The sequence below is a fragment of the Tyto alba genome, unplaced genomic scaffold (assembly GCF_018691265.1).
Source record: "Tyto alba isolate M040663 unplaced genomic scaffold, T.alba_DEE_v4.0 Super-Scaffold_42, whole genome shotgun sequence".
Lineage (NCBI taxonomy): Eukaryota > Metazoa > Chordata > Aves > Strigiformes > Tytonidae > Tyto > Tyto alba.
The window spans coordinates 34,379,825-34,431,369 of record NW_024881318.1 but is presented as its reverse complement, the minus strand read 5'-3'; the positions used below and the strand labels follow the sequence as shown (position 1 = coordinate 34,431,369).

Genomic DNA, 51,545 nt, shown 5'->3' with positions numbered 1-51,545 from the left:
GTAGGATTCTTTTGTAACTGTGCATTGTGCAAAAAGTAAAGAGACTGAAGTCTTTGTAATGTTTGCATTGCTGCTTTCTGTGTGGAGAGGCATGGGGCACATAACTGAAATTAGAAAAAAAAATGTGACTATCAAAATCCTCACATCAGTGATATGAATAAGACCTAAACTATGTCATTTTTCGTACATTTTTTGTGGGCTGAATCCAGAACATATTTAGATGCCTAGTATAGTAATTTGGTAATAATAGACTTATTTTAATCATAGGCTGTTTGTACTTGAGTACAAAAACATAGGCATATTCCTCAATGTGGTATGGGAATGTAACTCATAATACCCTGGGATGCAAAAGTTCTGTAGAAATGTATTGCATGAACCAACACATTCCAATACACTGCATGCACCATGCATCATGGGACCAAGCCCACAGTTTCTTGAACAGATCTGGCAGTGGCTGCCAAGGCACAGTTACCTGATATAGCAGCAAGACTATGATAACAAAGCTTGACATACTTGTGAAAGCCCTTTATGCACAGAGGTCCAGTTGTCTGTTACCATCAAGTTCACCTAGTTGAAGATAAGACTTGTTTGCAGCTGCCTACTGGGTGACAGTCATGTTGTTTTGGAAGCTGCACTCTTGAGACAGCCGTGTCCTGAAAAGGAAGAGCTCGTGTAAAGCTGTGGGAACATCCAGGAACATTGAATTATCATAAGCCTAGATACATAAGTCTCGATATTAGCAGGCTATTGAAAGGAAAGAGGGGACGTTGCTGGTGGCAAAAGTAGATCTAGGATTAAAATGTTGCAGGAGGGCAGGTATTCTGCACAGTTGCCACTGTTAAGACTCCTGGCATTGATTTGACACAAACTGCCATTTAGGTTGTGCAGCTAGCTCTCACCTAATGTTATATCTGCAGCTGTTGCATGAGCAACTATGAAGGGTCAGTCCTTGTATGTGAAATTTAAAAAAAAAAATTACCCTTCTCCCCAATGTTATCACTACCAGCAACATAGCTCAAAGCCAAAAAAAAACTTAGAGAAAGACTGTTAGTGAGTCAGGGTCATAGTCAATGGCATGAAGTCTTTGCCATGCTGCTTACAGATGCAGGCATTATATCATGTAAACCACAGGAGGTGTGTGACAATGTGTGAGCATCTGGGTTATGTACATCAAAATATTAAGTCATCTTGATTTCTTAAAACTGGATATAGAATAAACAAGTCCTTTACCTTGGAGATTTCTGCTGCTGAAATCTGAAGATTGCCATAGATTAGCCTGTTATTTAAACTGCCTGTTTTATTCATAATCATTTTACCCACCAAATGCTGACTTTATCACTGAGAACCAATCTGTATAAACAGAACAAGGTAGGCCAGATATTCAACTCATTTTCCTATAGACCATCCACAGGGACAATTTCGGAGGATGAATTATAATTGCTGTTGCCATCCTTAAAGATGAAATGTAAAAAAAAAATCAAAACATTAATATCAGAAATTAAAAACAAAACAAAACAAAAACCAAATAGTAAAAGGGAAGTTACTTGCTCTAACACCACAGGAAAATTTTATGTATTTTAAAAGGAAAATAAAAATAATGCCAAAGAGTGGATTAAATGTTAAGGCTAATCAGCTGCAAAGCCATGAGCTTTAGTGAAGCACAGAGAAAATCACTCTCATTATTGCAGAGATTTTCTGAATTCAGCCAAGAGAGATGGAAGGAATATTCCCGTGAAGAGACTGTTAAAAAGAAGGTGAAGAATAGCTTATTCTATTATTACTGCAAAATCAAAGTCAGCAATTTGTGCTTATATACAGTATACGATCTGAAATACTGGGACAACACTCATTTACAATAGCTAGACTCCATCATTTTACCACACAAAACAAACATTCTGGAATATACCACTACAGTTCTTTTGGAATAATCATTATGTTTATACTTACTTTTTGTCAATTTTTTCTTTTTTTTTTTTTTTTTTTTTTTTATTCTTACACCCAGCTACAGTTAAATAGAATAAAAAGCTAATTCTGAGCAATGAAAGTACCAATAATAAAATTAATTGGATACATTCCATCTGTTTTTCTTAGCAATCAATTATTCATAAATGGTCACAAAATCATCTGGCAACATTATTTATCATTTGATAATTTGTAAGTTTATATAATCAATAATTATTGTTTTCAGATCATTCTCTTAATCATCTCTGAATACTCACCATCCATTTTGTAGTGTTATGTCATTTCACAGAAGTTACACAGTACTGTTTTCAGTTTCTCACAGGCCAGTTTATGTAACTAACCAGCAGTATAAACCAGTAGCATTAGAACTCAGTTTCTCAAGTTTTGCAGTAGAGTTTTGCAATAATGTTACTGGGTTTTTTCCAGTGGACGAACTGAACTGACACACATTTATGCTGAATTTTGGAAATGTATATATTATTCAGAAGCGGCTTTCACCAAGCATTCAAGAACCCAAGCCTAAAACTTGCAGATAAGTTAGTAAATTTGCTAGTGAATTACAGAGCAGAAATATATGTGGATACATATTACAATAAAGTTGTAGTTATGATTTAGTTAGGTTAGAAATCAAATAAATTTGGGCCCAAAATACCTTCTTATGTTTACCTGTCTCTGAGAAAATAGAAAATCAAAGCAGAACCATACATGATGTGTAAAGCCAAATGTGAAGGGAGAAAAAGAATTGAAAGTTCTGAAAGCAACCCATATCACTTAATGGATTAATCATTGCCAGAGTCAATAAATATATGTACTAAAATCATGGGCTATCAGATTTAACACAGCTACCACAACATTTGCAGAAGAATTGGATTCTTTGGAATAAAATCTGTATAGAAACAACCCTGAGCACTTCAGTTTGGTTTTCATAACTGCTATAAATTCAGTAGGGGGTTACTTTTTAGAAAAAAAAACCTCTATGTCAGTGAAAATACCCTTAGAAATACATTATCTTTTTTCAGACTTTATTATCTGCATTTCAGTGACTGACGAATATGCTCTTAGTTTCATGAGTAGCCTACCACTGAAGTATATGCTCTGTGCATGCAATTGCTTTACCAAATGCCCTTGTGGTTTCTGAATATGTCTAAAAAGTTGCATTCCTTGAAGGTGCTTGATATTTGATACTAGGAAGCCAAAACGTCCAGGAACAGAGATCATTTTTTAAGTCTTGGCTTTAGGAAATAAGTTTATCCATTTAGATTTTGCAACACACAGTGCAGCCTCCTAAGGAAAGCACCAACATTATGAACTGCAGATCGTTTCATTGGATTGGATCACCTCTGATAAATAAAGAGGCTATAAACAAATCATATATGGCTTTGAAAGCAGAAAAAGTGATTGTGGAAGGAGCTAAATTACTCTGGTATGCATTTCCTAACATGATTTTCAGTGTAAACCAGTGCTGGAAAAACATTTTCTGTTCACTGTATGCAAACTGACCAAAGAATCATGCAAGCTGCCATGTATGGAAAAAAATGAATTAAGCTTTTCTGGAGTGATGGCTGCATGTTTTTACCAGGTAACATCCCCTAGTCAAAGTACGGCGTACACAGTACATTTAAGGTATTTTACATGGATATTAGAATTGCAGACAAAACGGTTGGCAGGATAGGAGCTCTATAGATAGACTCGTCATATGTTATGCATTTAAATTACTGGTTTTACTAGGTGTTTCTGGAATTTTGAGAACATCTGCTGTATTGTGTCATCTAAAACTCACAAAAGCACACCATACATATTATACCGATACATGTTGTCCATAACACTTGTGTTACAGATACAGTATTATCTGTAATAGATCATACTGTGACTCCGCTGTGGAAGAATGTTTTCAGTCTGAAGATGAACAGCAAAGGAGAACATATGTGTTGGAGGCAGGAGTCTGATCTGGTAGGCTGTTGGAGATCATCTGCAGCATGGGACACCATCTCTATCCAAGAAGCAAGATCCTGACTTACAGGTGTCAAGATGCAAAACACATTTGCAAGTATCTTTTTGAGTGGGTATAAGGGACAAACTAAAAGAAAAGAAGAAAAAGGATTAATTTTCTTTTATATGATTAGTAGATATTAACCTTAATTTCACCTTCTGTGTCTCTTCATTGTAGGCACTTGTCTGGTCTGAGGTGCATATTAAATAACATCTGACAGTGTATGGAGGTGCCTATAGCATTAGCAGTGCCCTCTGCAGGCTTTTGTTTGGTAAGACAAAGAGAGCTATAGCAACTCCCTCTGTTTTGATTACATATTTATACTGGTTGAGCTAGTTCTTTTAAAATATTTTGCTAACAGAGCAACATCTGAACTTCGGAATTTTATTCCCAAGCTTCTTGGAAACAAACACAGAGTGCTGTAAGTGAACATCCACGAAGTGCTATGCAAACAAATTACACACTTGTTTCAAGAGCCTGGGTTCCTGTCAGTTTCTGTGTTAGAACTGTACAGCATCCTGAGCAACAGGAGTCCCAGTTTCCATCTCCCTTCCTTCTAGGAGCTCATCTCTGTCTATACTGGCCTGGCTATGTCTGAAAGAAATGGGTGACCAATTCAGTTTTTAGTTCTTTGTGATAAGTGTCTACACAGAAAAAATTAAAAAAATCAGCTTTTTTGTAAAGGCCTTGTATCACATTCAGCAAAGTTGATACTGAGGTAGAGCTGTCCCAACATCCCTAAAATACAGCCCCAAGTACAAGTGAAATCGTCGCTGTCAGAGAAGGCATATTTTGAGCTGTTTCCTGTTCAAGCCCAATGTAAAAATAAATTATGTTTGAACCCTGCTTTTTTTTCCTATTTGTTAATGATCTATCTGCTGCGGCTTAAAATATCTTTCAATTGCAGATCAAAACTCAAAAATCATTTATCTCTTGGTAAATTACATGAAAACTGATTGCCCGTTCCAAATCATCACTAATTAATTGGTAACCCATTCAATGCAAGAATATCATCAGCACACAGTAGAGTCTCTTAATAACCATATTTATGAGTAAATTGCTCTTCTTCATGCCTATCCCCTGCACATCAAACAAAATGTGTTTTCCAGTTAGGAGGCTCAGAGCAGTGAGGACACTTACATGCCAAGAATTCCGACTTCTGGTCTGAGACCATGCAGGGACATCTGTGTGGTCTCCAGGAAGTCAGCTAAGTCTTTGTTGTTAAAATCTTGCTAATAATATGTGCCTCACCAAACTGTTACATGTGCAGAGTAGTTAAGGAGACAGATTCCAGGTTGTTTGTGAAGCAGAAGCTTGTACTTAATTCAGCTGAAGATCTAAAGAGGCAAAAGATGTAACATCAGGACTAGCTGGTAATATGCACACACACAAAAAGTGTGAATACTCTTGGTTATATTCTTAGATGGTCCTCACAAATATTAAATAACCTATCAGAAAAATAAACCCATTAAAGAAGAATGCTTTAGAAAAATTACAGAGAGTTGCTTGACTTTATTCACATTTAGAAAAATCTCTATCCTGTGGCCTGTTTAGAGGTTTGATGTTTGTAAATAAACACTGTGTGGAGCTATAGAGCTTGTTCTTCTGGAGGTGTAAATTAGATAGCATCGAAACAGCAAAATAAAAGGGGAAGTGCTATATGAACTTCTACTTTTAGGCTACACTCCAGTAGTCACATTCTTTTAGTCACTGAACTATGCCAACCTTTCAGCAGTTCCTTGACAGAGTTAAATAGATATTTTCCTAAATGTAATCAAAGCACTTGTTTTCAGTGAAATGACCTTAATAAATAAAAGAGAAGCATTTAAACTTTTGTAGACCATACTCACAAAACTACTGACTGGAAAGCAAACTGGCTGGAATGCTGGCAGAACAAAATACAATTCTGCACACCGACGCTTACTTGTTTGGGTAAACATGTTATGTATCATTGGATGCCAATTTTCCAGCTTGGATAGTACATTATGACTTGGCTTAATACTTATAGTAAATAAAGGACAATTGATGCAAAATAAGGACATGCTCAAGCAGGAATGTTTCCATTACTCATCTTTTGGGAATCATATGATGAAACATAGCACCAACTGTTCTTAAACGATCCTGGGAAAACACGTCTCAGAGTGACTGGCATATTTACAGTATTATTAAAAGGTTTTATTAAGAATACTGTACTTCCGTATTAAGAGTTATTTTTCTGTTTTACTTATGTAGGTCAACAGAAATTGTTGGACAGCCCTGAATACAGTGAAATAATCTCTGTGACTGAAAATGTGCATGACTGATAGAGGACAGTTGCAGCAAGATGTTTAGTCAGAAGACTCCAGTTTAGCAAGTATGTGCTTTAAGTGCCTTGGTACCTCACACTGGCTTCAGTGGTACTTAAATACATTAAACACTTCAGTGTGCCCTACTGTAAAGAGCAGAGCTTTTTATTCACACATTGAAAATTAGTGAAGCATGTTTTTAATGCACTCCTAAACCAGGGCTACAATATCAACTCTTAAACACTTTTTTAATCATTGATGTTTTGACCTAATTTTCTTTCTAATTAGGACACTTAACAAATGCTAGCTCAGTATGACTTTACTCATTGTAATGAGAAAATTATTTTATCAGTGTGTAAGTTCAGGGTGTTCTTGTCACTTGAACACTGTTGGCTGTTCTCACCCTTTTACGTCAAAAAGGGCACCAAGGGCAGCAAGAATGGTCAAAGGCCTCAGGACTGCAGGCTGCTGACTAGCATCTGACCCAGGACTAAGATCAGTGAGCAGAATGTGGAAAACTATTGTGCATGACCTGAAAAGGACTGCAAATGTGAATGCGCATGTAAGAAGTGTGAGTTGAGGGCATGCCTATGTTACACTGTTGACCTTCAAGACTGATCAGCCAGAGAGGAGGAACTGGATCAATGTCCATGTGTATGTGAGTGTGGTTTGTGTTTACATGGGAGTCATGGAAGGAATAGATGAGGGGGAAGCATTGCAAAATCTATCCAAAATCGATGGTATGAATAAGGACCTGGTGTTCACTGTCCCTTCCAGTGTAAGACCTAGGGAGTAGCCAATGACGCTTGCCTTTGGATAGCTACTGAATAAAAAAGAGGAGGAAGTCAGTAGGTCCGCTTCATGAGTAGGCTGTTATGTTGCAGAAATATTTTCTCCTCATTTTATGTTTTGTTTTTTTTTTTTTTTTTCCAAAATTGGTGGATCAGCCAGCATCTATCGTTCCTTGAAGAACATGAAGAAGATTGCAAATAGAATAAAAATCATAATGCCCAGAATCAAAATCACCATCATTTCTGTGTCAGCTCCATTTGGGATGCATAGTACATAGTATTATAGCAGTCCTCAACATTAAATGAGGCAAAACTGTAATGTTTCATGCACGCTCTCCAATGATTCTCCTTAAGCTTTTGCTCCGGCAACACATTTCACAATGACATGTTTCTGTTCTTTGATGGATTATACTTTTTATCCAGAAACCATGTATAGATAAATTCTGATGTATCTCTATTGACATGAAAAAGGAACATTAGTGACTCACCAATTACAAATTCATATTTAATAGATGGATTTTAAATTTTTTGTTTAATTCCTCTGATAGGCATCTGAGAGTTTATAGGAAGGCACACAGGCAAAACTGCTCTTGCAAAATTTGCATTTTCAGATGGAAAAAATTACAGGCTTGAAAGGCCTGTAAGCAACCACAGGACATGCATGTTGTGGAAACTCTGAAATAAACAAAAAACAATAAAAGTAAAATTTATTTTCCAGCACAATTAATCAACATTCCGCAGACATACAAACAGGTTCAAATGTCCATGAGAGGGGAACAAATTAACACTACACAAATTACTAGGGTTTAACAGCAACCCAAAAAACCCTCCAAAGGTTTAACAACAACCCAGAACCCTCAATCTCTCACCTAATACAAGGTGAGGGCTCTCAACCTTGAGGAACATCTTAGGGCAGCGTCCCAACCCGTAGGAAGCCCGAGGAGTTCCCTTGGGCGGCATCCCAACCCCAGGGGAGAGCCCTTACCTGCAGCACACCGCTCCGGGCAGGACGAGCTCCAAATGGCTCCCCCCGGGACTCCATTGATACCCGAGCCGAACCTGAGCTGTGGCCAGTACCAGCCCCTGCTGGCCAAGGACCCCAACTGCCCTAAAGCCCTGAGAACAAGGGCCCAGGAAAGCTTCACCAGCCAGGGAGCCACATTTTCATCGGGCGGGTGCACCTGCCACAATGCATGACTGAAGCCACTAGGGAAATTAAATGTACTGGTCTAAGCCTTGAAAATGTTTAGTTTTTGCAGTTTCCATTGAACATAAAAGGATTTGCAAGAACTCGATGCCCCTTAGGATTTAGCTCTATGTTTGCATGGGAAAACCAGATGTGCCGTTGCTCAGCAAAATCTGTAGAAATCTAGATTTGAAAGAAGTGCTGATTCATGTGCACATGCTGTCATGAATCATGTGAGATTCATGGCCTTGTGGAGCTTCTGTCTTGTGATCCTCTTCTTGATGTTTTGTAACAGTCCTTTAAACATTGACATTTCATCTGTCCTTCCTTCATACTCCCAGTAAGAACTGGATTTCAAAATAATATACCTCTTGGTGAGACAGCAAAATAAAATGCCCATATTACAGGCAGAGTCCTGCTCTGTGTCGCAAATGTGGCTGCAAAGTTCTGAAGAGAAGTGTACAAGTGTGATGTGAAAATCTGAATTAAGGAACTGAAAACTGAGCTTCCACCAATAGAATAATACAATAGGTACAGAAATACAGGATTTTCCACCAAGAGCAGAACATTATAATTTTATTATTGGTGAAACAGGTGGAACCACTTGTCAATCTGGTGTTTCAACATGTGAATGACAGTTAAAATACTAGCCTCCCTCATGTCAATAGCAATGGAAGGTACCACTGTTATGCCTGTTTGATGAGGGCTAGTTGTCATTAAATCTAAGGACACTAGAGCTGGATTCCAAGTCTCCTTGATACAAAATGCACACATGCTGCTAGTGCACAGTTAATAGGTTTTTTTTTTTAAAAAAAAGAAGAAAGATATAGGTCATATTTTTTAAAAAAGAAGAAAGAAAAATAGATCTCTCAGTGGTATGGTTGATTTCCTTCAACGTTTCCTAACGGAAGCAACTTGAGGTGGTGTTCTCATGGCATTCAGAAACAGCCCTCACACACACCCAACATCCTTGGACAGCACAGTGCTTAGACATCAGACAACTTGTCTGATTGTGTTTATAGAGTCTGACTTCAAATAGCACCTTAGTCAAATAGCATAAAATATTCAGATCTCTATATTTGTAAAACAGAGCCTTTAGAGACTTGACAGCAAAAAGGGATTATTTGAGACAGTGGCCAGTGGTCCTCTTACTGAGTTGATGTTAGTTATATAGGTTAAAATATTATCAAATGTGTTATTAGTTTATTTTTGCTTTTTTTTTTTTTTTTTTTTTTGTGTGTGTGATTGTTGGCACATACTACTCAAGAGAAATTTGAAATATGAAATACACAGAGGAGGGCAGGGAGAGAGGAGAGGAACTTGACAGAAAATAGGACCGAAAACCATTAGTCTAGCATACAAAGAAGGTTTTACTAATTTGATAGCAAATTCCTAATTAGAGACCCTCATAGAAATCCTGTTGCTGTTTGGGATACACAATATGCCAGGGTTACATGCCAAACATCCAGGACAGGAGTAAAATAACTGAATAGCAACACAATTTGCTTAGCTATGAAACTATTTTCTTTTCACATCCTCAGTGCTGCTTACTAGAACATGCTTCAGATTTTTAGCCACCTATTCTGTTTTTTGGGGGGAGGGAATTATCATAGTTACCATCTGTCATTGTCTTTTTTAAATAGTACTTGCTTTTGTACTTGCATTTTTCTGTGTTTTTTTTTCTAAAAATGATAGAATCTTATTATGAGATCTTGTTTATAATTCTCCATTATCCTGTTTGGTATTAGGTATTTCTGTACTATTTGAGATATTGATAAGTTCAACTGAAAATCATTTGGCTCCATACCATGATACCTTGTATAACACTCTAAGTTAAAAGGCCTTGCCTGTGCATAGTTGTTCTCTAAAGGCAGAGCTAGTGCAAGGAAGGTCCTTACCACACGCTATTGCATTATCAGGCCTATTGACCTTCTGGTCTGCTGCTTTTTGACAAGTAGCAAAGTTGCAAAGTCATGCCATGTAGCTGTCAGAAGCGGCCCTGAGATGGCATCTTGTTAGATTTAACCAAGTTTGTTTTGAAAAAGAGAGAAGTGAATGGGTCACTAAAGCATGTAACTAATCCAACTAACTTGAGATAAGATCTGTTAGCAGTTTTGTGGTCAGCACAGCAGAGCTCAACTGAAGAGAAGTTGGGACAACTTTTATTTTTTGATTACTTTCATATTTTCAGGGAGAGAAGTTCATCTGAGTGGGTACAGGGATAAAGTTGGTACAGGGATAAAGTTGGCTATATTTCTGCTCAGAGTTTTCCAGATCTCTGCTTGGAGCTCAGATTGTTCTTGCTCTTCTAAGGAAAAAAAAATTGTGCTGCTGTTCAATGAAGAGCAACTGGAAGTTAACTGACTTTTAATTTTTGTTAAGAGACAGTTATATCTGACTATGAATATAATAGTTCTAGGCATCTGTGCTTCTTTATTGCAAAAAAAAACCCTTTAATATTTAAAAATAGCAATATGCAGGGCTGTACTTAAATATGACAGTTAAAGCAGAAGGAGCACAGATACTGCAGAAGTGGCTGCTCTAAGAATAGATGTCACAGGAGATGTCCTGCTCTTGTACAAACACGATTGCTATTAAAACTAGTAATAATGAACACAGGATATTTTACAGAAGGCAATGAACTCCTCACTACCAGGGGGCTACATGCAATAGTAGGCTGTAGCTGCCCTGGCCAGCCTCATTGGTGACCCCATGCACCCTCTGCCCGTGGGCCCAGGAGCCCCCTTTAAGCTCATGCTCAGGCACCCAAGCCTTGCCTGAGCTGAGCTGTAGGTGCCCAGCCCTGTCCCCTGCCATCCTGACTGACTGCTTTTCCTCTCTGGACTGTGGTCCCATGCTGTAGATTGCCCTGGCTGGCTGTGGCTAACCGTCTCTCCTGAGTGGGTCTTGGACCTGATTCGTCACCCTGGCTATTGAGGGGTTGTTGAGAGATTGTGTCATCAGCCCTGGCGCTGCTTAGTCACCGTGGGGCTGTGCCCTGCTGGGGAGGGCATACTGCTGAGGTTGTCCTCTGCTCCTGGTTCATAGCCCCTCATGGGGCAGCCCTGCTCTTGCAGCTCACTGCCACTTAGTTTGCCCTACAAGGATAGTAAAACTAGTTATATGGGGATGGTGGTGAAACCTCAAGAGATGTGGCTTTTATTCTTTTGATGTCCTTCAGTCTGCTTTTATTAAGGTTCATGCTTGCCTTCTCCATCAGTAAAATACTATGATAGTGTTTCATACACTTGGAAAACGCTTTGAGATTCCCAGATAGAAGATACTGTGTTGGTGCTTCACTAGCTTACAAAACCATGAAGTCAGCTAATTAAATCACTTTCTCAGGAAATTTTATGTTTCTTATGAAATAGATCAGGTAACAAATTGCAAAAATCAATAATAATAAATAAAAAAAAAAGTAGTCCCTATCTTGAGTCTTCTTATGTGAAAACATACCCAGGATAGAAAAGGGAGCCAAAATAGGCTGCCTTGTTCCTTCTGAGAGCAGCTGCCTGAGTTTTCAGTGCAGTTACACCTACTTTTTGAGGAACAAAGATATTTTGCTGCCACTTTTAGCAGCAACTGTTTCCCAAAGTTAGAAGTTCAAATAAGCATGATATTGTGAATCTGGAGTGCATGGCCTGCTGTTTGGGCAGACACTTCATGAAAGCAGGTGAGTACTTCCCTGAATTCAAGTATATTTGCTCTAGTTCAGTCTGCTGTATTTCAGTGGGCTTCTGTAAATGTCACATCTGCTTATACAAAGCAGCTTGCAGCACTGAGATCTCCAGTTACTAGTGTTTGGAGGAAAACAAGCACAATCTTACCCTGTTATCCCAGCCTTCCATAAGCCAGAGGAGGAACCTCTCTTTTCATGAACAAAAGTAGATTTCCAAAAGTGTCCTGTTACAACACTAATAAAAAGAAAAGTTCAACTTAAATCTACCAAAGTGGAAAAATTCAAATAATTAGGCTGAAAATACAAGCCTGATTCCCTAAATTATTCCAGATTTGATTCTTTTAGCTCCCTGTGGCATTTTTGATTTAATTAACAGTTTAAAAGACTTTCAGGGACGTTCATAGTCACAAGGAAGGGCTTAGACCAGATTGTGCCACTTTTGCTCCCACAGACTGGCTGGCATTATTTGTTTCAAATGGTTTTATAGCTGCGCTTCACAGAGTGTACCTTCATGGCACAGAGCCCAGTTCTGCAAAAAGCCACACCATGCTGTGCCTGTGAATGGCACACACGCACACGCTATCTGGCTGATGCCTGCAGAATCGAAGCAGCTGTCAGGGCAGTAACTCGTACCTGTCTTCTGTACGAGTGATCTCACTGTCAGACAGCTATGAAGTGAAAGGCTGACGGGGAGCAAGCCTGAGCATCTGCCTGCACATGGGAATTACTAGCTCTTGGCAGTTACCACATAGGGCTGAAGAAAGGTTTACCTTGTTCCTTATTCCTGATGTAAGTCTTCTGGTTCTAAACCAGCAGAAGACCCCTTTACTAGAACATTTACTTCGTGACACTGCAAGACAAGAGTTGTTTCTCATGACAAGTAAGGTTTCAATGTATATCAAAAGAGTGCACATGTTCTTGTTCTCCTGGGAAAAACCCAGAATTGAACAAGTGTCTGGCCAGACACCAAGGGCAAAAGTTTTTTATTAAAACAGACGGTTTTTGTTTGTTTGTTTATAAGCTTAAGCAATCAGAGTCTATGAACAGGAACTCAGTAGTGTGTAACTGCAGCTTGTTACTCTTGTTTATTAAATGGGATTATAAGGGAAAATTAATACAGGCAACACTTACTGAATGGGAAACGGTGTCTCAAAATTCATAACTCCAGGGAAGCTGGTGTCCTCACAAGCACAGACCTCAGCATGTGGTAAAAAGTGCTTGTGTGAACTTTAAGACAGGAGCACAGAATTGGACAAGGTCTCATGATTACCATGTCCAGGACCCTGATGTCACAAGACCCAAGTCATACTCTTCTACAAACTTACTGAGCTCAAATTGTAAACAAGTTTGGGGTTTGCTTTACCATTTTCACTGAAAAGCTTCTGATCCTCTCTACTCTAAAACTCTCAAGAAGCCTAATCGCTATACTGCATTTGGCACAGAGTCACTTCATTCATTCGTTTCTATCACACTTTTGACTTTTAAACAACTCCTTTCCATCCTGGTGGACTATTCCTCCAATAACCTAAATGAGATATTTTTCTTAACAGCAATCCTGTCTTCCCTCCCAGGCAGGCAGGCAAAATCCAGGGAATACTCAAGTACTACAAAGGTCAATAACAAAAAGGACAACCATACAAGCTTGGAAACAGGAAGCTTAATTATCTCAGTTATGACCTTGTTTTGAAATAACACATCAAGGAGCAAGTCATATGTGTAGCCCAGAACTGGAGCTAAATTATATGTGCAGTTGTGCTGCTGTAACTTACAGGGTACACAAGGCAGACCGATTAAAGAATGAAGCTGAAAATACGCAGATCAACAAAGGATGAATGACTTACATCAAGACCCAGCACAGAGAAGATGCACAGGTTGATGACCTTTAACTTGAGAAAATTGTCCTTCTCTTTACAGGACTATGAGTCCACCTGTCTAGTTAATTTTGCTAAACACTTCCTACAATTCTCCATACATTTCCCTATTTGAGTCAACAACCTTTCAGCGTCTCCCATTAGCAGCTCTCCTGACAGGCAAGATATATGACTAAATTTCCACGTTTCAGACTGTAGCCAGTCACCTGGAAGCACCAGGAATGTTAAGTTATCCCAGTGCAGTTTGGCCTCCGGCATAATGGTGCCCTGGTCTGATATACCAGAGATTGGGCAAAGTCAGCAATGACCAACTGAGCAGAGTTGGCTCATGCCCTGAAATGTCCTCCAGGGTATGTCTTGTTCAAGACTGTCTTGACTGATGCGAAAAAATTTTTCACACCCTTGGGCTTTTTCCACTTTCCTCTCTCCAATGTGGGTTACAATTGTACAACTCAGTATTGCAGAAATCCTGGGGATCCTGCCCCAACCAAATTACTCCCAGTGGAAGCAACTGGGGTTCTGATCTGCCCTCTTGCAGCAGTTGTCATACATATTTTCAGTTTTGGAAAACTAACCAACTTTGTAAAGGTGAAGTTTGAGGCTTGTTATACGGAACCTGAACAATCCTTCATAAACTGTGACATTGTGGCAATTAAAAGAACTGATCCAGTGGTCTCTTCTGAAGTTAAATGCTTAAACCTAAGTCAACAGCAGAACATATGGGAAGGCAGAAATCATTCCCATTCACAGCATGGAGTAATCTTCAGATCTTCAAAATTTAGACTGTCGTGTAAATAAGCTTCTCATCTGGGAATTCACCAGTTTCTCCATCTTTAAATTTGCTGAATCACATTCTTCTCCTGTCTTTTAGCATTTATCAAGTCCAGAAGCAGGGTCTATTGCTGACATCTTCCCCTATATCTCAGCAAGGTCTACACTCTGTGGTTTACATTTTACTTCACAACTCTTTAGGAGCATATGGCACGTGCATGGCAAACACAGAGAAAATCAACAACCCTGTGTGGAGGTCTAAACATGTTGCTTTTGCTCAATAAATTTACAGATGTCTTGCTGCCTCAGTTTTCTCACCAGTTTGAGACAGCTCCATGGACTAGGGTTGCAATATTTTGGGGATGTACAGAAGCATTCCTCAGCAGTTCACAGCTTCTTATATGAACCAGGAAGTTCTTTGAGCTCCCAATGCTTCATCTGACTTTACTATTCTCACAAAAATTCTGGGCCCCTCTTGAAACAAAAATTGTTGACCTTCTCTTGTTCCCTTTTCCCACCAAAAGCTTCTCCTTTCTCAGTGACCTTCTCAGGTTTATGTTTCTTCACCAATACAAGACTTCTTTGTTCTGCCAGGTTTTATTTTACTGCTCCATGAATACAATGTGGAAAGAGTTATTTTACCATTTGTCATCTTAGCATTTTGGTGTAGCTGTTGACAAGCTGAAGCATTGTTAAGATTGACAATTGTCTATTTTAGATTTGGGAAGAGTATGTTCATCATCTCACCTGAAAAAAAGGTGGATTTCATACACAAATGCAGTCATCCAGTAGCACAACAATATTCTTGCTAGTGGCATTTCTACTGCAATTAGAACTCTAAATTTCTGACTAGATAGATTCCCCACCTCACCAAAGAAAGCCCTGCCATCAGCAGCTGAAATTCATGCAATTATCTTGTCCCATTGCTTGAAAAACATGTGTGCTTAAGGAATGCACTTAAACCCACTCTTCAAACTTCTACTGCATATTGTTTGTTTTATTTCCTTATGTAAAGTGGTTTCTAACACAGACTTTGCATGAAAGACATTTCACTTCTCACTTGGAAAAGCCCATTAAGGAAAGAGGGTTGTGAGTAAACAAACCTCAGCTGCAGAAAAAGGGCAGTAAACAAAAAAGCCAAAAGTAAATACATTTGAACTTGATTAATGTTTCTTTCAAGTCAGCTTTTAACAATGTTTGCACAGTGCACTTACCTGTGTCAACTACTTTTTTACTATATTGCTACATATTGAAGCTGACTGAAATAGTGCAGTGGCTATAAAATAGTATTTCAGGGCACACTTGACAACATGCTGAGGAAAACTAAGATGCCTTGTCAAACCAGATGGCAGTCTTTGATGTGAAGCTATACTTTCAGGCCACACTTTCATCAGAGTATAAGAAAAGTCAGATAATTGCAAAGGATACGGAAGCTAATTAGAACAACAGATTTACGATCAAAGGTCACTTTGGATTAGAAGGGACTTCTGAAGGTCACTTTGTTGATCCCCACACCCACAGAAATAAAAGCCAACTTTGATATTAGATCTGTTCCAGGAACAGTGATTCTTTACAGTATAGAGATGGTTTGTAAAACTTTTCTCCTTTGCTGTTTTGTGAAGTAAGAAGATACTGGGTTTGGTGGCAAGAAGCATGTTTCTGTCAGGTGAAGGAAGAAATTCTGCACCATTTCTTAAAAAAACACAGGGCTTTGTTCATTGGCGATCCAAACCTCTAAAAGGCATTCTCAACTGCTCCCAGTAAGCCATGGTCAGAACCAGCTGGTAGTTTCCTGGTATGCAGATGCAAGCCGTGTAAGACTTATGTTTCAACTGGCCATTAGAAATCCCTCTTCCACTTCAGTCTTCTCCCAAAGATACTAACATTTTTGATGTTAACTGTTGCTTTCAGCCATGTCTGTGTTAATGGAAATCAAGTAAATTGAGTGGATTTAGGCTGTTGCCAGTATGAAAGTGAACATGGTACAAAACAGAGCTAATCCTACTCGTCTGTGCTGACAGAGCAAGCTGCAACTCACAGGTACTGAAAATGTTGTTGTGATAGAAAAGTACAGATTAATATACTGCAAACCCTTAGAATCTATGGTAAATAGCAGAGGTGAGGAATGAGCAGGAAGACTAATCGCCCAATTTGCCAGTTGCTGCTGTGCTAAAATGGCAACTATGTTGCTTAATAGTAAATCAGGTCAGAGGATTGCAAAAGTGTTGTTCGTTAGCCATACAAGAAGAATTAAATACCTCAAAACTATTTTTTTTAATACTTGCTTGTGAAAAATGGTCATCATTAAAATTCAGTGAACTATGTTTTTGATGACTATAAACAAGTGAGTAGATTCCTTGCACATCTTTTCATACAAACACTCCACCAGCTTTAACTGAATCCATACCTTTATGCAGTACAATAACATGCTATTGCTTATGACATTCTCCTATTTGGGACAAATGTATGGAGATGAATAGAGGAGGTACATATCAGAAAAGGTAACAGAAGCTTCCAATGCAAGCTATTCACTATGCCAGTCTAAAATGCCAATTGAGAATGTAACTGAGTTTTAAAGCCAATCTCTACAAACTAATCTATATTACATCTAAAAATATCTAATATTTTATAGTCTAATAATATGAGCTCTTGAATCTCTGAAAACTTCAAAACTATATTAAAAAAAAAAAAAAAAAAACCAAACAAAAAAGAAAACACAAAAAACAAAACAAAACAAAACAAAACCAACAAAACCAAACAAATCCTTCAAACATTTTGCAAGCAATTTGTCTGTATATGAGAACCCTTACTTCAGCTGTTGCAAGATAACAGCGTGTAAAACAGTAGCTGAAGCAGAAAGAACAGACTCATTGTATCACACACATATCATATGCTCAATGGTCTACAGTAAAAAACAACTCATGCATGATTTCATGGACACATATAGACTGGTCAAACTGCTGACAAGATAACTTTCACATACTAAGATGTGACAATCATCATGATTTATTTTTATTGCAGTTCATAAGTATCCAGTGAGACCTGGTAAAAATAGGAACTTGTAAACCAAGATATGTTTCTGGATATTCTTATGGTTATTACATTAAATAGTACTATTGCTCCTTTCATATGAAATGGAGTGAATAGGGCATAGGATTGCTGTGCAAAGCTGGGCTGCCTTTGCCTAGGGATGTCAGGTGAAACTTTCAGTGTACAGACCATTAAGAGGGAAAGCAGGGCAGTGTTTGCTGTGCCTGTGAAATGGGCAGGAAGCACTGCCCACACCTGGTCTTCCCTGCCCACACAAAGACAACATTTACTCAGGAGCATAAGATAATATCAGGATGACTTTCATTTCAGTAAGGAACAATGATAATCACCATAATCTAATTTCAAAGGCTGTGACATACTATTTATGTTCACCCAAATAAATTCAGTTTTAATTACTTCCATTTAATGGTTATAAGGAAAAATGTAATGGAACAAAGCAAAATTAAGTCCTTCCAGAAACACGGCGTGTTAAATTTTTCACCGTGGCTGACAGAAGGGGCTCACAGTTCCCAGCAGAATACAGATGTGGCACAGGGAGAAACTGCTTGACCTTATGCACTGACCCTTAGGTATTGCTAGATGGTGCAAGCCAGGGCAGTCCCCAAGCTGCTATTGCATCTGAAGCTAAGCAATGCTTCAGGAAGCTGACTCTGATTCTCTGACATCTACCTGATTTGCCGTGTCAGCAAGGACATAGCAAGACTTGTGTGGATTTTTCTCGGCTGAATCCATTGGCTACAAGTGAATATTTAAAGGTACAATATATAGATATTAAAGTAGAAGGTGATAACAGAGATATAATTTTTTTTTCTCTTCCACAAGTAAAATCAACAGCAGTCTTGCTATTTAAAATTAGCTATTGTGGTGAAACAGGAGAGGGTGTGAATGCTGTCTTTCTGGTCTCATAGCAGCACTGTAGGTCCAGTCTGTTCTGGAGTAAATAGCTGCCATGTGACACCAGAGAAGCAGCTCCCATCCAAATCTAGAGCAAGTGCTATGAAAAAAATATTAATGTTACAGATAATGGTATTTTTTGTGAAACAGATAGCACTTTTCCAAGAGCAAGATAATGAAAAATGTAGTTTCCATGTGAAGACCTTTCTTCAATCTTGTTACATCTATCTTAGGAGAAAAAGCAGCTCATGGGAGCCAATGCCCTTTGAAAATAATATGAAATTCATATATGAAATATATGAAAAACAAATCCTACCCGGTGTCCTTGCTTCACTATCTGATGACTATCTAAGATGCAAAGTTGTTGCTTGTTAGCCATTTTTTCAAAACTGGCACTGTAGAAGCTAATATGCAAATATGCAGCACACAGCATATTTGGAGTTGAATGGGGAATTTTTAGGCATTCCAGTAACAGAAAGTAAAGCAGGTAACTGCCTAGCATGGAAAAGACTCAACTTTTCCTCTGAGAGAAGTTAAAATTACTGTTTCAAAATAATCAGTGGAGAAATCTGGCTGAGCTTCATTTTCACTTTTGCTTCCAAATTCCTCCTAAAGAAAATTCTGTTGAGTAATCAGTTTAAATGTAAAACTTCTTACTGTCATGTAGCATACCACCACAGTTCATGTTTTTTTACCTGACTTACTTACGGGACTTTACATAGATTGTGCATAAAAATTCTCTTCTGTGGCATAATGTTGATTTACTGTTAGTGTTGGGATTTCTGGTTTTGGTCTGTCCTTTAATTTAACTTCAACCTCTTACTGCTCTTGTGATATGAACCACCTTCCATATATTGCCATGCTGGTGGGTACTTGTGCTAATTTCCAGTTTAATTTGTTGGAAAGTTTGGAAATGAGATACAGACATGTAATGCTGTCTTCACCTGAAAGATGACTGTTTAGACATAAGATAGCTTGTACAGCTTTTATTCAAATTCTCACAAGATGTTTGAATTCAAGTACCATTCCTGAGACTGGAACAGTTAGTAGAAGCATTCTTAAACAAAAATTCCTTGAGCAACAGTAAGTCCAAAAGTAAAGTGTATCAAAGGCACTCAGATAACATCTTCACAATGGCAAACCACATTTCATGACAGCATAATTCTCAGTAACTTCAAGATATGGTATCTGAAGAGGCATAGCTTTTCATTGCTGCAGTGCCAATAGATCCCCATGAGATCACTGTTCATCCCAAAGCTAAAGTGCTGTGACTTTCCTTTGAAGTCTCCAAAACCAGATACAAAAAGTGCAAATTACGGCATGTGAGATGAAGAGTTTTCACAGACCCACACTCCCACTTTCTCTTGAAGCTGTGACAGTTGACAAGTATAAAGCCTCAGTTTGAGAGTTAAAATCATCTCCTTAAAGAAAGAAAATGGAATAGTATTATTTTAAAAATCTGCAGTAATTTAAGGAAATAAATAGCCTGATTTTAACAACCAAGTGGTGAAGAGTGAAAGCCCTATCTTCACTGTATGCAAGCTTGGCTGTGTTGAAGTTACCATGGCTCCTTAAAGCTGCCATTAATTATAAGGACATCCTGTTGCAATTTTTTCAGAGTGAAGAATTATCTCTCTCTCTTATCTGTGGTCCAAATTCTGAATTTTCTATTACATCAAAGGTATCACTGACTATCAGCCATTAAAATGAAATAACAAAACTGAAATCTGGTTAGATAGCATCCACAGGAATACTTGTCAGTAAAATCTGTGCATTTAAATAAAAGTTTGCAGAACTGGAACTTCAGTGATGAGGTCAAACTTCCTACATCTTCAGTGCTGGTACAGCTTGAGCTGTAAATTAAAATGATAACATGAACAATCCTTGTTCCTGTAACCAGGGCCATGTGGGTCATTTCCAAGGCTCTCTGGTAAAGTATCTGTGGCTTTTGTGCTCCAGCTACCTACTCATCATGGAAAAAAGGTTCTTTCCACTGTTTCTTAAAAATATATGATGCTGAGAAATATAAATGTTTGTCATATGACTTACTGCATGTTGCACAAAGATTTCGGTCATCAAATGAAGAAGTAAAACAAAACCACAAAAAGCAGCTACCTCTCCTTTAATTTCTTCATTTTGGTAAGTGCACAGAGGAGACTAGGGCCTACAAAGTGAAAAAGTTCTACAACAGTAATACAAAAAGTCATGGGAAGCCACGCCATGCTCAGACAATGTGCACTGGAATTATGTCCGGACATGCACCAACACTGTCCTCCAGATTGTTACTTGCCTTGAGCTTTTGTTAATTGCACATGGCATAACTCCACTGAAGTTTCACACCATCATGTGAAAAATAAGAAAGGGCCTTTGACTACAGCAGTGCTAATTTCTGAAAGGTGAAAGTGTTTTTCTGAAAGTGTTATTTGACTGGTGTGGACTGGTATTTTGATGGCAGTGGATTGGACAGCTGCCAGTAAAATGCAAGCACTACAATCAGAGGTGATGCAGGAATCAGTGAATTCATGACTTCTGTAGCCGATCCCTAGTTTTCATTTCACCTGCAGAAGTTATTTTTCAAGCTGGTGAATTCTTGATGCATTTTTTTCGGCCATGATTAACATGGGTGGCTTAGCAAGTAAATCCTGTCCTTGGGAAAGCCCAAAGCTGCCTATGTGTCCAGAAACTGTTACGTATTGTTTCTTCAGGCTGCTTGGTCAGCTGCATCACAGTTTTGTTCCAATTTTGCTCCTTGGAGGAGAATCATTCATATTCCTGAGCACATTGGAGCTGGCCTCAATGGGCTGTGTTAGGGTCTGCTTGGAAGCCAAGTAATTACAGCTGAACCCAGTACCACCGTACCTAACACTGGCCACAGACTCCCTCTGACAATACATTAACCAGTCAGACTTTTATTTATGGGTCGCAAAACTTATTTATATAAGCAAGTGTTTTAAGAGCTTTCTTATCATATTGCTTTACCGTTTTCTATAACTCTTTTTCTTTTTCAGTTCAATTTTAGTACAGGGCAGTGATATGCATCCAGATACTTTTTTAGGCATTACCTTCCATCTGCAACATGAAAAATTCCTGTATGTCTAGGGAAGTCACATACTCATAAGATGAGATGTGGCTCAGTGGATGATCTAATATTCCAGATAAATGAGGTATCATTAAAACCTGTGGCCTGAGCCAAAAGTATATCAGACTATTACCACAAAAATCTTGATGCTTTCCAAAACAACTAGCTTTCTGTGCATATCCTACTCAGCTGAGGCTACTAAAACTGTGGTTAGTATACAGAGGTGTATACCGAGCTAGGTATGCAAGCTATCTGTATCTCACTGAAAAGGAACAAACATATATAAATTTTTACATTGCCTGTGACAAAGTCATAACGTTAGATACTGCATTTTTTAAAAAATGAAGAAAAGTTTAATATAAATTCAAAACTTGCCTCTATTTTGATGTAACACTATTTAAGTTGCCATCTGCAGATTTATAAATATTTTAGCTGTAAGAAAGAAAAATCTTTAAGCATAAATATAGAAAATCCCATGACTTACTGTTCTCATCTTTCAGGTTAGGGTTCAGTTTTCTTTTCCTGTCTGTTTAAGTAAATATATACAAATTTAGATTAAACATTTATAGATTTTAAAGAAACAATACAACTCAACAAACTCTTAGATTAAACTGAACTTTAAGCACATTTAAGTTTATTATTAACTTCTACCAAATACATACGATTCTCTGCGATTTTATTTTACAATTTGTGAACTAAATTCTGCAGTCCTTAATAGCAAGGCTTCTATTTTATGACTGTAAATACATTTGTCTGAGTTTACCGGTGTCTATTCATGTGCAAGAAAAGACTAGAATAATAGCCTGTTTGATTTATTATTTTTCCACTATTGCACTTGCAAACAAGGAAAGAAACACTATTTGTAATCGTCCAGTACAGCATACCATTTCAGTTATACAGCCTTAATGGAGATGGAAAATAACAGTTCTGTAGCTACAGTGTCTTTGTAGCCATGAAGAAAACCACTATTCAGGCTATGTTTTTACAGCCCTCCTTACCCAAGCCAAAGGTTGTTAGCATTCTTCACAGAATAGTAGCTGGTCAGATAGAAAAATGTATCTTCCTATATACCATGTCTCACATAAGTAACAAGGTGAGGAGAATAAAACCCAACTCAAAAGATCCAAGATCTCATTTTAGAACAGAGTGCATCTAGAAATAAAATGTGACCAAAGTCACAAGCGTCCCTAGAGTTACTAAAATTTCCAAAAGGTCATTCACAGGAAAATGAAAAAATAAGGGAGAAGATCCACTATCTGAAGTAAAAGGTACCTTTTTTGGGTTGCCCATTCTTGAATGATTTTCTTTTGTGAAAGATTATTAGTGCAGAGGGAAGGACAGCTACCATCACACACATGGGGATGACAAATAAGATCAGGGATTTTTGCCCGCTGTACTGTGTACTCATTAAAGCTGTCAACAACATGAAAAGAAAGTAAATTTATAATTTACAAAACAGGCATTGTTTATGAAGTTGGAAGTCCTGATTCTCCAAAGTCTTGCTCTGACTGAACAAAAGATTCTTAAAATTTATCAACATAGTGTTTTACACTCATTTTACAAATACTTTATTCTGTGATATTACTGTAAGAAGCTTTACAAAAAATTAGTCAGATCTCTCATTTGTATGGCATTTGAGTGAGCACTACTGCAATTTTTCTATATCCCATTTGAAGGACAAATACTTATGAGTCTAGATCAGGGATGACACACAGTTTAAAGATTTATTTCGTAACAGCAGACAAATAATGGGAGGTACCATAAAATTAAAATACATAGAGAAATGACAGACTGGCTTGTTGGAGTGTGAGCTAGCTGAGCCTTTAAAAGCATGAGTAATACTGGCTTATTTCTTTCCCAGGGTGTCAATATTACACTGTTTTCTACAACTGAATTCCAGTGGTGCATTATAGGACACAATGTATCTACAGACAGTCTCTGTCTTGTACAAGTTCAAGGTGATACAAACCTAAAGTGGAAATGCGAGCAGAAGTTTCTTCATTCAGTTCTTTATTCCAGAACACACAGCTGTAGTTCTCACTCACATTTGGTTTGAATGTCAGGATGCTGGTGACATTGTAGAGCCCATCTGTGGTCACTGTATAGGTGGTATTCACAGATCCACTGAGATTGAAGTTCTTCTCATTTTGCCAGAAAACCTCTGCCAGAGGAAAGCCTTCTGACTGGCATGTAAAAACAAACTTGTCTTCAGCTGGTTTTCTCATTACTTGAGTGTTTATTCTCTTGTAGGATGCTGCATAAGAAGAAGTTGAGTAAAATTACTTTATGCAACAATAGTAATTTTCCCACTTCACTTTTCCTCTTTCCCTTTAATGCCATATTTTGCCTATGGCTGTATCTGAGGTGCACTTATTTGAAATTATGAAGGATGTTTTTTAGAACAATTCAGTATTTGTTATTCAATCCTTGTCAAGCCTACAGTGACAGAACTCACTCCACTACTTTATATAAGCAGTTGGCACTGAATTTATAATTTCAATACAGAGGAAACAAGTAAAGTCTCATGGGACACTATTTTCTCTATTTGAATATGCCACTTCAAGATAGAGGCTGGTTTTAATGTTTATTTTACCACAGTTTATACATAAGTGTGATATTTTTGTCATATTAGAACAAAATGAACTTAGAATTTCTGTGAGGACAATTCAGCGGAACCAATGTGGGTCTTAAAAATGACTGTATCCATTTTTGCGTTCGACAAAGCTCATTATTTAAATGCCTGGATGGGAAATGAATGCTGCCTTGTATCACGTGGACATTCTGCAGTTAGTGGGAAACACCAGAAGCTTTTCAAAGGACAGGTCTATCACACTATACAGTAACGTATGCCTTTATTACTAATGTCCATTTGGCTTTGACAAACACAGAAAATCATATATCCTTGCTCTGGTAGCTGCAGTCACTCAGGGAATTCCCAGCCACTTGGGTAGCTGCAGCAGAGCTCATAAGTAAATTAAAGCACCTCTGAGAGAATTTTGGGAATGGCCAGAGGTAGCCCAAGGGGACAGGGGGTCAAATGGGAGGTGCGGGGTGGTAGCACTGGAGAAGAGGGTGTGGGAAGAAGAAAGAGGAGGAGGGAGGAAGGATGAAGGGGGAGCAGTCTCTCTCCCTCTCCAGCACAGGCTGCTCTAGAGAAGCTCAGCTGGCAGTTGAACCAAAGACCAGCCAGCACTAAGACAACTGCTTTGGTTCACCCGGGAGCTGAGCATAAGGTCTTGGTGAGAATTAGCAACAAATTCCTCCAAATCAATCAATTTCGACAAGCCTGTAGGAATTTAGTAGACACATGTCAATGAATATATACTTACATTCAATTCAGCCACTAACCTTTTACTTCCAAAGTAATGTACTTGTAGTCCACACCCTGATAGTCAATAAGACAAAGGTAAGATCCAGCATCTGTGATCTTCACACTGGTGATCTGAAGGATAGCTCGTCCCTGCTTCAGTTCACTGTGCAGAAGTGCTGCTCTCCCTGTGTAATTGCGATGTTGGGATGGAGGGAATGCCTTCCCATTGCGGAGTGTGTACACCTCTTTTGATTTTGACTGGCCTTGCCTTTTTTGCTCCCAAATAACAGTCAGGAGTTGTAGGTTTAACGAGCCATTCACAGGGAATCTGCATTCCATGGTCACATTGCTCCCACACTCCACAACGTATAGCTGTTGAGGAACTTCAACTGTAAATAAAGCTACAGCAGGAAAAGAAAACAGTTTAATTTGTTTTCTTAAAATATGTTCTGATTTTCTTTAAATTTGGGCAAAGAGGTGTCATGTAGTCAGGCATATAGTTACTGGTTTGACTAAAAGTTTTAAGCGTTTTTTGTTCTTACTCACACTAACATTTTTACCATGTCATCAATGTTTATAGCAAATCATCTGTATTTTGTATTGATTACAGAGCCTGAAAAACAAGGACAAAATGAGCAAGGGTTTTTTTTTCACATTTTAGAAATAACCTAAGGCTGAGTCAGTGATTACACAGGGAGCACTCCTATGAAACTATGGTTGTATCTCATATGTCCTAAGATTCTTGTAAAAGCAACAGTCAATTGTGGAAATAGTAAATCTAATTTCATTATGCTTTACAAAGAGAAAATCTGGTGTAACTCCTGTGAAAAATAGTTACCCTGGATAAGCACATGTAACTTGGAAGAATTGCTATGTAGCAATTAGTCTTCCACAAGCCTGGGACTATGTGAGCACCATTTGATCCCATGCATCTTCTCAGTTACATGCAACAGTATTACAAAAAGTATATCACAATAATCTTCTTATCCATTCACCAAATCTGAAACTCGTTATGAACAGTTTGCCATTTTAAAGTGTACTTGATAGAGGAGACTTAGTTATGATACATCATTCGATATACCTTGTTACTACTTTCTATTTTGGATGTACAATATATTGGTGGATTTAATTTAGAAGCACATGCCAGTATTGATAGAGACATTCAAAAGAGAAGTTCATGCAACTGCTTATGCATTCCTTTTATTTCATGTGTTTGTGAAATACTTACAGGGAAAGCTTCAATTCCCCTTAGCAATGTTTGTTTATTCGCTTAAATACAACCATAATGAGGGGAAAAATAATAAGAAAAAATGCCAAGCTCCTTCTGGGTTTTAGCCAGGCTCATCCTGCTACAGGCATAGGCAGGTGAGTACACCTGGGTTTACTCCACTCTGCCTCACACTGACGTTGTTCTACTAGACAAGGGGCTTAGGTTGCTTTTTTCCTCCCTCTCATATCCATGCCTGCTAATGCTGGATGCCTCTGCTGTCAATACATTTTAAAGCCTGACTGTAGAAAGTGTCGGACACCTGTCCTGTGCTCAATTAGTACACGGTGCCTTCTGTAAGACACTGCAAAGCAGAGGCTCCCAGCATCACTGGCTGTTCATGACAGTGTGGTTGGAGGTCCTGAAGCCCATGTACTGAGGGTGTAGCAGTATCTGCTGCATTGGTTCTGCTGCTGGAATTGAAAGGTAGTTTTTCTCTCACCTGAAACCACATAGAGCTGTGTTTCCAGCAACAGCATTGAAAGGATCTGGAACATTTTCTCTGGTGGATCTGAAACAAAAGTAGAATTGCATCAGAACTTGCAACAACTACCTTCTGCTGAGGTGTATTAGAACCATGCTAGCCTTCAAAATAAATAGCAGCTAAAAATCAGCAAAAGTAAAAACAAACTACCACTAGAAACAAGGAAAATCTTGATTAAAAGAACCCGTGCACACACATGGAATATAGACCACTGACCTGTGGCAATGAAGGGAAATAAAACATTTCCACAAATTCACCTGTGAGGCTTTCAAGATTTGTAGCTTGCAAGCAGTCAGTCTGGCAGGGCAGTGCTTTTACAACAACTTCACACTGAAACTCCACCCATGAATAATAAAAAGCAATTACGGTTGTCTTTTCATGTGCAGGAGAGCTTCACAAATATGCAAAGGCAGACTTTTTTAACTGCTTGTGCTAACCTGATCTAGTTTACAAGATCACTAACCCTGATTTTGTCTCAACTCTGCTTTGCATAATTTTTTGAGGATACTTACTGAGTTTTTTAACCTCAACAGCAGCAGATACCAGGAACTCAATGTGAAATACTGGAAACCTCAGGGTGGGTAAATTAGTTTGCTTCAGAATGGATTAGATATGAAGATATACTGCCACTAGTTCTTTCACTTTGCATGTGGCAGTGCCTGAAACACACTACCTCGTATTACTGACAGTAAACCAACAGCCTTGAAATAATGCAAAAGGAGAAAGTCCAGTTTTCTAGTATGTTCCTGTTCCAGTAAAAAGCAAACTCTTGTTCATACATTTGTCTACAGATCAATATAACTAAAAAGCAAAAAAAAAAAAAAAAAAAAAAAAAAAAAAAAAAAAAAAAAACCAAAACAGGGACAGCATTTATAATAAAACTAATGAGATAATAGAAAAGAAGGAAGTATCACTTTGAATAAGGCATGCTAACATATAGTATAATCTGAAAAGTTAGTGAAGAAGATCCAGAAATAAGCATAAGGAAGTAAACAAGAGAAGGAGCAATTTTAGACTTCCTCAGAATTAGACTTACTGAAGAAGGTTTTTAATTTTAGTTCCCCATTCATTTGTGGCTCCACTTGAAATATTCTGGCTCTGATTTTCTCAGATGCTGCATTTCTCTGATCGCTTCCAACTTTCACCTCCGAGTACCTGAGAAAGTTGGGCTCAAGCTTTAGCAAAATTAGCAGACAAAATGAGAGGACTTTTCCTGGAAATTTAGACCTTAATCTTTTGATGTCACAGCTAAAGGTGACCTTTATGTCACCATAAAGGTGGATATGCAAACTACAGTAAGCAGACTTGCTACATGTGAATGAAAGCTAGTTACCTTTATCAGAGGACTGACTGAGTTGCCACTAATTAATGTGTGATAAATCATAATTATTTTACCTGTATGAGAAAGGAGCTAATAAACATCAGCAGCTCCATTTCTTGCAGGCTCAAAGAAAGATCCTGTACTGCCCTGACAACCAGTTTAAATTTCACTCCTGTAGCCACCCCAGTGTTTCACAGTTGATACTGTAAAGAAATTTATCATCCTCAACGTGCTACTGTGCTCACTTTTCCACACAGCCTACCTAGAAGCAGGTGAACACAGAGGGAAGAACTGAATGAAGAATGGAACAGTATTTCACGTCAATGTTTAGATCCCTGGATAAGTCTCATTTGGGACATTCGAGGTGATCTACTCTTTTTATAGCTCAGACTATACTGAGAAAGCAGAGGATATATCTTGCATAACATAGGGGATGGGACTTTTCAAAATACACATATTACTGAGAGTAAAAGGATAGAACAAAAATAAGGGGATACATCATCAAAGCCCCAGCAGATAGCAATCATAATTATTAAGTATCAAATAATTAAATCTTGCCTGACCAGATGGGTTAGTATGACAGGAGCATGACACATACCATAAATAAATAGAAGAACCCAAACAGGGAAACATTTTTGCTTGTGATACTGAAAGCAGAGTTGTGGCATGTTTGTGGGGATCAGCAAGGATCTGTATTAGAAGCCATCCTTTATTTCCATTTACTCGTGGATATCAAGCTGTTGTGCAACCTCTGTGCAATCTACCCATGTTACTTAATCATGTGGCTCTGCCAGGCATCCTGACACACTTCCATAAAGAAGGTCTGCACTAGCATCTGGTAGGTGATTTCTTCTGAGCTTGCAGTGCTAACCATTCACAGTGCTACACAATAGCCCCCATTTTCTCCCTACCTTTTGTAAAACATATGCCATGCTCTGCTATGCAGTAGTGCTTGTACACAACTACCCTAACAAGTTCATGCACAGCACTGTTTTTTTTTTTTCCTTTAGGCAAAAGGCCATTTCTAAAGTGTATTCATCATCTGTTGCTTACAACTTCATTGGGACATAACAAAGGAGCACTGCGCCATGAATGTCAGCACTTAGTGGTCAGAAATTGAAATCCACATCTGAGAACATGAGGAAGTCGCATGACATTTAAACACCAATTCAGATCCTGTCAGTAAATGAATTTCCCAGACCAACCTGCAGAAGAAAAATGCAAGTTTTCACACAGTGCTGTGTGATTATGGAAAGGAAGCTGAATAAACATTTGAGGGTTGAGGTGATGAAAACCATAGCATCAGACACCTACAAACCGTTATGGCTTTTTATGAGTTGCAGTAGTTCCAGTGAGGATGCAGGGCCCAAGACTAAAAAGTTGAATGGGAACAATGAAAACAAAGGCATGACAATATGAAGGGGAAAAAAGAGGAATGTAATCTTCTCCTTTTATACAGCTCATTTATTTTACTGAAAGTACTAAGTTGAAACCCCTGCTTGACTTTCTTTGACCCAAAAAGAACATATTCCGATAAGTTTTTTTAGTGAATGCTGAGTGAAATCCAGAGGGAAGTGATAATATTGCTAAAATTCCCCCAAAATGTAAAAATAACACTGTGTATAGTTTTCCTCCTTTTGATTCTGTTGATCATGTCTATGACTTTAGTCCTGGCCCCACCTCACATATCCACAGGGATTATAATACTCACATAAAAAAAAAAAAAAGGTCATTTTTGGCCAATGGAATGCACCAGTTCACATAAAATCTCAAAATTCTCCTGGTAAGGAGTGAGAAAGATATTTATTTTCCCTCAGAAAATTTAGACTCAGCATTTCCATTTCAAACTGCATAAACTGTATGCTCCAGACCACAGTATTGTTTTCAACATATTACTGAATTTTCAACATGAATGTACAGACTTCTTTCAATTTTACAGACAGAAGTGAAGAGGTGCTTGTCCTAGCGGAGCACTGTGTTATAAGGCTGCTCTCAGGAGGTAAAAGTGGTGGCAAAAGGGGAACATCAAACTCTGCTTTATGCTTAAACTATGGAGCTCCTGAGCAAAGCCTGGGATACTTCTTTCAAGTAGCTGTGCTTTGTGTAGATCTCTTTGGCATGCATTTATTGTTATGGCTATTGGATCTTATTTTCAGGAAACACTCAGGTTGTGAACCACAGTGAGTTGACAAAGGAAGTTGGCACCAATCCAGTCAGAGCTGTTAGGATTGATTTGACCTCTATTAGTGACAACTCCCACAATTTTGACCATGTTGAAGAGTTTCCAGGAAGCTTTGTAAGCGAAGGAACACTGAAAACACAAAATATTTTGCGGTCCACACCTTAGCAATAACAATTGAAACCCATTTATGAATAATGTGAACTGTGAGTTCAATACTATTCCTTTCACTCATGTACCTGAAGGATCATAGTATTTTTCTTAAATAAAAGGAGCATCTTAGTATAAGACCTTAGTACAAGACCCTCTGGCACCACCTCTGGTCAGTAGCCTTGCTATGATTGTCCCTGCCCATGGCAGGGCTGTTGAACTAGATGACCTTTAAATGTTCCTTTCAACTCAAACCATTCTATGATTCTACAGTTATGTGGTTCCATGAATCTATGATTTATTGCTGCCAACACAATTGATAACAAAGGATCCTGTGCCAGATTACTCTTCTATGTATTGTCCACTAAATGAGCACAACAAGAGGCACAGTCACTGATTCAGGGACCTTATAGTCCGAGAAATCATGGATAAGCTTTTCCTGGAAGCATCATTTCAGCTATTAAAATATTTATATTCCAATGAATGGATGATTAAGAACAGTAAACACATTTAGCATTTACATAATGACACTTAACAGCAGTGAGCAAGGAGAGTTTTATAGACCAAGACCGTATCTTCTGCTTGAATAATCAGAACGGTTGGAAAACCTAAACAAGCTTCCACGCGCACCAGCAGTTCTCTGGGTCTAAAGCAGAATTCAGCCATACATAGAAATTCACAATAATTACTCAGACGTCAGTCTGAAAGATTAAAGGGTTAAAGCACTAAGAAAAGGGTATTTGGTGCTTTTAAAGTTGCATAGGTATTGTAGACAGACCCTCGTTTGTATTTATTTCTCTACAGACCAAGTTAGCACATTGACAGCATTTATGATGTGATCATGCTCAGTTTTAGCAGGTATAACATAGGTGTTCTTACAAAGTTCCTGGAAGAAAGCAGGGACATCGCACTCCACAGCTGGAAGCTGGAAGTCAGTAACATCACCAGGCTGGCCAGGTGGCCTGTGTCAACCTCCACACAAGCTGTCAAGTGCACTTTAGCAAACAAGGTATTGCAGGTGACCTGAAAGACTGGTGAGAAATTCTCATCTGGTAGACCCCATTACAGATTTGAAACAGCACTCTTGCAATTAATTTGTTCATTCCTACATTCAACATTTTTGTTCTGCTGCTGACATACTCTATAACATCACAGAGATCAGCTCAGATCACTCTTCTCCTATTCCCTCTCTTCCTACAGCCTTTGTATTTTTGTACTGCAAAGGTAGTGCCTGCACAAAGCACAATGCAGTGCCCTCTGGAAATATCCCAGAAAGAGAAACTCATCTGAATACCAGAAGCAATCAAACTGTGTTAACATGGCATCTGCTTGGCTCCATTTGGCCGAATGAAAGAAAGCATCAGAGCAATACCAGGCTAATGTGACTACTGCTTCTCATGTTTTGGGGTAATTCAGATCTGCCAACATGAAACTGAGCTTTATGCTCATTTTGTTGGAAAACAGACTATCTTCTCATACACGTGCACACAGAAGATTGAGTGGTCCCAGTCACTGTTTGCTTTTGTCTTTCTCTCTTACTGATACTTCTTTGTCTTCTGTGCATCTTGTGGTTTCCAAAGCTTCCTTCCAACACTCACACATGCAAAAAGACACAACTTTTTCAACCTCCTCATTAAATGACTGAACTGATTTTCCTTTCAGTGGAGGATCCAGTTTAAAAAAAAAAAAAAAAACCAAAAAAACAAAAAACGTTAAACCAAAAAACAGTTTAAAAATCCTGGGTCAGAAAATAAACAACAAAAAAAGCAGCATTAGATCCTCATACAAACTACATCTGTTCTTTATCTCACCATCAGAGAGAAGGTACCTTGTTTCCATTTCAGGGATTTCATAAAAAAAAACATCAAAGCATATTAACATTTGTTCAAAGTCCATTTCCCAGGCCTGTCCCAGTATGCTCCGTGATGATAGTTTTCTGCCCGTCCTCTCTCCAACCCACCTCACCCACACACCCTCTCACTTGCTGTTCCTTCTCTGCTGTTGCGGTCCCTTGTTGTCCACCTCACTATGCAGTCAAGCTGCTGTTGGATCTTATGTTCACATCACCTGGGACAGCCTATTTGCATCGTTTTGGTCTGCTTTCCATCTCACTTCAGCTTTCAGGTGAAGAGATATCATTTCTCACTTGCTTCTTTGTTCACCCTTGTGAATTTTCACTCTTCCTGCAGTGTTTAACTGTCACCTGTTATATCTTATTCACTGTTACTTTCTTTCTTCAATGACAAATACAATAATTCTAATAGCAGCAGCACTGAACAACACAGGCTAACACTTTGGCATGATATGCTGCATATTTTCTTTTATATCTCCAGCTTCTACAGAAAGAAATATTTTTCAGAGAAGCACAAGAAATTCTCCTCTTCCTAGCCTGTGCTTCTCCCGGGAATGAAGAAAGTGAAGGTCTCCAGACTTCCTGTACAATCAAAACAACCTACCATCTGCAGGCTGGGTTTTTTTAACAACCAAAAGAAAGTAAGCAGAGACCACTCCCTACAGATAAATTGAAAATTAACTTAAGAAAATCTTAATAGGAAAAAATCTGCAATCTATCAGTCAGAAATACAGTAAATATCAATGTGCATTTTAGCAGTGTTATACTCACATCAGATCTTTATGCAGTCATTGGAAGAATCAGGTTCATAAAACAGCTAAGATTATAAAAGTTTTACAAAGTAGCTCTGTCCTATTTGTGTGATAGCAGAAACTATCCAACTGTCATGATCAGTTTAAAACATGCACTGACAGCACAACTTGTAGGCTGATCTTGTTCAGGCTTTATGTCACAAAACAACTGACTGTGTTAAAAGGAAACCACCAAGTTTCTTAGGAATTTGTGAGCAGTTCCAGTTTCACTCTGTTTCATTTTGTCTATGCTGAATGTACTCTAGTTCACTGCTCTGCGTTAATGAGAACGTGCGTCCAAGCAAGCTTATTCAAAGCATTCTGTAAAGTTTATACGCTCAAATTCTGCTTCTAATTACACCCATTTTTTTTTTCTTTTTCCTGGATTTATACGCATTTAGAGCAGTATACAGCCTTGACATCTGAACTTGCATTTACTAGTACTGTTCTGCATTCATTAAACTATCAAGTTACATTTTCTTCATCTTCATCAGATCAAGTTTACATTAATTCCTCGTGAGATTACCTAACATTTGCAGAATATATTTCCTGTGCATTTTCATCTATATCCATATTATTTAACAAAAAAAAAAAAAAAATCACAATAAGGGTAGTTGAACATTGTTGCCCAGCAAGGTTGTGAATCTCCATCCTTGCAAATATACCATGCTTGACAGGACAGAGCCTTGGCAATTGGATTTAAGTTGGCACTGCTTTGAGTGGAAGGTTGGACTAGGTGACTTCCAGAGCTCCTTTCCAACATAAAGTATTCTATTCTATTAAACAACCTTACCAGTGAATGTCTCTGTACCTTTTACTGTTACTGGGTACTATTTACTTCCATACTGCAGTTCATCACTCTATCTTTTAGTTTATGACCATACCATGAGTGAGAGACATAAAAGAGGATGCGGTGGTCTTTTCCCAGGTTTCTCCGATGCATTGGTGCTACAGGTGGGACACACATACTCTCTTGTCTACAGTTAGTTCCTCACCACTTGTGAGAATTATGCTCTAGCTCCACATAAATAATGGTTGTGGCTTTAGTCCCATTAATCCTGGCTGACTTGGGACAATGTATGATGATTTTGTGACTGACTCAGACCATGAAATCCTGTCTCCTGCTGCCTGGTGCACAGCAATCCATCTAAACCACTGTTACACTACTTTTTTTTTTTTTTAATTTGTATTTTTATTTCCTCAGTAAACTTACCCTGTGTAGCCCTATCACAAAAAGTAATTCCTGGGTAGCCTGACCTTTTTCCAGTAAACTCCAGTGACCTCTTTGGCAGCTGTCAGAAGTCAGTGGCTTGGATGACTGGACACTTGAAAGAGAGAGAAAAGTCCATAGGGCCAGAGTTGAGCTTGATCTATGATTTGCAATTAAAATCAAGTTTGCCTGATGTCCTAACACTTTCAGTAAAAGCAAAGGGAGAAAGATGGCAGCAAACTGAGATCTGTGCTTTTTTTGTAAGTATGTGAGAATGGGAGAATTAAATCTTCCTAAGGCACTTCCTCCTGACGGGTGCCTATGCCTACTGTTTCTCTTAACTCCATCTTTATCCTCCTCCACCTGCCACCAACTCTCAAAGGCCTTGTTTGCTCTGTGGACTTCCACACTAAGACAAATGACCTATTTAGGGAGAAGTATTTATGCAAACACACCTTGCAAGCAATAACATTTTTTAAATTATTTATTAACAGTAAAATGAAGAAAAAGGCAGAAAAATATGAATGATGTGCAAGTCACGCAGAGCCCATGGGCATTTTGAGGTGGGAAAGGCAGGAGATAACCCTCTGCAAGAGACATTGTAAAAGATGGATGTCCCAGCTGGAGTCATGGTGATTCCCAGTAAATGCCCTTGCCTAATACCAGTGTCCTACCAAGGGAGACTCTCTACCTGTATAAAATCCTCAGGGAAGCCTCATTTTGTTAATTGTTATGTTCCTTCTCTTCTGATTACCCCTGGGCTTGCCTACCCCATTCACAACTTCCTCACTTGTTTGTTGAGGAATCTCTAGCTCCCCTGCATCTAGGTGTCTAGTTTCCCTCCAGGTATTGAGACTTCTGGAAGGAAAGCAAAAATGTTCCTTGTCCTCTTCCCACCTGACAGAAAAGGTACCCCAAGTTATTTCACAGTCACCATCACCATCTTTTATTCATTCTGGGCCAGCTCTGGCTACGGTAGGTTTTCTTCATATGTTCCGGTTTTGGGACAGGAAGACAGAAAGCTCAGTGCAGTTGTCCAAGAGTCAGTGACTTGCTCTGAGCATCTCATGAACCCAGCAGTAGCTGCCAGGGACTTGGCTGGGACAATCACCTAGATTGCAAGACCAGAGAAATATGGAGAAGGAGACAGGGAATCAGGGAGAAGATGCAGCAAAACCAGAAGTCCCACTGTTAACATCAGCAAAAGCAGAAATTCCACAGTTAGCATCTGTGCCATTTTGCTGGTTAGCCCATACTTGGATTGATGCACCGTTGGTACTGGTCACTCTAGGACACTGATGTTATTTTTCTGGCCAAAAGCAAAAAGGGACACATATCCTGCATACTGTTCCATGAAAAGACATGCAGGTCAATAGCAATTATTCTATATTTCTTATTATTAGTTATTCTTTAATGTAATTGTTATTAGTAATAGCATTCATATTCTACAAAGTTAAATGCCACATCACAAAACAGGCCACCAGACTGGTTCATAATTACCTTTTTCAAATTAATAAGTCCTGAACTCAAACAGCAATAAGCCAATTTAGATTGTGCACATGAACCAGGGTTTTCTGAGCACTTTTGGGCATCTAACAATGCTTGGCCATTAGGAAGCAAAATGCAGCTTACTGAAGCTGAGTCCACTCCCACTTCCTGCTGAATTTCATTTTCCAAACCCAGTGAAGTACCAATACAAAAACTGTCAACTAAAGGAAAAAATATTTTTATAAATATGGCATTTAACTACATTTTTTATGTTAGGATAGGAAGGATTTCCTCTTATCTAATTCTCATTACCTAAATGTGTTGTATTTTCAGTTAGGTGTGTATTGTCCCTCTGTCATGAGTGGAAAGTAATTGTGCTAAAACAACTCATGGCATTGGAGGATAAGCATGGTGGCCTGTCCACACGTATTCATACAAATGAAGCTGAGAGACTTAGCTTATCCTAAAAGCCTAATTTGTAAAATTACTAAAATTTGATTAGACAACTTCTGGTTTGGTTGTCAGAAAAATACGAAACATTATTTAGGGAGGACAGGTCTTTTCACATCATCTGTTATTCACCAGATATCCTGCTTTTCTAATGAAGTAGCAAAATTTCAAGCTTGCTATCAACCACTCAGGAATTCAAGCACTGGCATTTTGGACAGTAGAGTTCAGCTACAGAATTGAAAAAATATATTTATATCCCTTCATTTCATTATCTTACTCATCTGATACACAGCACTGTCAACAGTAACCTTTTCTCCTGCTGGGAAAAGATAAATGTAACAGTTCCTGCTGTCCGGTGGAGCTTGATAAAGACATCAGCTTCAGTTTCATCATACAAAGTATGCACTAACAGCACTGCCTTGCAAAGGCTGGTAATAACTAAAGGAAGTAGACTTTTCACTTTTACTTTAATATGCAAACAGCTGTTGCAGTCTCAAAGAGGAAGCAGAAAATGAAGAGGTTGTCTGGAAGGGGAAATATTTATGTGGTGATATGAAACTACATTAGTGTGTTGAGGAGAGTCAGTGCTTCTTCTACAAGTGGCCCCAATATTTCCAAAGCTATTCTTGCACTCTGGGAATAACTAAAAATTGGCCATCAAATTCAGTGGCACCTGGACTGTGGCCTCAAAAAGCATGTTGGGAAACAGGAGGGGACGTTCAAGTTCACAAAGCATCCTTGAAGAATCAAACAGCAAGAATCAGTATCAGGATATGCAAGCTCTGCAATGAGTTAGGGAAATCACTTTATAGTGACTATTTTACTTAACTGACCTATACCAACTCCATTATGGTTATGAGACACATTTCTCTATCCTACTATATAAGGCAGCTTGCTGAGACGTATTAAGCACAACTTTACATTAGCTAGATTGAATATTGCCAGCAGCAAAGCCCTGGGCAGAGGGCCACATTCATGTTATTAGGACTGCACAACAGATTCATTTATTTTAAACTGAAAAATAAAACCTGAGGCCAATGAGATTCCAGCTCTCCACTGTCTCTTCTCTGTGGGAGCCATTAGTCTTGGATACCTAATTTCCCCAGAAAAAGGACAAGTAGGGAAACAGTGCTGTTCAGCACTACTTATTGACAAGACAAAAACAGCAGGAAAAAAACACAAGAAAAACAAAACATTTTATTAAAAAAAAAATAATTGTGAATAGCATTGTAATAAATAATTTTCATCTGTGTAGAACCCCCAAAAAACCTATGCACCTAGCAAAATGTTACAAAGCAATAGCTTAAGAAATGGGATCCAGGAGCATGTTCCCTCAGCATTTCTTAAGTAGTCACAGGAGCATGTATTTCATATCCTAGAAGTGAGAAGGTTCTCTTTCTTCTATTCCCAAGATGAACAAAAAGGCAGTGCAAATCAAGAGCTGTTCTTCCTGAATGTCTGAAGAGTTGCATTATCCCCAAATTGTACATCAGAACAGTAATGGGCAGTAACCAACTAGTGCCAACTATATCACAAGGAAATTAAATCCCACAAACACTTTTCAGAGAAAGAGATCAAGAAGCTCCATATTATCTAATAATTTCCAAACTACGGTTGCCAAGATGGTTACGTTTATTTCAGGCTTAGCTGTGAGTATCTGTTTTTTTAAGATCTACAGAAAATGCCTTGCCTGTATGGCATATTGTCTTGTTACACTCTTATGAGGATCAAAGTATAAAAAAATTCTTCAAAAGCTGGAAAACAAAAGCTTTGCAGGAAACAGAGAGCTCAACTGAGGAGGACAGAAAAAAGAAAGGAAGGGAAAAAAAAACAAAACAAAACAAAAACAACAACAAAAAAACAACAAAACAAAACAAAACAAACAAACAAAAAAAAACCAAAACAAAAACACAAACAAACAAACCCCGAAGATGGCCTATTCAAGAACTAGCTATGAAATTCATGATGGTCATAGACCTAAAGTGCTTTACCTTAAAGATATTTTGTCTTGGAAAGTGCATAAACTTGAGAAAGCAGAAACTTGGATATTTAAATAAATACCTCTGTACCTAGTCACATATACAGAAGCCTGAATCCAAGGACTGTTTATGCGATAATAAATCTGTTAAATTCATTGCAGTTTTTACAGAGTTACAATAATATAGAAGAAGGCTGCCATGCCAGATAAGAACAAAAAATTAATATCCCCTTTAATAGACAGAACACAGAATGTCTGAGCTGTCAAACCTTCACCACAGAAGAAAAAAGCTTCCCCTGCTTTCTTTAGGTCTTCTCAATTTGCATATCTGTAAAAGGAAGAATTATATGAAAAAATGATCAAATTACAAGATTATTAAGTCACATAACATTTCATGAATTTGGGACTCTTTCCTAGAGTTTGGAGGTACCAAAAAATTTTCCTTAATTGTCAAAATAAAAATCTAAAATTAAATTAATTAAAAGGTCAAACAGAAAATGAAGATCATGGAAGAAAATAATGCATTAGTTCAAACATACTGGTGGGAAGTGCTCTCTAGAAAATACAGTGAAATTGCTGTGGCTTAGGTCCCCCAACCTTTTAAAATCTTATTTTAAAGTCTTTCAAATACATTCAGTGTGCTATCTTTCAGTATTCTAGCAGCATACCGCCAGGCCCTAGCTTTTTGACTTGGAGATCTACACCTTCAGGACCAGCAGGCTTACCTTTGCTTATGTTTACTATGGTAAAGTGTAGCAGGGAGGGATTTGGGATGTAATTAATATAAGTAAGTGCTTCAGAAGTCAAGAATAATGTGAAAGAAAACCTTCAATAGCTTTAGTGTTCTGTTCCACCCCACAGTATGTTCCAGAGATTTCAGAGATTTGGTCATTTATTTCCTTGCTTTGCTGAGACAGAATCTCACGGGTTGAAACTTCCTTAAGTGGCCGTGATGGGTTAAGGTCTCCCTCCCCGTTGCCATCACCATTCCTGCAGTTGTGCTGGCACAACTGTTTCTCTAATGGAAGTGTGAGCTAGAGAAAAGACTAATCTGGCTTGTTATACATCTCCTTATCACATTTTCCTTCTCATTTTTATTTTTAAAACCAGATTAATTATCTGATAGAACTCCCACTACACAATGGGTTATGACAGTGAGTTATGATGGTGAGTTTGTAAGATAGAATGGGAGGCTGTGCTTCTCTTGAAGGCTCTGTCTGTCGAAACAAGGGACTAAATAAACCAGCCATGAATTACAGCTCTGATAACCACAGATGATTTATGCTGTGTGCAATTTGCTACTATTTTTGCCTTTATCATTTATACTTACATTTCAACTCTTTATCTTCCAAAGAAGCATCTCTGCAGTCATGTGTATCCTTATCTTTTGATAGCTCTTTAAAGAAAAAACATACATACAGATAACAGCATAGCTTAAACTTTTCATGTAGTGATAAATCTTTGTTAAACATTGCTATCTCAGGCTGTCCAGGAACTATGTAACTTAAATGCATATCAGGAGAAGAAATTAATACTAAATGTTGTGTGTTTTCAGGCGAGTAGTCTCGATAGGTTTTCTCATGAAAAACCCCAACTGCCAGTATGACCTAACTTTCACACAACAGTCTAATTTGAAGTGGTCTCCAAGTAAAACCACACAACAGATTTAAAAAAGAACAAACATGAGCCATCATGAGAGGAGGCTGAAGGATTTGAATCTCTTCTGTCTCACTGTAAGTATTAAGTCTCTCCACTCCTTCCTTCATTTCCCACTGTCATGGTGGTACATGACCATTTACTGAGGTTAGCTCATAGCAAATAGCATCAGTATCTCAACAGGAGGAAAAAGAAACTTTTAGGGAAGATAAAGCTTCTTCCTGCATTTCTCTTAATGGGGCCAAACCCTGTGTCCTCAATGTTGTGAGGAAGACCCTCAAATGCACACTGCAATACTGGAGAAAATACAAGATCATGCCAACACGGTTCAAATTGCAGCACCGAGTCTGCACACCAGGATGTCCTGCCATCCTGAAGCATATGTTCCAGGGAGCATGTCCCATCCTAACATAGACTTTCCAAAACACAGAACAACACTCTGTCCTTTTCTTGTGCACATCAGGACTGCATCTGCTTCTGGGACAAGTATACTTTTCTTTCACATTTTCCTTTCAGGAAACTGATACAGTAATGAAAAGTCATTCTTCAATTGTAATTCATAGTTGTTACATAAATGAAAAGCAGAAAGCAAAATTAAAGTTGAATGGAAATCTGCATTTGCTTGTCACTGTTACAAAGGAAATTCTCAATAAATTATTTCCACAAGAATCACACTGAGATAGATTTATGCCATATGTACATACTTGCTATTGATGAACTAATCACAAGTGTTCTGTTGTCCTTATTTGCTCTAGCTGAAAGAAAATAAGAGAGAAAAATCAAAAAGAAACCAAAATACTTATTTCAGATCTAACGGAGGCATAAGCACGCTGGTGAGAAGGGCATACTTAGCACAATGTAATCATTGGTTCTCAAAACACCCCATTTCTTCAAAGACTTTAAAATATCCTCTTCAGTTCCCTCAGTATGTCAGTTTCCCTTCCAATTTCCTTTCCTTGTTCCTAAGCCAGAACTGTACTGATACCATACACTAACATCACTGGAAAATACTTGTTCAAATGGTTTTCCATTGTACATTTTCACCCAGAACTTGAACACACTGGGAACAAGAGGGAACAAGAAGGAGATCACCTTCTAAGTGCTTTTTGATGGGAAAAAAGCCAATATTCCAGGGAGGTTCTTTTCTGAAATAATCACTTTCTGATCATCTAGGACAGCTTGGGTTTTAAAAGAAAAACCTGTTGCTACTACTCTAGATTCTGAATTAACTTGTAGCTTATGCCACACATGCACATATATATATAACATAATCATAATAATCACATACATCATGACATATACACATTATCATGTATACACACAAACAATAAATATTACTCAAGCAACCTAGGAAACTTCTGACCTTCACAGAAATCCCCAGATGGGAATCTTCTGAGAAGTCAAGGATTTTGCTGTCCCTTCTTCCACTTTCATGTTCTGCTCCTATTCCTATCATGTTCTTAGGATAAATACATTCTTATACATGCAGGGTTATCTGCAGGCCTTCTGCAGCCTGTCAGCATCACGTGCAAGCCTGTTAGGCTTACGAAAACTTCTCCCAGGACATGTTTCCCTAGTACCATTGCAGGACATGAGTTTGTGACCAAAACACTGAATATCAACATTTAGTTCTGTCTCGTATTTATTTTGTGGAACTAGAACATGAACGCTTAACGTGGCATTTGCTTATAGATGGTTTTGTGAAATTTCCACATAGAAATTAGGGCTGTTTCTGGTTTTCACTGTGGAAAATAGAGCTGGCAGACAGGAAAACCAACAGGTCTGCCATACCACTTCATAAAGTACACCTCTCTTAGTGTGTAAGCTTTTGAGATACCACTTGGAAAGACAGTACAACTAGCCTTTGCATTAATCTCAGCTGAGTTTCATGCTAGCTACACACATTTACATCTCCGATAAAATTCAAGAATTTTGAGAGGAGCCTTCAGTCAACTGTCTTGTTCAGGTTTTTCAAGCATTTCTGGTAATAATTTACAGAGCCATGTCAGTATGATATTATAAAGCTCAGAGTACTGTATCAGCTTCAATTCCTCTTGTACTTTTTCCCTGCAGACAACTTGACAAAAAAAAAAAAAAAATTCAAAATGTTATTTGGAAAAAAAGAAGTGGCGACACACCAGCTAAAAAAATCCACAAGTTTGTTATACAGAGGAAGAGTTCTGGCCAAAACCAGAATGTTCAGCAAAACCACTTTCATTTTAACATTTTCAAATGAGTTTTATGGATGTTCTGAGATCTGCATGACTTTATTGTACCTGTTAAAATGAAGAGTAACAAATACCCCTGAATATAAAATCCTCAAACACACCTATGTCCCCTCCAACAAAAAAAAAAAAGAATACAGCCAACCAACCAACCAAAAAAAATGTAACAGTACTTACTTCAGGTTAAGCAACATGTTTCAAACATTTTTTCTTCAATTTTGGGGCAAACCATATTCTTTTCATGCTCAGATACCCTAAAAATGATTTCTCTGAGTTTTTTCTTTGTTTAGCTAGCAAGTGAAAACAAATTACCACAAATGCTTTAGCTCCTCAGCATTCTGTGATGCTGAAAATGTCCAAGTCAGTGAAGTAAACTGAAAAAGCTCAACACTTAACAAGGAAATGAATGAAGTGGTATGAAGCCACAATGGGAATATTCCCTCTTGTTAAAAAAAAAAAAAAATCTTTCAGGCTCAAACCCTTGGTCATATCACTTCATAAGTAGTCCACTGCTTTTTTGGTGCTTTAACCAAAATAAAGATGCATGTAGAATTCATAACAATTAGATCACTTTAAAAAACATGTGCTCACAGTTCCGTGAAATTTTTCACAGAATGCAGGAGGAAAAAACCCTAAAAAAACTCCAGTGCTCTGTCTGCTCCCAGCATTCTGGTCTCCAACCAAAAGGGAAGACACAGAATAGGAAACTTCCATTTCCAGTAGGTATATAAGCTGTGCTTTGATGTTTGCATAGATTGAACACTAATCTTACTGCTCTGCATCATTATGTATAAGAAAAACTAATTGACACGCATGGGTAAGTGGTTTGTGAGGGGCTGACAATCTGTTCCACTCTGCTAACTTGCTAGTATTCAACTAAGTCAGACAAATAAGAAGAAATAAAAAATGTGGTAAAAAATCTAATGGTTTCAGGATGAAAGATCTAAGGCAGTCTTTTATCATCTCATTTCACCTCTGCAAGGATGAATTAACAGATTGATAATAACTGAGGTACACTAAGATAAATCATTGAAATACCTTTTCTTACGCAGAGCATAAATAGAAGCACTGATCCAAACAAAGCAGTCACAATGAGAATTGCTCCAACAAAGCGTCTGCTCTCAGTCCACAGAACATCACCAGCTGAATCTTGGAGAAAAACAAGCGGGGGAAAGACATTACATAATTATATAAGCTTCTCCCTTTTCCTTTCATTTTCACCATGTTATTTCTGTTATGACCAGTTCACACATGGTAACAGCTTTTCAGATTGTGCCTAAGGTCAGGCACTGATAGTGCACTTCACTGTATCTCATCCCAATAAAGGAAAAAAAGATAGAATGTATTCATATTTATCTTTGCTTCCTGCATTCCATATGATAGTGGCTTTGATTCCCATCACAAATCCTGTTTGCCACCAAGGTACAAAGTGTTACATCTAGCTTAGTTTCCCATCTAGGCTACAAGAAAGACGTGACTGAGAAAGAGAACAGAGTCCCTTTCATCTGTTAAACCTCTGAATGCAAAGGATAAGTGACCTCCTTGAATCCCATAGGCATTTCTTGTTAAAACCAAACTTGCCCACTCACCACTCATTGAAAGGATGACTTGGCTTTCTCACTCTCAGCTGCCTGTTTCCACCCCTTGTCAGTCTCAAAAAGTCTGCCAGCACAGGCGTTTTTAAAACCGCATGGTGAACAGGACCAGGGAAATGACCTGACCAAGTAACACTCTGATAAACAGAAATACTATTTTTGAGTTGGATCAGATCTCCAGTCTGGTTGAAAGCTTGTGCAAACATATCAGGGTACAATGCAGAAATTAAAAGAATAACCAAAAAAAAAAAGCAGCAGGGGTGGTGTCCAGTTAAAAGGTCTAATGAAAAATTGTATTGGTCTTCTCTATTCATGCATCTTCCTTCAATCCAGACTTCATGAGAAAAAAAAAAAAATCTGTGTACAATTTGTTAAATTTAAATGTGCTCAAATCAAAGTTTGTAGTGGCAGGAAAAGACCATACTGCTCAAATTCATTTGACAGTTATCATCAGCAAAGCAGAACATTATTGGAAGATGTGTTTCATTCATATGGGAGGATTTCATTTCTAGGCTCCAAGCTATGTGCTTGTCAAATAATGGAACTTTTTCTAACTCTCAAACTCGACTTTCATATAGCTGTAGGTCATGCAAAATTCCTATCCTTGAATTCTGTCCATACATGCATGATGAACATGTTATTACACTGCAAGCGTACACTAATAGCAAAACCTAACAACACAAAACTTAAATTTTTAGCCTTTTCAAAATTAGACTGGAAAGAGAAACAAATCATGGCTGATTCAATGGGGACAAAATGACATAGTATCTTGAAGTGTATTACCATAAATGACATTTAGAAATCTTACCCGCTATGTGTAAAGTGGCAGATGTATTTTCTTGCAGCTCTTTATTCCAGAATATACAGTAAAAAGTTTCATCAATTCTACTTTTGATTGTAAGAGTACTTGTCACACGATACAGCTGGTCACTTCCAGTTTCATAACTTGTGTTTGCCTTATCAGTCAAATCTTCATATTGTCTGTTTTGCCATATCACTTCAGCTTGTGGGTATCCTTCTGACTGACATGTCAACTTCCATTCACCGTCTCCTGTGCTCACCACTCCATGGGTTATAGTTCTATAAGGAGCTAAACAAATGGAATAAAATGATTACTAGTAGGAAGCTAGAAGAACGGCCTATATTAGCAAGACATCTTCCTTTATCCCCTGCTCCTGGGTCAAGTTTCTGTACATCAGCTTGGATTTTATAGATAATGATCTTGACAGGAAAAGTAAATATCACTATTGTGTCTCTCCATAGTAACCAGAGGTACAGGATTTATTACAACGTTGACACTGTTTAGAAAATTGTATTAGCTTTCTGGTCTTTTTCCTGTCTAAACAGTTTTGCAGCACCATTCTTCATATGTCATTATGGGAAACAAAGGACAGAACATGGTTTCAACTTAGACAGAAACACAGTTATACAGCTGTGCAAGGGCCATGAGGCAGCTCCTGTCTCTGGAGAGGTTTCCTTAAATGCTAACCCAGACACGTCTTACTTCAGGGGCTTCTCTGAAATCTTTTAACAGTATCAGATAGCACTGCACTTCCTGCAGTAGCGCACTCACCTTTAACTTTCAGATTGATTGTCTTGTAGTCAGCTCCCCCGTAGCCAATAAGACAGCGGTAAAACCCTGCATCTCTGAGCTTCACATCAGTGATGTGAAGCAGAGATCGTCCCAAGTTCAGATTCTCTTTCAACAGTTTTATTCTTCCCCTGAAGTCACTGTGCTGACTTTTGAAATCTTCCTCTCCTTTAAGAAGTACATAAACCTGCTTCTTTAACTCATCTTTCTTTTCCCAGCTGACACTTAGATCTCTGAACTTTAATTTCCCATTCACTGGAAATGTGCATTCCATGGTCACATTGTTCCCATGTTCCACAGTGTAGAGTGACTGGGGAGCTTCAACTGTGAATAAAGCTGAAAAAACAAAATTTAGAAGAAAACTTAATTTTCCAATTATAAGCCTAAGCTTCGAAGTCATCTCTTACCATATCCACAGAACATTTTAAGGACCAAAAGTATCTGGCCTGTTCAGAAAAGTTAAAACATTTTTGCATGCTCTTGCCCAACTTTGGGACAAACTGGGCTATTTATACCTGCAGACACCTGCTTTGTGCATGCATGCAGTGTGACGCTGTACTAAAAACAGGCAAACGTGTGTGCACAGCTGTTGCTTTCAGAACACTGCCACAGTAACAGGCAATTGTTAGTGGCTCGGATGGGAATGTTCTTTCTAGATAAATGTAAATTGTTTTTACACAGTGTTAAAGAATACAGGACAATTCCCAGGTTTGACGGTGCCAATAAAACTTTTTGTGTAATGCAAATGGTACCTTGCCTGAAATGGTGTCTATGCTGAAACACCAAGACGGATTTCAACCTGGCCCCACATCCAAGCACACATATCTAGTTTAATGTAAAAGCATGCTAACACCTTTTTATTTAAAACGTTAAGGAAAAAAAACCCAAATGATAGCACCTGAAGGAAAACTGAGGAATTAACATTTCTATGCTTATACATGGCAAGGGAACATACTTAAACTGTTTTACTGCTTCTCACAACTGAGCTTCTTACCATTTATGAAATGCCAGTAGAATAAAAATACATACAGAAGAAAAGGCTTTTCCATGATGTAGACAGAACCTAAAATGATAAAGTAATAGACAAATGTAAGTACCTGATAATTTTCTAACTTGCACTGTAAAATAGACTTTGTAGTCACTCCACATGAAGAACCAGACAGAAGGCACTGAATTCCACTCTATCTGAAAACACGACAAAATTGCACCTTTAACTACAGTAGATGATCAGGCAGAAAACGTCCTACATGAGTTCAGGAAGAACATCTAATTTTATTTGCTTTAAACATTTGTCCTTGGTTATGGCAAAATACATGCTTTATCTCTATCTCTGAATTTGTAAATAAATACTCACAAATACCCTATTGTTCTCCCAAACTGCAGCAGGGAGTGTTGCTCCTGCTAGGAGGAGAATGGAGGAGTTTTCTATATGCATTCAGTGGAAGAAATAGAACTTAGTTCTCCCCCACCTGTTTGCCTTATTTCAACATACTGTGAACATAATGTGTTTTGTAACACCTGGCCTCCCAGTACTTATCATGGGACTCGTGAAGACACATACATTGTGAACAGAGTTCATGCAGTAATTAATCACTTAATGAGTATTTACACAATAGTGTCTTTGTAAAACAGCAACAAAAACAGTCAGCCTACAAACAAAATCTATTTTCTTTAATTTCTGTTGCTTTACCTCTGAACATGTAAATTACTTAAATTTTCTGTCAGAAATTTTTCCCCTCCATATTGACATAGCTTTTATACTCCTACACAACAATTTAACATAATAAAACTGATTAATGTCAATTCATACACTTAACCTTCACACATCCACTGTACTTGCTAAGTCTGTATTTTAAGTCAGAGCAATACTAGTATCAATTTTCAAATTACTGCCAGGAAAAATTCAAACCCATTGTAATGGAAGTCTTCTGTGAGTAGAGAGAGCTGTAGATTTTTATCTAAATAAAGTCCTCATTTTGGATACTTGAACAGCCACAAAAGTAAGGAAATAATGCCTTCAACTGTTTTCTAGTGGTAGTTTCAGCATTTGCATAAGAAATTAGGGAACTATAATACCCGTTATGTTTCCTGACTGATTAAATTCTATCTGGACTGCAACTCTCAGCATTTCTGGCAAGATATTTTGTCTTTCTGCTTGTCAACTTTAAGATGATAATAAAGTAACAATACTGTCCTGAATCATAAGACACGTTGTGGCTTAAGGGAGCTGGACTCCTCATAAGAATTTGATTCAAGTTACTTTCTTCCTCTGATTGCTGCTGCCTGATCTCAATAGCAGGTTTACAGAAGGCAACACAGAGGGGAGCTGAGAAGGAGTCAATCTCATACATTGTTAGGCAGGCATAAGCAATTACAAAAAGGATGTTCTGCTAACAGGGACAGGAAAACACAAGTAAGATCTTTCACTCTGAGGATCTGTTTCATTGATAAATAAATCCCAGGCTTCTTAATGTGGTTAGGTACCAAATTAATCCCTTAGCCGCAAGTGATGTTCTTAAAAGCACTAACAAACTGCTGCCTACTCCTATGGGTACCTGAGTTTCTGGTGATGTGTATGCATGAGTGTGCCTCCATCATGATGCCACTGCCCAAGTAACAGGCAGTCCGGAGCACCAGCTGAGCTCCAGGGTAAAGCTTTTCAAACCAGACAGAGGCATACCAATCTCACAAGTTTATTCTGGTCACACTCTAGAGGGAAGCCTGCAGAAGAGCGAGGCACTGAGACTGAAGGGTATAGCTGTGCACCTCTCTGCACTCCCCGTGTCAGAATGACCTGAGTTGTAGCACACTCAGCCCCAAAATACCTTCTACTTTTTTTAAAGTAGAAGCTATAGATGAGAAACTGCTCAGAACAAATAGCATATGCACTACAGTCACAGAAAGGCACCCATACCCACGCATGCAACCCCTGCCCACTTTTTTGTCAAGAAATCTGAACGTTGGTATGAACTCCCGGAGAGGTGTTCTGACTAACTCCTAGAAGACAAATGACAACAAGGATGCTAAGACCCATGCTTCTATCCTGCAGTTGCTGAACTTTAATTTGCATGCTTTCTCCCACTGTAGAGGAAAATAAACCTTACTACACACAAAAGAAGAATGACTACTTACAAAACTCCTCAAGACTGAGATAGTCTGATGCTGTACTCAATTTTTCACTTTCAGACAGAAAAAAAGTAGATCCAGGTCAAATCCAGATGAGCATGAAAATAAAAAAAAAACCAAAACAAAACAAAAAAAAAAGCAATAACTATTTGCAGACCTTTCTCCTGTTTCACCTTGAGCAGAAGGATCCCCTGGCTGGATCGGTTGAAGTAGCTTGAGACCTAGATGCCAATCAAAGATCTTTACCAAAGCTGCAATCTTCTCATTACTTTTCTTACAGAACCTACCACAGTGCCCCTTCTCTTCTCCTACTGGCTTCTGACATCTATGGCAAACACCTTTTTATAAAAGCAAAACAATATTCACTGTGTAAAGTGCTCTTCATTATTGTTGCTGTATGTTTCCCTCACAATCAAATGAAGATGACAGGAAAAACAGAACTATTTGCCCAAAGACTTCTTGTGACAGAACTTAAATGTTGATGTAACTCTTGAGGACACTTCCCCATTACTGGAAAATTCCCCACTAGGGAAAATTCTCTATTGCTAACAGTGGTTCACTGTAACCAGAGACAAAAATGTTGGGAAAATTAGTACATAAAATGACACAGGCATTTTAAGAAACATGTCATCTGATCAAAGCCATATGTGAGCAACAGTCCTTGGAACACCGGTAGCAAGAAGTCATCCATCCACATAAACTTAGCATCCCTACAGTATTAATCTCAAGCAGTGCCGAACAGCTGCTAACAATGACTAGAAATTTCTACACAACTTACTTTTGTCTGCAAAGGTCATAAGAGTAATGGGAAGAGCACTGCCTACCCTCCTCCAGTAAGAACAGATATTCTCTCCCCAAGATATGAGCATAATGAAGGCCCCTTGCCTTGCTAGTGTGTAGTGCAAGAAGAGTTGTTAAGCCCATGCATTAGCTTAGCAAAAAATAAAGAGCATTATCTTTTTCTCGATTTTAGAAGTCATTCAAGAATACAGGGGGAAGAAAAAAAAAAAAAATCTGAAGGATGTACTCACATTAACTTGCGGACCGTAGTGGGATAACCTGGTCAACAGCACAAAATATAACTCTAAATATATGTTTCAGTGAAAGTTCATCCACCTATGTTGTCTTTGCATATATCACAAAAGGACTGAGATTCTCAGAAGAGTTAAAATATCATGAAACAACCACTTAGAAATTTTCAAGAAATATTTTCTTCTTTCCGCTTGACAGGCTACTCACGGTATCTGTCATGGAAGCAAAAACACATAACTGGCAAGAGTTAACCTTTTTACTTGACGTGTGGGAGGAACATGGAAACAGTGGTATATGAAATAGCTGAATGTAACATTTAGGTTCTAATAACCTGAAACTACCACAGGAGGTTGAGGGGGTGGATTTCCACAATAGGTGAGACTGCTGAAGGTTAATTTCCACTGATTTCTTCTGTCCTTAAAAACACGTTTAATGATATTTTCTCAGAAAAAAAAAAAAAAAAAAAAGCAACAAAAGAAACTTAAACAATATCTGTAAAATACTTAATGTTAAACCACAGAAGCCATTGATGTAACTAGCTTTCAGTGTCATTAATTTAGTTTCTTCTTTTTCACTGTTTGCCTTGAGGTCACAGGGTTGCTTTTTCCATGTAAGTATTCAGTAGCAAATAAAGGACCAGGACAGGGCTGGGGTTTTTTTCTTTTTGGTTTTGAAGGGGGTTTTTGTTGCTGTTTTATAAATATACACACACGTTTTACAGCATCGTTACATAATGCGGTTGGTGTTTTCTTGCTTGCCTGTTTGTTTCACCTCTGTTCTGCAACAGACCTTCCAGACAAATACCTCAGTCTTGCCCGCCTTTGGGTACTCCCACCCAAAACATACGGCCGCAGCAGCCTTCAGGGCGAAGGCACCCGGGAGGGCTGCGGCTGCTGCCCCGGCGGAACGAGGGCTGCGCAGCGCCGGGCTGAGCCCCGGGCCGCGCCCCCGGGTTGAGCTCCCGGGCCAGCCGCCTCCCGCCGTCCCGGGCGAAGGGGGTGCCGGGGGCGCGGGCACACACCGGCTCCCACCCCCGCAGGCCGCGGGCCCGGGCGGGTGGTGCGGGGCAGACCCGCCCGGCCGCCCCCCGGCCCAGCTCCCCCCTTACCCCGCAGAGCCTCGGGGCGCTGCGGGACGCCTCCCCCGGCGGGGGCTCTGCGGAGCGGCTCACCCCGCCCCTCCCCGGTTGGACCCGGTGCCTCAGACCCCGGCCCGGGCCTTCCCGACCTGGCTCTACCGCGGGTTCGCCGCGGAAAGCCGTCTCGAAAAGCCCCGGCGCCGTGCTCCCAGAGCGGTGTCCCGGCGGCTTAGCCGGAGGGGTGCAGGTTTGCCATTCTGAAAGCCGCCGGTTCTCAGGAAACGAAACCGAAACCGGCTGCCACCGCCGCTCCCCGTTTGTTCCTTTCCAGGGGAAGGGGTAGCCGGCGGGAACGGCACGGCACGCGCCCCACGCAGCGTGGCTGCTTGCTTTCTTTTGCTTTTTGCTTGCTTTTTTTTTTTTTTTTTTTTTTTTTTAATCCTTAACAGGAAACACTGTTTCATGGTGAAATAATACCCTTCACGCGCCAAACAGATGGCTTGCGTTAGGAAATCTACTCAGGTGCAGGAACACTGTCACCAAAGGACTGGAAATCCGGCGGATTACACAGCATCCGGGATGGCCATGAAGTCCAGGAGCTACATGATGCTTCACCACAGACGACAATCCAACAACAGCAATCCAACTTTATTTAAATAGCTCTGTTCCCAGATACTTAAAGAGCTTGCTGAGGGATAAACTCCAATTCAATGACCTGATGATACAGTCTGACAATATACTGCGGTATACACTTTCTTTGCTGTGATGTTTCTCATATTATGAAATGTAACCCTTACATGACTTCTGCCATAACTTTCCCAAAAGAAAGCAACCCCAACATAAGAATATTACTCAGGGCATTAATCTACCAAAGAACCAAGGAGCCACTGTGAGCACAGTTCACTAGTGAGTACAGTTACAAGGTGGAATATAAAGCAATATCAGAACTGTAACCTATGGCAGCATGCATGTGGCAGAGGTGTGTACAGCAGGAGGGTAAGGACACCCAAACCCCTATGGCTGTCTGTGCCCTAAGTGTCAGGTACCGCCATGTACAATACACAGTTAATGTTTTTATGGTCCATAAACCAACGGGTGGTTGAGAAGCCACCAGGATCCCTACTTGGAAGCCATCGGGTTTTCTGTTGACACAGCACGTTGCTGTGGACGTGCTTGACAAAGACCAGTTTCATTCACTGACTT

At 38.8% G+C, this 51,545-nt stretch overlaps 2 protein-coding genes and 1 long non-coding RNA gene across 9 annotated transcripts; 1 reads left to right on the top strand and 2 right to left on the bottom strand.

Moving 5' to 3' along the window:
- Positions 1-19,449: 19,449 nt before the first annotated feature.
- Positions 19,450-33,024, bottom strand: PDCD1LG2 (programmed cell death 1 ligand 2). 3 transcript variants are annotated; one of them, XM_033003817.2, is made up of 7 exons: positions 32,894-33,024; positions 26,579-26,647; positions 24,908-25,270; positions 23,529-23,813; positions 22,832-22,972; positions 22,044-22,085; positions 19,450-19,901 (listed from the first exon to the last, which is right to left on the bottom strand). In XM_033003817.2, the coding sequence occupies exons 2-7, from the start codon at positions 26,631-26,633 to the stop codon at positions 19,819-19,821; spliced, it is 969 nt and encodes a 322-aa protein (XP_032859708.1). In that variant the 5' UTR covers positions 26,634-26,647; positions 32,894-33,024; the 3' UTR covers positions 19,450-19,818. The 3 variants fall into 3 exon arrangements, with proteins under 3 accessions (XP_032859708.1, XP_032859705.1, XP_032859707.1); XM_033003814.2 differs by lacking the exon at positions 32,894-33,024 and adding an exon at positions 27,657-27,688; XM_033003816.2 differs by lacking the exon at positions 32,894-33,024 and adding an exon at positions 26,837-26,922.
- On the top strand, positions 19,935-37,769 carry LOC122154655. Its single transcript, XR_006166699.1, has 3 exons — positions 19,935-19,944; positions 26,225-26,234; positions 37,740-37,769. It is a non-coding gene; the product is annotated as an uncharacterized LOC122154655 (long non-coding RNA).
- On the bottom strand, positions 37,264-49,751 carry CD274 (CD274 molecule). Of its 5 annotated transcripts, XR_006166698.1 has the most exons (10): positions 48,044-49,751; positions 47,662-47,827; positions 46,101-46,169; positions 45,089-45,442; positions 44,324-44,605; positions 42,959-43,069; positions 40,400-40,450; positions 39,370-39,435; positions 38,866-39,055; positions 38,331-38,367 (listed from the first exon to the last, which is right to left on the bottom strand). XR_006166698.1 is itself a non-coding variant. In XM_042804861.1 (9 exons), the coding sequence occupies exons 3-9, from the start codon at positions 46,153-46,155 to the stop codon at positions 38,345-38,347; spliced, it is 942 nt and encodes a 313-aa protein (XP_042660795.1). In that variant the 5' UTR covers positions 46,156-46,169; positions 48,239-48,285; positions 48,390-48,553; the 3' UTR covers positions 37,264-38,344. The 5 variants fall into 5 exon arrangements, 4 of the variants coding, with proteins under 4 accessions (XP_042660795.1, XP_032859709.1, XP_042660793.1 ...); XM_042804861.1 differs by lacking the exons at positions 38,866-39,055; positions 47,662-47,827 and having other exon boundaries at positions 37,264-38,367; positions 48,239-48,285; positions 48,390-48,553; XM_033003818.2 differs by lacking the exons at positions 38,866-39,055; positions 47,662-47,827 and having other exon boundaries at positions 37,264-38,367; positions 48,390-49,747.
- Between the last annotated feature and the right edge of the window lie 1,794 nt (positions 49,752-51,545).

Excerpts from the sequence above, each read along its gene's own strand:
- PDCD1LG2 (XM_033003817.2), bottom strand. The coding sequence starts at position 26,633 with ATGTTCCAGATCCTTTCAATGCTGTTGCTGGAAACACAGCTCTATGTG. Across the intron at positions 22,973-23,528 it reads TGCTCGCATTTCCACTTTAG|CTTTAATGAGTACACAGTAC; the intron begins GTTTGTATCACC and ends TGTTGTTGACAG. Across the intron at positions 19,902-22,043 it reads TAACCTGAAAGATGAGAACA|GAGATGATTTTAACTCTCAA; the intron begins GTAAGTCATGGG and ends TCTTTCTTTAAG.
- CD274 (XM_042804859.1), bottom strand. The coding sequence starts at position 47,704 with ATGATGGAGGCACACTCATGCATACACATCACCAGAAACTCAG. Across the intron at positions 45,443-46,100 it reads CTACTGGCATTTCATAAATG|CTTTATTCACAGTTGAAGCT; the intron begins GTAAGAAGCTCA and ends TTGTTTTTTCAG. Across the intron at positions 44,606-45,088 it reads AATCAATCTGAAAGTTAAAG|CTCCTTATAGAACTATAACC; the intron begins GTGAGTGCGCTA and ends CCATTTGTTTAG.